The following is a 72,089-nucleotide window of genomic DNA, read 5'->3' on the forward strand; positions in this document are numbered from 1 at the left end:
CAATTCATCTCATGTAAACAATAACGTGGCGCACAGCGTGACGTGAAAAGAGGCACATACCTTTGTCGTTGCGTGACGAACTCTGTAATCCTCGTCCACACGTAAACGCAAAAAAGGAGTTTTAAATAATCTCCGTTTTTGGTGAATTGCAACGCCGTTTACGTGTTGACGAAAGGCCCAAACGCATAGAAACAGCTGCGTTTTCAAAAATACCCGTGTAGGTGTGGACGTAGCGTAAAAGAGTTAGTAGTATATTTTCTTACTACCTGTAATTTATTGCAGATTACTTGTATTTGCTTAATCATTTACTAAATGTTTGAGGTGTAAAATAAAGCGCAATGGAGCAAAATATGGGTGTGTGTTTGGAGGATGTGTTTGTGCGGGGGGGTGTTTAGGTTGTGGGGGGACGCGAACATTTTTCTTGTAAAACAAAGGGGGGCCTGGCAAAAAAAGTTTGGGAACCACTGTCTTAGCCAAAACCCAAAGGCTGCTTGGTCGAGTTAACCTCTTGAACTATCTACAACACATGGTGGAAACCTGACATTAAGACAGAGAAGACTAGCGGTGAAACATTGACAGGGGATTTCTTTAAATCACCCCGTAGTTCTTCAGCTGAGACACCTGAGTTAGAAAACACAAACACTGCAGCTGTCTTTCACTCGCGAGGGGCAGTCATGGAACGCAACACCTGCGTCTCATCACTGTCTGCGTGCTTTATTTATACTTTTCTGTGTGTGTGTGTGTACAAATAAAACAGAGTTATTCTAAGAACTCAGAGCTGAGGTTCCCCTTTTTCTAAATCTGCGTGTTCTTAGAAGAAGAGGAAGCTGTAAGTTGTTTATCACAGAAGAGTTTATGACAGAAGTCATGTAGACATTTGCTTAATGTTATGATCTAATGTTGTCAGTGTTTTGTTTTATGCGTGACTCCTCCCACCAGAGGATGGCTGTGGGTTTCTTCCCCTTTCCTCTTTGCACAACAAAGAGCATGTGTGTTTGAGTCGTTGTTTCATAGAGTGTCTGGTGTTAGTATCTTAATTTTGTAAATAGCTGTAAATAGATTTGTAAAGTAGCAATTGTGTATTTTGTTCACCTTGTATATATTGTTCACTGCAGCAGCCTAGTAGGCGTGAGAAGCCATTTTTGTTGATTAAGTTTTCTCCTGTTTTTCATGTAGAAAGTTAGGTAAGTGAATTGTCTTTTGTTTGGTTTTCATTTTGTGCAGGAAAGCGTAGGGACCATTAGGGAGTTTTGTTTGTTATTTTTGGCACTGCTCACTGCTGAAGCAAATAAATGGCTGCTTAGCATTTTAGAAGATACTATTGTTTGGGTTCTTGCTTTGGTGGAGCGAGAGTGGGCCAATTTCTTGTTGCGTTCAATACACGCCTAGACAAAGAACGTAACATAAATTGGGGGCTCGTCCGGGATTCATTCCGTCTTCGCTGGAGGGTCCGAGGGACCGCTTCAGCCTTCCGTCTTCGCTGGAGGGTCCAAGGGACCGCTTCAGCCTTTCGTCTCCGCTGGAGGGTCCGAGGGACCGCTTCAGCCTTCCGTTTCAGCTGGAGGGTCTTAGGGGCCTGTCCGGCCTTCGTCTGTCTCTGCTGGAGGGTCCGAGGGACCGCTTCAGCCTTCCGTTTCAGCTGGAGGGTCCGAGGGGCCCGTCCAGCCTTCGTCTGTCTTCGCTGGAGGGTCCGAGGGACCGCTTCAGCCTTCTGTCTCCGCTGGAGGGTGCAAGGGACCGCTTCCATCTCAGCTGGAGGGTCCGAGGTCCCGTCCGGCCTTTGTTTGTATTCGCTGGAGGGTCCGAGGGACCGCTTCAGCAGCCTGCTCTGGCTGGAGGGCTCGAGGAGCCCGTCCAGCCATCAGCGTTGCCTGCAGAACAGCAACCAGTGCCTTATGTGCTGGTCCTTACTCCTCCAGGACTTCGACATTGAAATCCGGTACAAAAGGGCTTAGAGAACGTCATGGCTGATGTCCCCTCTAGGTCATGAATCAAATATTTCATTTGGGATTAAATGTTTGATTTTTGGGTGGGGGGGAAATGTTATGATCCAATGTTGTCAGTGTTTTGTTTTATGCGTGACTCCTCCCACCAGAGGATGGCTGTGGGTTTCTTCCCCTTTTCTCTCTCAGGTGGTGGACATCTGGGCGTGCCTGCTGAGTAGCTGGGTGGAGTCTCTGCCTATCCTCGGATTGGATAATTGGTTGATCACCTCCAGTATTTAACCACCAGATGACAGCCACCTGGCCCCCTCCCTCTCTACTAGCCTCCACCATCCAACAAAGAGCATGTGTGTTTGAGTCGTTGTTTCATAGAGTGTCTGTGCCCAGTGATTTGCAAGTATAACCCTGTGTGTGTGTGTGTGTCTGGTGTTAGTATCTTAATTTTGTAAATAGATTTGTAAAGTAGCAATTGTGTATTTTGTTCACCTTGTATATATTGTTCACTGCAGCAGCCTAGTAGGCGTGAGAAGCCATTTTTGTTGATAAAGTTTTCGCCTGTTTTTCATGTAGAAAGTTAGGTAAGTGAATTGTCTTTTGTTTGGTTTTCGTTTTGTGCAGGAAAGCGTAGGGACCATTAGGGAGTTTTGTTTGTTATTTTTGACACTGCTCACTGCTGAAGCAAATAAATGGCTGCTTAGCATTTTAGAAGATACTATTGTTTGGGTTCTTGCTTTGGTGGAGCGGGAGTGGGCCAATTTCTTGTTGCGTTCAATACACGCCTAGACAAAGAACGTAACATTATTGATTAATAAAAGAGCACATTTCATGTAGCTGATCATATATACACAATTTTCTTTTGACAGACATGATCATTACTGAATATTAAAATTAATAAATGACAGCTTTATTGATATTTTCATAAACTATTTATTTACCACATCAATAAACAGCATGGCAGGGTAAAATATTTTTTCTAATATGGCAACCTTTAAAAAATGAAAGGAGAAGGAAAGACAGGTGAGAAAGAATAAAACTTAATTGACTTTTTGATGGCATTTTACACACAGTACTGGTACAGAATCTAGAAAATGTGGGAAAATACTGGCATCATATACAGTACTTCTGAAGAAATTATGATGGGATCCTGAAAAAAAAATTACTATGTACAATAATGGATTTCTATACATTTTACATCAGATGAAAACATTTGTTGTAAGATTCAGATAATTATTTATTAAAAGCGAGACATATGAAATGAGAATAAGGAAGTATTTCTTTGTGCCCCCCTTTCCCTGTTAATGCCCTAACTGGCCCACTAGCAAAACTTTGCTAGACCCACCCCTGCACAGTTACCAGCTGTCAGCTACGTAGAAAAGGATCCTGGTGTTATTTGTCTCTCAGAAACAGTTCATAACTTCCCTTCAGCTCATTCATGTCACCTAAAAGGTAACCCTGTTTCTCCATCACCTGTTCAGCTCTGACGATTCAGTAAGGACATCTCCTGGTTTCATCTTCATGTTTCCCTCTCACCACATATCCAAACCGATATTGTGACCACCAGCTTTACAGCTGTGGCTCCAACAAACATGAGCTGATACTAGAAGGTAATATTAAATAAATTCTAACAACAGCTTATCAAGTTTAAACGTGCTGCTGTTGTTTAATGCAACTTCCGCTGCTTTCTTCTTTCTGGCGCAAAGTGGGAGATAAACAGAGTTACTTTTACACATCTGCCAGCATCTGGCCAATCCACCACCTTTCCATCCACCAAATCAACCGTTTTCGTGGGCGTTGCCATATTGGAATCCCGACTTCTCTGACGAGGCTAACCAGAACGCCGTTTACTCGGGTGTGACATCATTCCCAGGTCCGTGTTCCGATTTAAGTCGAACACAACACACGAAGTAACGAATAACGATCCTATCTAAATCACAGTAACGATTAACGCCTTCCTGATTTTGGCATAATAACTAGTTACCGTGCGCGTTACCACAATAATAACAACATAGTTACTGTAACGCGTTAGTCCCTACACTGAGCATAACTGCGTCGCTCATGAATGTGAGAGTTCAGCTGTATCAGTCACTGATCTCAGATCTGAATTTATTCAGATAAAGACAAACCCATCTGGAAGGTAAAGCCACCTCAGACAGCAGCAGCACCACGCTACGACTACAGTTAATAAATTCAATATTAGATTTCATTGTGCCGAGGCTGCACATTAAACTTTGTGTCACTTCTTTCAGTCACGTCCGTGACTCTGAACAACAACATGGTGGACTTTGTTTTTGTCTCCCGCGTGTAATAGTGATGTGTCGTTCGCGAATGAAATGGCTCTTAGAGCTGGCTCTTTTAAGTGAACGATGCGAGCCAGCTTCTTATTGGGAGCCGTGGTTTTTTTTTTGTTTTTTTTTTTTCTTTCTTTCTCTTGCCCTCTCTCTCTCTCTCTCTCACTTTTTTCGCTTCACGCTTCAGCCTTGTGTTTGTGCTGAGCAGAGACAGGAGGGGCACAAACAAAGCCTTGCGTGTGCGCCCTCTAGTGTAACTGGGGCGCAAACGCAAGGCTCTCGCAACAGCAGTAGCACACGAAAAGAGCAGAAGGTAGAGTGAAAGAAAGAGAGCCAGGAGCAACAACAAGAGACAACATTGTCACAGAAAAGAAGCAAAATCTGGAAAAATTTCATTGACAATACAAAGGCAGAGTGTAGAGTCTGCAAGAAGAGTATCATATAGAGCCGGCTCCACAAACACAGGCACCTGAGAACTGTCCACCCATCAGTGCAATGGGAAGATAAAACACAGTCAGTTGAGTGTGATATAAGTGAAGGGTGCCAGTGTGTCTACCCACTGAGCTGGTGGGAGACCAAGGCTTCAATTTATCCACGTCTTACCCAGGTGATGACATGGGGACTGTGCATGTGGCAACATCAGTCCCCTCTGAGAGAATCTTCTCCAAAACAGGACAGATAATTACTGACAGAAAAAGCCGGATCAGCTCCTCAAAGCTGAGGCACAACCTTTCCCTTAATTAAAGAGGAGCGTTCATTTTCTTTTCTTTTTGTTTTGCATATTTTAATAAATTTTTTATTGTGTTGTGGTTTGCAGTGCCTTGTGTTGTTTCCTTTTAAATGTGTTCAAAAGGAAAAATCTGAAAATTTAAATAGTTAAAAGTTGAATTGTAAATATTTGTTTTTTGTATTTTATAATTTATTTTTTTACATTTTGTGTGGTGTGAATAAATAAAAGAATATTTATATAATAAACATATATAAATAAAAGACACATTTTTTACATTAGTAATTCAGTTTGTACATAATTTTATATTGTTGTTGATAATAATTTAATTAAAGCAACAAAACAACCTGAAGAGCCGCTTGGGAGCCGAAAGAGTCGGCTCTTTTTAGTGAGCTGAGCCCAAAGTGTCGGTTCTCTAAAAAGAGCCAGAATTCCCATCACTAGACCATACTGCCATCGTTTTCGCTTTCCCTGCCTAAAAATATGCAGTGGCTACTTCAATTTCAGGTGGACCCTCTAAACCGCAGGTAAGTAACCATTTTTCATCATCCTTCTTTGCTATTTCACTGGACTGGACATAAGTTTAGCTTTTATTAGCTATATCTGGTCAAGTTGTGGTAAAATGCTAACATTAGCCTAGTCATTGTAGCAAGCTAACCTGCAGTTAATATTTGCTTAGTTTAGTGTCTTTTGGGAGTAAGAGGCCAATGTTGTAGCAGCGGAACAAGATCTTATGAACAGGTTAGCACAAAGTATTCAGCAACCTCATACTGCAGTGCAGCGAAATGCAGAGCAGTCTCATGAGCGCTGGGATGGACAGGCCCAGACCCTAAAACAGACAGTGTAAGAGGAGATGGAAGGTTAGTAATTTAATGGGAAAATTATACTTTTAATTATTTTGATTTGTAAAAAAAAAAAAAAAAAATATCAGTTTCCTGCATTTTGAAAAGTTTTTACTGCTTCTCACATATAGGTAATTCCCAGGACTTTTTTAATCACAAAAGGGGGTGAAAATTGCTTTTCCCCACTCCAAAGTAGTCTGCTGAAGCCTAAATCCAGCAAGCCATTTGGTGTGTATATAGATGTAGTGAATAAGGGCTGTACCAACACTCCTGAGGAGCTGTAGCTGAGCCAAGCAGGGCTGGGAAAGAGGTCCCTCATCTTGACTGATCATATGAGCCACACAATGGTCTCACAGTTTTAATTTAATTTAACTTATATTAGAGAAATGCATGTACATAAAAAAAAAAAAAACATTTTCTATCTCAAATGATAGTGATAGGTATGCAAAGGTATGCAAATGACAGTACTAATTTTTCATATATTAGTACTGATAAGAGTATTATCATTACCGTTCTGTGAAATGTTGAGACATTAATTTGAACTGTTTTTAATTTTTAGATCTGAGGACACTTCCACTCACAGGACAACTAAGTCAGTACTTGTCACACTGCTCCCAGAGTCAGTAGAAAAAGAGCAAATACGTTGGCTGATTTATTCAGGTTGGATTTCTATCAGTTGGCCTTTATTGGAGAAGCAGGATTTAATACTGGTGCATTAAGCAAAGAATTTTTGACTGGTAAAGCTATGTAGTTTGTACTGACAGTTCAGATACTGAATACAGCCAAATCAAATTCATATACAGTTTGTCTGTTTTCATAAATTTCCCAGCATTATGTAGTGTATGACACATGTTAAACATTTCTTTGTGTCTTACAGAACTGCAGCAGAAGTGTTTTCAGTCAGCCTTGCACAGGAAGGTCCATCACCATGAGCTGTATTTGCAAAGTTTCCTGATGAAAGAAACTTTCCAGGATTCACCTTTTCAATTAGAAGGCTATATTCTACATCGTCTTTGGCGAGCCGAAGAGCATCAGAGTTGTGAAAATGCGGATTGTGTTTGTGCGTGTATAGTTATCTACTTTTAAAAACTTCAAATAATTTATTATTTTTGTCCTGTGTGTATATTTTTTTGACTGCAGCTAGTTCAGATTGCTGCTGCACGTCTTTCAACTGGCACTCGTAGATGCGAGCATATCACCCCAGTTTTATATTCACTTCATTGGCTGCCCGTGCATTTTAGGATCCATTTTAAGCTGCTTTTATTTGTTTTTAAATGTTTGTCAAATGCTGCCCCTCTGTACCTCTCTGAGCTTCTTCATCCATACATACCTTCCCGGTCCCTCAGGTCGGCAGACCAGCTCCTCCTGAGCGTGCCCAGGACAAATTATAAGCTCAGAGGGGATCGGGCGTTTGCTGTGGCAGCACCAAAATTGTGGAATGAGTTGCCTTTACATGTTAGACAGGCACCTTCCTTATCTGTTTTTAAATCATGTCTTAAAACATATTTACCTTGGCTTTCAGCACAGCAGGACTTGTTGATGTCTTTTAATGTGTTTCTTATAAATTATATTATTTTTAATATTAAGATATTCTAAATGTAATTTAAACTGTTTTCTCTTTGTTTTATATTTGTAGCACTTTGTTGGATGTAAAGTGCGTTATAAATAAAGATGCTATGCTATGCTATATGATTATAAATGGAACTGGCAGACAACTTAACAGTGTTCACTGTGGAGTTGTCTTGGCAGGCGGTCAGCGCGCAGGACCAGATGAGGCAGGACCAGACAGCTGACCTCTGGCTCGAACTGAGCGGATGCTTCCCATGCACTGACCTCTGGAATGGTGTGGTGGTCGCCTCCCTCTCACGTGGTCGAGGAACGCCGGTGTTGGCCAGGAACCGACCCGAGCTGCCAGACTTACTATCAAGCTGCATCTGGCGCTCTGAACCGGATGCTTGTGTATGACACTCTTTTGCAGCTTTTCAGCCATAAACCCACGGACGACAACAACCTTTTATGCAGGGAGGCGTGATGAGCTGATGGAGCTCCGGTGTGTCTCGGCCTCCCCTGCACAGCTGTGCCCAAGCCACACACCGCCACACCAACGCATGCAAAAGAAAATACTACATTCACCTTCTTCCAAGACTTTTTACAGAACCTTGAAGACTCAGGTTTGTACTGTCCGCCAGTTAAAGTTACTGTCAGGAGACCTGGGTCGTCGACACAGAGTTTTGAGTTTACATTATTATTGAACTTTGCTTTAGATATTATTTATCTTTTCTAATCTTTTGGTTTCTTTGAGTTCTGCTTTCTGGGTTCTGTCTGTGTTCCTTAGTTGCTCTGTCTCCCTGTCTGCTGTATCCCCTTGTCAAGTCTAGGTCTCCGTGTTTTATTTCCTGTTTTACTTTTGAAGTCTGTGTCTCAGGTGTCTGGTTTTGCTTCCCCTGTCTCGTTAGCCCTGATTTGCCCCAGCCTTGTTTTCCTTCTGTCTCTCATTCCCTGATTCCTCCCTCTGTGTATTTAAGCCCTGTGTTTTCCTTTGTCTGTGTCGCGATCTACCGTCTACCGTGCTGTGTGTTCTGCATGTCAGCCTGGTTTTTTTTTTGTTTTGTAGTTTTCATTCATTAATTTCATTAAGTTGCAGTTAGAAGATAAAACGTCATAGAAGCCCATTTGAGAAGTCCTAAGGTTTTAGCCCTTAAAGTTAAGCTTTTACTTTTTATTTCAAAAGTGTATGACCACTGCCATCCTCTTTGCTTTCTCTATCTTAGTTTGGTATGGACATCTGTTAGAAAAAAAACTCCTTAAAATACAGCTTTAACGTAAACGTTGTTTCGGGTCACTGAAAACAAAGATTTTTTTAAAACCCAGTTTTTGCGTTTACATGTGGATGAGGAAAACTGAGATCTAGTCACGCAACGTCAAAGGTGTGTGCCATGGTATTGTTCACATGAGATAAATTTCTACAATGGTGGATAGAGACGAAATACTGTTGCTGTTAATCTTACTCTCTGCAGTGTTTGCATGCTTACACAGTTACTGTCCCTCCGTTTAGAAAGACGGAGGCGTCAGAGTGAACTTCAGATGTGGCTTCTACATTCAGCACAGACACTCTCACAACCCAAATCCCAACGGCAACTTCATCTTCGGTTTTGAATAAATTTAATATTTTTTTTAACATTAAATTCATGCTGTATGCATTTTGTCCATTTCGAAGTTGAGTCTACACCAGCCATATCTCAGAGCGCTATGAATCTGGCCAAGCGAGCCAGTGAGACAAAATCCAAAATACTGTCTTTAGTTATTTACATTTAAAATGATGAAGGCACTTGAAAAGTAACACAAAATTAGCTGCCTTTCCAGAAAAACACAAAAACTTTTCAGAAGTACTTTAGGTTTTGTGTGACACAAAACCCTGTTTACTCTTTTCCTCCCAGGCTTCTAGATTTGTGATTGTCCAACATATCTACACGGTTAGGATTTGGCATGTTCTTGACAGCGTTTGACTTCGATTTCATGTGGACAGAGATATTTTTAATTTTAAACTGCACGTGTGGATGGGATTTTTTTTTTTTTTTTTTTTTCAGAAATACCTGTGTATGTTTGAATGTAGCCTTAAGGTATGCAGAAATCCAGTCTGTTTTGTTACATTTTTTCCCCCCTTTCCTTTTGAAACAAAAGATCTGTGATTTTATTTTAAAGATGTTAATTTTAGTTCCTGAATAATAAATGACTTGAATTGTGTATTCTGATACAGATTTTGACAGCAGGTATCGCCGTGTGTTTAAAAAGCGGACCAAAAACGCAGGCATGGAAGAAAACACAGTATAAGAAAAAGCGAGCCTTTATTTTGGCTGAATATCATGAACAGAAAACAAGGGAAAATGAGGGAAAAGCTAAACTAAAACCTATCCTGGGATAAATTAAGGTTAACTATGAAAACTGTGACAAGAAACATGAATCTGGACAGGAGCAAGAAACCTGGAGAAACGTGAAGCAAGACAAACAGACAACCCGACACTGAACAGAGGAGACAGAGGACTTAAATACACAGGAGGGTAACAAGGGAAGTGGAAACACCTGGGGAGACACAGCTGCCACAAATGATCATAATGCCACAGGGAAAAAAATAAAACATGGAAACAGGAAACATGGAGAGATTCAACATGACAACACAAAGTTGACAATTAGAACATGGAACACGGGGAGAGACTAACGCACAGGCATACTGAAAGTAAAACACTGAGGACAAGATGGACTACATAGAGGACAGGAAAAGACTCATAAATCAGGAGACATAGATGAACAAAAACTAGAACGAAACTCAACTTTTTGTCTTCTCTCTTGGAAAAACCCAACACCCCTGGCCATCAGAAATAATGCTCTGGAATGATTGTAGATACTGTTGTAGTTGTTTTAAAACTCAAATCCCTGTACAGGAGAATCCAGTTCAAAGTTAAAATATGTTTGTTTATTTACAAAACTGGCCTCTAACTCCTGTGAATTTTGCTGTGGGTCAGCCTCTTCAGAACTCCGTCAACAATCTTGTATACTGCAGCCAGGTCAATGTCTTTCTTCTGCAATGCATCAGATGCAGTAGCATTCATTTGGAAGTTGGGACAGGTGATCTCCAGACACAGGATGAATTCAAAATTGATGCTTTTGAGAAGCATCAATTTTCATCTCCCCTGAAAGGCGTACCCTGTCTTGCTAGGTAAAGAATGATGGCTATGACACAAGACAACATTTCTCTCTCTCTCCCTCTCTCTTTGTCTTTTGCAGCTTGTGACACTTGGTTAGCTACTTTAAAAGCTGCCTTCAAGGTTTTTTTTTTTTTTTTTTTTTAATGAGTTACACCTCACCATACCACACATGTGAGACTCTGAGGCACTGTGCTCTTTAATCTTTTCTAAAGCCCTTCTCCACCGATTTAACCCGTTTCCCAGGTTTTGTGAGTTGTGGCAGCTGAAACAAAACATACCATCAGCACTTGGAGAATACTCTAGCCATGGATTATTCTCATACCATTTCTTTTAAAATGATCATCCCTCTTCATTCTTTGGATATGATGGACAGTACTGGTTGGCAGGGTCCAAGATTATCACACATTTGAATAAAGGCCTTATCATACTGTATGTGGAATTGCATGACATGGGCAGGATAATCAATTTGTGAACCTTGTGTGAGGTTTTTTTAGGCATCCTAAATAATCAAATCCTGCTCAAATTTCTGGGCTCCCAGTCCATTAAACATTAGCTGCCTCCCCCGCTTGGCCATCTAAATCTTTTTTATCAAGCCGTTTTGCCTTTTTCAGTGATGCGCATTACTTTAGATTATTCATCCTGGCTCTCTGTGCAACTTCTACTATTTCTGTTATTTATACTTGCTGTTTATCATACCTGCTCAATTTTTTTAATTGGTATGTCCTATTCTGTGTCTTTATTATTCTTCTGTTTTCAGTGCACTAAACATTTAGCACCATCATCAGGTTTTGGAGGTACTAAAATGGTAATAGTTAGCAGGAGAATGTATATTTTGTGTTGACTTCATTGCAAGAGTTGCTATCTAGGGCGCATGCCATGGGCACTCATGTTACAGCTGTCTCACTGCAGATCTCAGTGACTCTAAAAACAACAAAAATCGGCATTATAAGAGCCAGGACATTTTGTGTTTTTGCAGTATTACTATGTTCCCGTTTTAGGTTACAGCTTAATCAATAGTTATTCACATACATTGTGTCTTATCTGTTTTATTTTAACTCCTGTTTAAATGCTGTGATCTATGCTGTGTTGTACTCCTGGTTTAGAAAGGCTGTGAAATGAAGTGTAACCCTACAGATACTGCAGCCTGGCTCCTGTGAGGCCAACATACTGTAGAAGAAAGAAATCTGTTCTAAAAAGATTATCATAATCAAAACTAAGTGACAATTCTTCTGTCCTATCAATTTCATAATAGTAAACTTATTTTGTATTTAGAATATTTAGGGCAAAATATGACAATTCAATAATAATAAATTGATTATAAAATAATAATTTTATTATCGAAATATTTTAATGTTATATTTAATTTAGATTGTCATTTTATAATATAAATATTCATTTTATAATTGTAGTTTATTATGTCCACTTTTCCCTTAATGTTACAAGAAAATGAAAAGTAGGAAAAAATGCTGGATTGAGAGACTTGTGTCCCAGCAACAAATGCTGGATAGTGCAGGCTTGCTTCTGTGAGGTGCACATAATGTAACAAAATGAACAAAAATACATTAGGTTAAAGTTCTGAAATTAACAAACAGAAGTAAAATTATCTCCTAGGGTAATAGCTGTTAATGGAGTTTTGATTCTATTTTCAATTGAATTGTTTTACAAAAATACATTTTGCAGTGTAATTTTATTTATTTTTCAGTTATGTCTGACAAACTTACACAGGGTTCTGCTTTTTGATGAGCTCTACAGTCCTCAGAATTAAGATAACATGGCCATTTTCTCAACTCTGGATCTAATCTAGTTGGCTATGTAGAATCTAGGAATATCGTCTCCAAAAGCTCAACATTTGATCAATCAAAATGTGCACACATAGAGTCTAGCCCCCACCTGTCACCATGTATGCTGATATTACACCAAACCCAGACAATAAGAGGACAAAATGAGCAGATTTTGACAGAATATGATGAAAATCATTATTAGTCATTTGCCTTTTTTTAGATGTCTTTTCCTGTTTAACATAGAGGAGAATCTGATATGAGGTGACACGTATCAGTCTAAAAAAAAGGAGGAAGAAAGAAGAAATCAGCTGGTATGTGGATGCATTTCTGTTCAAAGGCAAACATAACTGCCAGCAAGATGAGGTAATATTGACTGAAATAACTAGTGTTTATCACAAGACAATACATCTAATCACACGGATCAACACGTAAACTATATCCAGTCATTTTTCCAAACTTGGAGATTGCTGAATAATGTTAATGCAATTTTAGAAAAGCAATAGTAAAAGTCAAGAAACTTTCCAGGTCGAAAGGCACTGTCTGGAAGCCTAGCAGTGACACCTTGTGGCGAAAAAGTTAATCACCATCACATGGCTTGTTGACATTCCAGCCACAGTAGCGCAGTGGCCGATGTACCTGGAGATTCCGAGGCTTACCATGCATTGGACATTTCCTCCTGTGCGTTTATGAAGCAGCTGTGAGTAATAACAGGTCTATTACCATCAGGACCTTTGTGGTTATCAGTCTATTGCAAGACCTGTTAATTTGTGTTGAGAGTGGTTGTTGTGGAAGCTAACTGTATCTTTGGACTCCATGTGGTGGATAGCATTCATAGCATACATATTAAACTTTAGACTTTTGCACAATATAATATTTGAAGACTAGTGTTTACACTGTGGTGTGTTTACACTTTTTGTAATGGCTGTTTGGGTTGGGGTTGTGTTAGTCTAGAGATCTGAGCGATTTTTATTTTAATTATATTTTATTACATACTTATGTCTTCTTTCAGGCTGATGCAGAAATCCACATTTTCCTCCTTTCTTTAGCTGTTAGGGTACCTGGGTCATTGACCCAGTGTTTTGAGTGCTGCATTATTATTGAACTTTGATTTTGTCAGTATTTATCATTTCTCATCTTTTGGATTCAGTGTAAGAGTTCTTAGTCTTCTGGTTTCTGTCTCTGATCCAGGCTTCCATAGTTGCTCTGTCTCTCCTGTCAGCTGTATCCCCTTGTCAGGTCTGCGTCTCTGTGTTATGTTTCCTGTTTTACTTTGAGTCTGTGTCTCATGGGTTAGGATTAGGGTTCTTGCTGATGTTTATTGTGTATATCTCCTGTGTCTTATATGTAGTTTTACTTGGCTTGTCTGATTACCTTTATTAGTTTCAGCTGTGTCTTGTTATCCTCCTGCGTCAACTTTCCTTGATTACAATGTGTGATTATTGTCACGTTAGACATAACTTGTCAGATATTACCTAACATCTCATCTTCATTGTTTATATTGAATGATTTAAATTTGTTTTACCATTTTGGGTTTTGTTTTATTTGTTTATGTAATTTTGCATTCCAACTAATAAAACATTTTTGGGATTTGTGAGTCCTACATTTGGATTCTCTTCCTAGATGCACGACTCATAATGAAGAGAAGAGTTAGTTACTCATATATCTTAGCTAAAAGTATAGAGAGGTAGGACAAAAAGAAAGAGAAACAGTGACGGGGCAGGACTGTGGGTAAAAAGAATATTATAGGTGTGATGTCTGAAGGGAGGAGGCATAAATATTCAACAAGCAATGGGGGAAAGAAAGGGTGGAGTTAAGAGAAGGAGTATCAGCTACTTATAAAATTTATTTTTTGTTCATAATGCTGCGACCAGAGCTGCAGTTCTTCACTAGTCTGTGACAATGGGCACACAGGAAAAATCTGAGCTCTGCTTTCCACAACTCTTCAACATGTCCTGCAAAAAGCCTGCAATTGCTCGGTCCAAAGCTGTGTTCCTTCATATTGTATTGTCCTCAGTTTCTTTTCTGACGGTGGCTCTCAACTTGCTTGTCATCATCTCAGTCTCCCACTTCAGGTAGAAACAACTTTTTTTTTTTTTTACTAGCTACACTATTCTAGTATTTCAAATATTTGAGCTAGTAATAAAAGATTCTTCACATGTACAGATTTATACTTGAGAATATTTACATTTCATCAATTTTACTTTGATACCAGAAAACATACTATACTCATTGTCTTATAAGTAATACTATGTTCTGAATCAGTTTAACGTTGATAATATGCTGCTGTATGACATTTAATAGCTCTTTGGCTTGTTTCATTATAGAGGTTTGAGGACTTGTTATTTTTCTGTCTCCCTGCAGGCAGCTCCACACACCCACTAACATCCTGCTCCTCTCTCTGGCTGTCTCAGACTTTCTTGTTGGCCTCCTATTGTCACCTGCAGAAATCCTCCGAAGTACAGCCTGTTGGTTTCTTGGTCAGCTCACATGTTTAATGTATATTTTTGTGTCCTTGACTGTTACCTCTGCCTCAGTGGGCATTATGGTGCTGATATCAGCTGACCGCTATGTGGCTATTTGTGACCCTTTGAATTACCCCATCAGGATCACTGACAGAAGAGTTCAACTCTGTGTTTGTCTGTGTTGGCTCTGCTCCATTGCCTTCAGCTGTTTCCTTGTAAGAGATGACCTGCATCAAACAAGAAAACAAAATTCCTGCTATGGAAAATGTGTAGTTGTTGTTCAATACATTGCAGGAGTTGTTGACCTCATTTTAACCTTCATTGTACCAGTTAGTGTCATCATAGTTCTGTATATGAGAGTATTTGTGGTGGCTGTGTCTCAGGCCCGTGCTATGCGCTCTCATGTTACAGCTGTCACAAGTCACCTTCCAGTGACTCTAACAAAAAAGTCTGAACTAAAAGCAGCCAGGACTCTGGGTGTTCTTGTTCTTGTGTTTCTAATGTGTTTCTGCCCTTATTACTGTGTTTCTCTTGTAGGAGAAGAATTCATCAATAGTTCATCTGCTTCTTTTGTGGCCTATCTGTTTGGTTTAAACTCATGTCTAAACCCTTTGATCTATGCTATGTTCTACCCCTGGTTTAGAAAAGCTGTGAAACTAGTTGTCACTCTACAGATACTGCAGCCTGGCTCCTGTGAGGTAAGTATTCTGTAAACAGATCAAAGCATTTAAACAATTGTTTTCAGGTTCAGCTTTTAATAAAAAATCTTAATCTTAACCAAAAACAATAAAACAACCTTTTTGTTGACTTCATCTTATAACAAATAAACTGATTGCTTATTTTTGACATTTATGGTACATGTACTGCTGCATTTTGCTGTACTGCGAAGTCAGCAAAATGCAGAAATAATAAGATCCGACTCTACAAAATATCCGTAGTAGAAGTTTAATGCTGCACTTAGGGTGACCAGTCATCCTGGTGTGTGCAGGCATGTATTATGCTTTTAATTATTTTAATCACATCTCATATATTGAGACTAGTTAGTGCATTTTGATCGGGTCTATACCCCACAAAATCAACACTTCATGACAGACATTTTTCCTCTTGTGTGGATCTCGTCTAGTAGAAACTTGGAATGCTATCTCCAAAAGAGTGCCTTTGAATTGATCAAAATGTGTACACATGGTATCATAAGTATTGATATGTTTTTACTTTATCTATATTCTTTAACATTTAATTAAACTTTTACTTAAAAAGGAAATACAGTGACTGCATCAGGCTTTTAAATATGGACTGAAAGTGAATATAAGTTTTATGTCTATGATTTTACTTCAGTATATAAGTTCTATAAGAAGCATTTGAGTAAATGAAATGGTATTTAATGTTGTCTCTGGATGGTACAGTCAACATCACATATTTTGCTTGTGTAAAGAGGATAACCTAAAATAAGAGCAGAAACCACTTAAAACAATTCTTGTTACTTTTTGAATTTATAGAGTACAAGAACATTATAAACTCCCAAATCTTAAAATATGTGATATCTACAGTGATACAGTGATATCTTGGGCCATCCTCAGTTTCATTTATTTCATTTATTCTTTTAGCACCCTTTTTAGCAACCTGTTTTTGTAATGTAGACTAATCTGATGATTAATGGTAAATGGACTGATCACTCGAAGGACATTTACACATGTCTCAAGTGCTTTCAAACTCCAACAAACACATCACGAGCGACTGAGTTTAGTAAATTGCCCAAGGCTATTTAAGCAGGAGCAGACAGAGGACAAAACCACTAACCTTCTGATTAGTAGATGATCTGCTCAACCTCCTGAGCTACAGCCATCTCAATATTGATGACAAGGAGGACTGTACTTTACTGCACTAAAGGATTATTTGAACAGTAAGAGAGATTATTGCATGGTCTAACCTAAATTTTATCCAGGAAAGTTGCAGTTGCATAAATCAACTCTTTCATGTGTTAAATGACCTACAGTTAGGTCCCCAAGGTTTTGGACAATGATGCATTATTTTTTTGTAATGTTGCCTCTATACACCACCGCAGTGGATTCTGAATCAAATATACAAGATGTATTTAAAGTGCAGAATTCAGATTTTACATTTGATGTATTCTGTATTTTTTTTGTGTTCTATTACAAATACAATATTGGTTCATGAGATGTGCAAATAATTCCATCTGCGTTTTTTTTGGTGTTTTTTTTGTTTGTTTGTTTTTTTTTTACACACTTTCAGGGATTTGAGTTTGTAATTAACCAGTCATTCTGCTGCCTCCGGTTTAAATGCTGGTCATGATTGAGATCCTATTTTCAATCTGAAAATTACACACACATAAAAAATATGCAGGTGAAGTTTAATGGGAGAATACTGTATCAAGACATTTGGTTGCTTTAAGAATAGATTGACAGTCTTTTCCTGGGAAAACAAAATCTCTGATGCGTCATTACTGGCCTCTACTGGAGAAGGCACCACACACACCAGAATTCAGCAGAACAAAATGAATTACAGCATGAATAAAGAAAAAATATTATATCTTTTTCACATTTTTCCAGTGTGGTGTTGTTAAAATAAATTACTATATCATTTACCATGTGCCATATTTTTCCATCTGTGAAAATATCGTTTAAGTAATCTAAAAGGAGAGAAAGGTGAGGAAAAAACAAACGAATAAAAAACACAGTAATTTTGGGGGAAAAAAATATTTCTCCCTATTTCGGGGGAGCTTTAGGGTCACTAATAATATATCAATCATAAAATTTGACACCCTGCCCCCCCCAAAAAAGATATTGGTTTGTTGCCTCAAGGCAACACTGTGCGACAAGGGTAGCAAAATGCCAAGTTATTCTATAATAAGTTGTATTAGTACAACAAGGATGAACAAATAAATAAACAACAAATAAACAATGTAAACATTTCACAGAACAATAAAACACCAAAATACATCCAACATTTGACCCTAACCCCATGTACGCGCGCGCATGCACACACACACACACACACACACGTGTTGTGTTTCCATTACTTTTGGGGACATTACATTAACTTACATTCATTTCCTGGAGACTTATCCTGACTCTACCCATCACAAGTCCCTGCCTGAACCTTACCCTAACCCTGACTCAAGCCTTCACCCTAAAATTGGTGATTTACCTTGCAATTTGTCTCCATAAAGTAGGCGAGACCTCACAATGTGAGTGTGTAAAGAAAGTTGTGTCCCCACAACAATAAGTAATACACGACCACACACACACACCCACACAGCAAAATTGGTATGGCCCGGATCAGGCCCACACAATGTGCTTACACATGGCCCACATACTGCAAAGAATGACGGCCCTTTGGTGGCCCAGACCTGGTTTGCCAGAGGTGGCCCACACATGGGCCAGCACAAGGCCAGTTTCAGACACACTGGTGGTCCTGTGCTGGCCCATGTGTGGATTACCTCTGGCAAACCTGATCTAGGCCACCAAAGGGCCGTCATTCTTTGCAGTATGTGGGCCATGTGTAAGCACATTGTGTGGGCTTACACAGTAAAGCTACAGTCCAAGTGAGACTAACTTTTATTTTTACTTTTTGAAGGCTAGTTGCTCCCTAGTTTAGTGATTTACATTTTAAGACTGTCAAGAAAAAGATCCCTGGTTCAAGCTTGAGAGGCAACATAAATCCATTTGCAGTTATGTCAGGAAGGTCATCTGCCTTAAAAGCCAAATCAACTATGCAGTGACCCCTTGTGATTAAGGGAGTGGTTAAGAGTGGCTTTTTTTGTGCAACATTCTAGTCCACACCCTATTGGCAATAATGTGCCAATGTGCACATGTAGGTCCTGAGTAGCCTGTCCACAGGGCTTCCGAATGGGACCTAAGCAGGCAAGTCTGGGGAATTTCTGCAGCAGACATGGTGCTAAAATATGAGTGTTTCTATTTGTGAACCTCTGCATTATCCCACTTGAGTCTCAGAAAGAGTAAAACTCCTTGTCTGTGATTCATGGACGTGTTGTATTTTCTACAGCAGTGTGTTTGTAACAGATGATCTTATTCAACCAGGTAGGGTTACAGCCATTACTCTAAGACTGTGTAAACAGGGCTTGGTACTGCTTTATTTTGAAAAGCACATTAGTTTACAAAAAAGGCAGCTTTTTTAGTTAGCTAATATTACTGGGATGTACCATTTTCAGAAACTAACATAACCCTAAGAACATTGGGCTAGATGTGGTCAGTAAGTATTAGTCAGATTAATACAATAGGTATGGTGGTCAGCCTGGATTCAGTGTGCAGTGAAGGGGGCATTAATGTTCAACAGACGCTGAGAGAATGATGAGGGGAGGAGTTTAGAGAAGGTGTGAGGATCAGTTATATTCTGCTCACATTGCTGCCAGAGCTGCAGCTCTCTGCAGGTGTTTGAAGATGGAGACCCAGGACGAAGCAGAGCTCTGCTTTCCACAACTCTTCAACATCTCCTGCAAGAAGCCTAAAACATCCCTGTCTCAAGTTTTGCTCCCTTACGTTGTGGTGTATTCAGTCTCTCTGCTAACTGTGGCTCTAAACCTGCTCGTCATTGTTTCAGTCTCCCACTTCAGGCAGAGATTCACTTTTTTAAACTTCTGCTGTGGCTTTACTGCTACTACAACTACAACTCTACTACTAATTACAACAAAATTTAAGTTAATTTATATCTTATGGGTAGACTATTATCAGACAATAATGTACTCCACTGCTATTACATAATAATAATAATTATGTATCTATAGATTCTATCCTCTACTACCCTTGCAACTGTCTACACTTTAGGATAGGACAGCTGTAATATAATTTTTTGTTTAGATTGTTTCAGTATAGACACATAATAATGACTTGTTGATATTTCTCTCTCTTCTTTCAGACAGCTCCACACACCCACTAACATCCTCCTCCTCTCTCTGGCTGTCTCAGACTTTCTCATTGGTCTGTTGTTGATGCCGGCAAAAATCCTACGAGACACAGCTTGTTGGTTTCTTGGTCAGCTCACATGTTTAATATATAATTATATATGCTTCATTATTACCTCTGCCTCAGTGGGCATTATGGTGCTGATATCAGTCGACCGCTATGTGGCTATTTGTGACCCTCTGCATTACCCCACCAGAATCACTGACAGAAGAGTGAAACTTTGCGTCTGTCTGTGTTGGCTCTGCTCTGTTTTTTACAACATACTATTTATAAAGGACGACCTGCTTCAACGAGAGCAACATACTTCCTGTTATGGAGAATGTGTATTTGTCATAGACTACATTGTAGGAACCACTGACATTGTTGTGACTTTTATTGCTCCAGTTACTGTCATTGTAATTTTGTATATGAGAGTATTTGTGGTGGCTGTGTCTCAGGCCCGTGCCATGCGCTCTCATGTTACAGCTGTCACACTGCAGCTCTCAGTGACTCTAACAGCAAAGAAATCAGAGTTAAAAGCTGCCAGGACTCTGGGTGTTCTTGTTCTTGTGTTTCTATTATGTTTCTGCCCATATTACATTGTTTCACTTTTAGGAAACGAGTTGTTCAACAGCTCATCTGCATCTATTGTGATCTACCTGTATTATTTTAACTCCTGTCTAAATCCTTTGATTTATGCTATGTTCTACCCCTGGTTTAGAAAAGCTGTGAAATTAGTTGTCACTCTACAGATACTGCAGCCTGGCTCCTGTGAGGTCAGCATACTGTAAAGAGATCTTTCCAAAAAGATGTTTATGATAAAAACTGAACAAGCAGATGTTAAAACCCTTTCTGTCTCTTTAAGAGAACAAGGAGAATAAGATGTATTGTTCATCTTATTAGGCATATTCTAAAAATTGGAAATTATTACATATCCAGGATATTTATGTTTGTCCAGTTCAATGACAGTTTCTGTAATCATTTTTTGAAGTAATTCTGTATTTTTGTCTGATTCTGCAATTAAGCGAGGGAAACAGCGGAAAGGGGCTGTATGCTCCCGTTGAGGCCACTATTATTGATGCCATAGAAATAAAAGGGAAGTGTTTTTTTCGTTTGTTTGTTTTTTATTCAAATATAACCATTAAATGGTCACGATATTCAGAAACTGTTTTCATGTTGTAATCAACTGTTGTGATGTGTCATATCGTGTCGTGTTGTGTTATATGTAGTGCCGACGTAGGACAGTTTTCCAATTTCATTGTACTACTGTACTATGTATGACTGTGCAATGACAATAAAGAGTTATCTTATCTTATCTTATGTCTTTTTTTCTTTTTGTAAATGATATCATTGTCTGTTGAAATGTGTTCTTCACATACTGCCTGAAATATTGTCAGAAACAGAATACAACTGTGGCAGCAGGAATTAGCTGCTAGCTAATCGTGTTTTAGGTCATATTTCTAACTAAAAAAAAAAGAGTAAAAGAGTAACGGATAATTGTATTTTTCCTATGTTAAAACAACAAAAAATAACTGTAAACACTATAGCTTTCATAGTTTGGCCTGTTTTTGTCTATTGCAACATTGTAATGGTTCAAATGTTGTGGAGGGTATGAAAGCACCAGCACCACTTTTTGCAATGCAGTACAAAACCATGACACCATGGCACCTCCACCATGTTGTAAAGATCTTTCTAAAGTTGTACTGTTGTACCTCCCTCTTGACCTCTTCCATACATAAGCCCCTTTTCCATTAGTACTTACCTCGGATTGACTAACCACTGATCGCCTCGGATTGACTGGTTTTCCATTACAATCCAGTACAACCTAACCTGCGTGGTTGTTATAATAGCAGCGCATCCGAGCACCCTGTGTCATAATTAATATGCAACACAAATGCTACAAAAAAAGGTGGACGTCAAGGCAAGAATATACCTGCTGCTCAGTCTGTGGCGTTTCATTAGACTCAGGGACCACGGTGTTGTATTTTTGTAGTCATGTTGCCAGGTTTCAAAAGTGGCGTTTTTAATTTTTGCGAATGAGACACACTCATGACTCACTGAGTGATGCTACTTACCAGCCAATCAGTGGCATGCAGTCTGACGACATCACATTTTAGTACCTGCTTGGATCGCTTGGAACCCCGAATGAGCAGGTACTATGACCTAATGGAAAACCCTGAAAACCGTGGCGAACCGCGCCGAGTTGACCTGGAAAAAGGGGCTATTCTGTCAACACTCCAAACCAAAAATGTTCAAGTTTGGATTCATCCCCCCAAAAGACGTGTTTCCATTTTTAAGCTGTCTCATTTCAGAGACATGTGCTATTATAATATATGGATATATGTTAATAAATGTTCCTATTAAGTGTCAATCATAAATTGAAATCTGTAGGAGAACAAGAAAAAAACAATCGAATCTAACACCATGCTTTGGAACAAAGTCACCAAACTTTTATAGTGTTTGTTGTTGTTGTTTTTAGTTTTGTTTTAAAGATTTTGCTGGTATGGTTTTTCTACCTTACATAAAAACATTATAAGGGTAAGTGTTGCTGTGAACAGTGTTGAGTAAAACGTTACAAAGTAACATGTTATGGTAATTACATTTTATTTTTCACTAGTGCTGTGATTTAACACGTTGCTGTACTAAATTCAGTAATTGCATTACAGTCACAGTTATTTCATTAGTCGCGTTATAAAGGTTCTTCAGTTATCTGCATGCCGGGTGGATAGAAAGATAAAAACAAACAAAGATGATTTTTTTTTCTACCTCTGCTACCATTATCTGATTTCATTTTATGTGGCTGAAGAAGGAAAATGGCGGAGTGATCTTCAGCCTTTGACAAGTGGAGATATGGACATTACTTTCAATTTTATTGGACAAAAGGAAGAGAGAGTGATAGGAAATTGGAAAGTGCATCCAAGGCAGAAACCAGATTATACTGCCAACAGAACTCTGTGTCATGGTTCTGGGTCCGTTGGACCCAGTATTTTGGGTTTATTATGTTATGGTTTGTTCTCGTATTCTCTTGTAGTGCTGTTAATGATTATAATGATGATTATTACTTCTGGTTTAGGTTTTGTTATCTCGCCCTCATGTTTAGTTCAGGTTCCATGTGTTTTATTCTGTCTGTCTTTCAGTGTCCTGTCTGCATCCTTGTGTAGTGATCTCTTGTTTCCTGTTTTATTGTGAAGGTCTGCGTCTCATGTGAATGTGTTCGGTTTTACCTCTTGTCTCGTCTTGTTAATTACTCCCAGCTGTGTCCACCACCTGTGTGTAATCTCCCTGTGTTTCTCTGTGTGTATTTAAGTCACGTCTTCTGTCTTTGTAGTTGCTGCTTCGTCTGTGTTGTTTCCCTCGGTCTCCCTACGTCTCTCCGTCTTCCTATGGATTTCCCTGTGCCTCCCTGCATATCTGTTTCCGGTTAGTTTCTGTTAGTTTTTTCAGTTTAGGTTTTCTTAGTTTCTAGTTCACCCTCGCCACCGCTGTTTGTATTTCCTTCTGTTAAATAAACTCACCTGCACCAGAGCTGCCGCATCTTGGGTCCTCCCTACTACTCCACACGTCTGCCACACCCGACGTGACACTCTGGCTCTTTGCAAGTTTTTGGACAGACAGCATGCTAACACAAAGCTAGCCAAGAACCCAGAGTAATGTTAAAGCTGAATGGATTGATCTTCATCATGTAACAAAAGCAGTGATGAGCAATCAGGGTTGTAACCGCCATTTCTGCCTGTTCACATTTTTAAAAGTAGAATCACAGGGGCAAATCATTTTAAAGGATTTTTGTTGGTGTGTGGGTCTTTAGCATATAGATTTATTTTGTTATTTGTAATTATTTGACGACGCATTTCAGTTCATTAATGATGAGAATAATGAGAATGTAATGTAACAAGTGGTAGCTGTACCAAATTACTTTCTCCAGCTAGTAATTAAGTACCATACGCCATTACTTTTAAAACATTTAAAAGTATATGTGATAAATTACATTTCTTGTAATGACCCGAACACTGGTTGTCAAATAGTGCTTAGTACTGTATGGCCTCAAATATAGAGGCCTAGAATGGGTAAAGAGAGAGGTTAGGACACAATAAAAGAAACACAAGTACAACTTACCTGAAAGGAGGGTAGAAAAGAGAGAGGCAGGACTACAGGAAGAAAATAGTGAAGCTATTGGCCAAGACGAAGGGAAGGGGGGAGGAGTTGAGAGAAAGTGTGGGGATCAGTTATATTACTAATTCTGGTCACAACACCGACCAGAGCTGCAGCTCTCTGCAGGTCTGTGGAGATGGATAACCAGGGCGGAGCAGAGCTCTGCTTTCCACAACTCTTCAACACCTCCTGCAAAAAGCCTACAACTCCTCTATCACAAGTTTTGTTCCATTATATTGTTGTGTTCTCAGTGTCACTGCTAACTGCGGCTCTCAACCTCCTCGTCATCATCGCAGTCTCCCATTTCAGGCAGAGATTCACTCTTTTTGAAAAACCGCAGCTGTAGTTTCACTAAATTTAGTCAAGTCTGACTAAGTTCAAGTTATTAATTTATGATTTTTGTGTACAATATACTTGCATTTTAATTGCTAAACTAATTTTGAACAATGATGGGCAAACCTGTAGATAGTATCTTCTACAACTTCAGTACCTTTGCAACTGTCTACACTTTAGACAGCTGTAAATATTTAGTTTGTTTGGATTGTTTCAGTATAGAAATAATGACTTGTTGATATTTCTCTCTCTTCTTTCAGACAGCTCCACACACCCACTAACATCCTCCTCCTCTCTCTGGCTGTCTCAGACTTTCTCATTGGTCTGTTGATGATGCCGGCAAAAATCCTACGAGACACAGCTTGTTGGTTTCTTGGTCAGCTCACATGTTTAATATATAATTATATATGCTTCATTATTACCTCTGCCTCAGTGGGCATTATGGTGCTGATATCAGTCGACCGCTATGTGGCTATTTGTGACCCTCTGCATTACCCCACCAGAATCACTGAAAAAAGAGTGAAACTTTGCGTCTGTCTGTGTTGGCTCTGCTCTGTTTTTTACAACATACTATTTATAAAGGACGACCTGCTTCAACGAGAGCAACATACTTCCTGTTATGGAGAATGTGTATTTGTCATAGACTACATTGTAGGAACCACTGACATTGTTGTGACTTTTATTGCTCCAGTTACTGTCATTGTAATTTTGTATATGAGAGTATTTGTGGTGGCTGTGTCTCAGGCCCGTGCCATGCGCTCTCATGTTACAGCTGTCACACTGCAGCTCTCAGTGACTCTAACAGCAAAGAAATCAGAGTTAAAAGCTGCCAGGACTCTGGGTGTTCTTGTTCTTGTGTTTCTATTATGTTTCTGCCCATATTACATTGTTTCACTTTTTGGATACAAGTTGCTCAACAGCTCGTCTGCATCCATTGTGATCTATCTGTATTATTTTAACTCCTGTCTAAATCCTTTGATTTATGCTATGTTCTACCCCTGGTTTAGAAAAGCTGTGAAGCTAATTGTGACTCTACAAATACTGCAGCCTGGCTCCTGTGAGGTCAACATACTATAGAAGAAAGAAATCTCTCTTTAATGTACCAAGTGGTTTACCAAATTACTTTCTCCATCAATAATGTGCTACATTAATTTTAAGACATTTAACAAATAATAATAAATTACATTTCTTGAGTAATAACTAGTGGTGCAACAGATCAAAAATCTCATGGTTCAGATCGGATCACGGTTTTAAGTCATGGATCGGATCAATTTTCGGATCAGCAAAAAAAGAAAGACAAAATTTTTTAACTTATTTAAGTATTTTTGTCTATTAAAAACATTCAACTCAAGACTCATTATTTTATATATATATATATATATATATATATATATATATATACACACACATATACATACATACATATATATATATATATATATATATATATATATATATATATATATATATATATACATACATACATACATATATATACATATATATATACATACACATATATACATACATATATATATATACATACATATATATATACATATATATATATATACATATATATATATATATATATATATATATATATATATATATATATATATATATAAAATAATGAGTCTTGAGTTGAATGTTTTTAATAGACAAAAATACTTAAATAAGTTAAAAAATTTTGTCTATGTGTATGTATATGTATGTATATGTATGTATGTGTATATATATATATATATATATATATATACACATAGACAAAATTTTTTAACTTATTTAAGTATTTTTGTCTATTAAAAACATTCAACTCAAGACTCATTATTTTATATATATATATATATATATATATGTGTGTGTGTGTGTGTATGTATGTATGTGTGTGTGTGTGTGTGTGTGTGTGTGTGTATATTATTATTATATAAAAACAAATTAAGGTGCAGTATAGGGCAGTACAGTGCTTTGTCTCCGCTGTGATGTAATGAACGGTCACGGTCACGTAGCTTTCCGTTGACCTGGAGGTCCACCCATTTGTTGTTGGGCAACAGAAGATGCCTGGGACAGTTTAGCCGTAACTTTAAACTTTTCCTGCTCATACATGCCTGGGTACGATCTTGTCACTGAAGTGGACGCGCAACGGCATATCATAGCGTGGCTCAAGCACGTTCATCATAGTTTAAACCCCTTGTTTTGTACAAGGGAATACGGCCTCCCATCTGCAGCTAAACACCCCAGTAGCTTTTTTTAATAGCTTTAGCCCGATCGCATTGGGGAGCAAAGGGCTGCTTAAATGCCGCAAACTCCTGTGCTGCTCCCCTTGGACCGCTAGCGCTGGCCATAACTATCGCTTGACAGACTGACCACGCGCTTCATACACATACTTTTTTTCCTTCTTTTTCGAATCTTCGGATCACGTGCGTCCCGAACCGGGGAGTGGGATCGGTTCGGATTACGGATCAACCGTGATCCATTGCACCACTAGTAATAACCCCAGCACTGGTTGTCAAATAGTGCTTAGTACTCTATGGTTTCAATTATACAGGCCTAGAAAAGGGTTGACAACCCACTGGCAACCTAATTTCACTAGCAACAAAATGTGCATTCTCCCATTGTTTGCCGAGTGGTTGCTGGCTATCACTGGGTCAGACTGGTTGAAAACAGCGTCACCAAAAACCACTACATGATTGCTTTAATCACCAAAATGTTGCTGTGGCTACTCAGATGGAAGATTCCAGCTTTTCAAGTTGGCCTTGTTGCCAGGCAGCACAAACCTGTCTTTAGTTATGTGTTACTGATGATTCCTGTGTGGAGTGTGTCGTGAGAGCAGTGAGACCCAGCTGATTTGAACACAGGGATAAACGCATCTCTAGGCCTGGCTATATTATCTTTCCTTCAACTTCTCCTCACCAAAAATAAGATAAAACTCAGAGTTTCTTAGATGAGTAAAGTTTCATTTAGTTCAATATTTTTTGTGATTTTCATTATTTGATTTTGGTTTAGCTTTACTAAATTCCTTTAATAAAATTTCCTGCACTTAAAACCTACATTGTGGACTTTTTAACTTTTGGAAAAACAATAAAGGTAAAGGTCTGGGGTTATTCTTATTGTTATTCACATCTTTTTATTGGTTTAAAAGATTCAAAAACAAGGGGGAGAGTACAAGTTTAAGCAGTGGCGGTCCTAGCCTGTTTGGTGCCCTGGGCGAACACTCCCTCTGGCGCCTCCCCCCCCAAAAAACACACACACACACACACACACACACACACACACACACACATTAAGGATTGTAAAACATAAAACTGTTGTTGGAACCATACACATATATGAAGAGAGAGAGACGATGCATAGCATGCAAATGGCTACCAAACAGCCATCATAATTCGTCATACAATGAGAACAGGACAAATCCAGAATTGACAATGACTAATTAATATTGTGCTGAACACAGTCCAAAAGATTCAGTCAGCTACATCAGTGCCTACTGTCTACTATCATAGCCAAGTGGCTAACAAACGTAAACAGACATTTTCACTATCCCTACTAATTAATGTTATCCTGTTGTATCTCTGTTGTGGTCAGTGCTATCCTCTATGCTGTTGCATGCTGGGGCAGCAGATTGAGGGTCACAGATGCCAACAGACTAAATTAACTGATCCACAAGGCCAGTAATGTTGTGGGGATGGAGCTGGACTCCGTTAGGGTGGTGTCTGAGAGGGGAATGTTGTCCAAGATAAAGACAATGCTGGATAATACCTCCCACCCACTCCATGATATGCTGGCTAGCCACAGGAGGATGTTCAGTGAGAGACTGAGATTACCCATAATGCACCACTGAACGACACAGGAAATCATTCCTGCCCGTGGCCATCTCCCTGTACAACTCCTCCATCTAACACACTGTGAACACTGCAATAGTTACACCCTTTTTACACACACTCTTTTCTACTCTCTAATATTCTTGTCAATTTTCTTGATAGTTATTTATAATCACCTCTGTTAATTCTTGATATTTATAATTGAGTGACCTGTATATATTAGTGCTATTTCTTAAATGTGTAAAATCTGTAACATAATGTATTGTTTGGAGTTTAGTCTGTTAATGTTACTATTTTTACAATTTCTTCTTGGAGCAACTGTAACCCACATAATTTCCTTAGGGATTAATAAAGTATTCTGATTATGATTCTGATTGTTTCAGGATGTCCTGCCATTATCCAATGACACATCTGCTTACCTGTATCTTTTGCTCGTTTCTCCTCCTCTTCTTTTCTCTTTTTTCTAAACTGAGCACCTGATGGCTTTGAACTTTTCTTGTCCATCTTCCATTGGTTTTAATTTTGCACTCCAGTATGAACACCTAGCCCCCAGCCCGAGGATCACCACAACATAACCTAATAGACCTACACCTTAGTTCACAGATTCACTTTGTCTAGGGTTTATTTCTGGGATTTCGCACAACCCAGGATTCAAATCATGAATACACAATGGGCTTGAATTTACAACATTATGAATGAAATGTGCTCTATTTGGAAGCAGCCGGGGCTCCTCCCCTTTCGACAGGTTGTGTGTGAGACTTTAAATCATCAAACTGTAAATTATACATTTTAAATTGTTATTGATCCCTTTACCCCTCGTCCTAAAGTGTATATTTATTTTCTTACTCTTCTTATATTTATTGTTTGTTTACTTGCACTGCTGTAACTGAAGCCTTGTCCTCTCGTCTCTCTATACTCTATACTATACTGTACTGTATGTAGCGGAGATGACAATAAAGTTTACTTTGACTTCAGCAGCGAGCAGGCGCACCGAGGGCTCTCGCACTCACTTTTCGCATATAGAATTTCGAAAAAACATCGGTGCAAATTATAAGTCTGTATCATAATGTCTGGTGTTTTCGTGTTTGTTGGTTTGTTTTTATTTTGTTTTATTTTGCGAATTGGTTATTAGATGCTGCTCCAGCCAGCCAGAGAATCCCCCGCCGCCCCGCCCTCTCCTCCCTGTGCCTCAAGCAGCAGGCGCACCTCGCAAACGGAGGGCGCCCTTACTCCCAGCAAATGGGCGATAGAAAAGCGATTGGTGCCCATGCCATCCCCAAACTGCGCTGGCATGATGTCGGGGCAGCATGAGTACGAGTAAATTTTTTTTTTTGCCAATCCCCGTGATGCCGCCCCCCACCACGATGCCGCCCCGGGCAACCGCCCATGTCGCCCGTATCAAAAACTGCTACTGAGTTTAAGAGCAGTAAAGGTTAAAAAAAACACAATAGAATAGGTTAAGATAAAAAAGAATAACATACTATAAGACAAGAATAAAATACTATATACCATTGAATAAAGTACCAACAAAATAGAATAAAATACCCTGTTATAGTAGAAAAAAAAAGTCTGGGCACAGTTGGCCAATCACTCTCCGAGGATCACTACAAATGAGCAGCTCCCTGGCCAGCTGGGGGCTGCTGGCTTCTGCTTTATGATAAACATTTGTGAACAGGCTTCTTTGTATTGTGTGTGGTGGGAGGCTGGACATGTAAGCTGGGGTACCCTGTACACTGGTTGTAGTTTTAAACTGTTAGACACACTAGGTTATGCGGTTGACGCCACGTTTGTATGTTTTCACTGACCTTTTGTCGAGCAGCTAGGTAGGCCTTTTTGCTTTGCATTTTTGTTTTAGTTAGGCCCTGGAAGCTATCGACCTCTTTTTGTGTTATTACTTTCTTTGATTTGGCTCAACCGCCCAGTCCTCCTCCCCCCACCTTTTTCTGTTGTTAAGTTTGACTATCAAGGCAAGCAACCAATAAATCCTGCCTGATTCAACTGACCTGTTGTCCTCCTCCTTCATTGATTGTGGTTGTCCGGTGTTGCTGTCTCCTTCCTACCTTTGCCTCCACCATGGTGGAGGCGGGGGGGGGGGGGGGGAACGTAACACAAATGAGGGCTCGTCCAGGTTCTCATTATGCTGAGGACAACCTAAATTAATGAAAGGGTGTCGTGGTTTTAGGGTGTCTACGTTTCATGGTTGCAGTCAAAGATGAGTTTTGACCTGCTTGATTTTGTTAATCAACCTAGCGTTGAAAAAATTGACTTGTGTCGCAAAGACGACTTGTTAAGTATTGCTGCCCAGTATAAACTTTCCGTACCAAAATATGGAGTGAAGAAGGATATTAAGCAGGCTTTGTTGGAGGGGTTAATCGGGTTGGGTATTTTAATTAGCCCTGCTACAACTGAGGTACCTTCTCAGGATCCCTTAGCTTCCCCTGGAGCCTCTGCTAATCCAGCTTCTCCAGAGAGAACTGAAGAGCAAGCTCTACTTGCTACACCTCCGGGTGCCAAAGTTAAGTCAGATGCGGCTCCCCAAACTCTGCCTCGCTTTAAGCCTTTCTCTCCAGAATCCCAGACATCTAGCGGTGATGCAAAGCTTAAGGTTCGTTTATTACACTTACAGTTGGAGGCACAGGAGAAGGATAAGGTGCGTAAAGCAGATTTTGATCTCCGGCTGGAGATCCGTAGGCTTGAGATAGAAGCTGAAAAAGAAATCAGGATAAAGCAGCTTGAAGTGGAAGCACTGAAGGTGTCATCAGGGCAGGAAACACCTGCCACTAAAGAAATCCCAAAAGTCTCCCCAAAAAGTTTCGATGTTAGCAAAAATATTGCTCTGGTACCTACCTTTCGTGAGACTGAGGTAGATTTATATTTCAACGCTTTTGAAAAGGTAGCTACTGCACTGAACTGGCCAAGAGACATGTGGCCTATTTTACTTCAGTGTAAATTAGTGGGCAAAGCTCAGGAGGTAGTAGCTTCACTTTCACTAGAGCAGAGCATGAAATATGAAGTGTTGAAGGAAACAATTATACGTGCCTATGAACTGGTACCTGAGGCCTACAGGCAGAAATTTAGGAACCACAAGAAGTCCAGCAGTCAAACATATGTTGAGTTTGCACATGAAAAAGGGGCTCTTTTTGATAAGTGGTGTGCTGCTAATGAAGTTGGGGATGATTATGAGTCTCTGCGCGAGTTAATGCTACTGGAGGATTTTAAAAATTCATTACCTGAGAGAGTCATAATGTTCTTAAATGAACGGAAGTTGACGTCAATGTCAAAAGCAGCTGTGTTGGCCGATGAGTTTGTGTTAACACATAAGAACACTTTTACCCCTATTTCCCATCCAGATAGGTCCACAGCCTTGCGATCAGCACGGCTTGAGTCTAGTCGCTCTGCTGCGAGGCCAGTGAGACTACCTTCACCTCCCCATGGTGAGCGTGAATGCTTTTATTGCCACAAAAAGGGTCATCTCATTGCAGATTGTCAGGCATTAAAGCGTAAACAGCATCTATCCTCACAACACAAAGGGGTGGGATTGATTAAAGCTACAGAGAATGGGAGGGCATTTCAACTGAACAATAACCACCCTGATCCCTGTTTCAAACCATTCATTCTCGAGGGTGTAGTTTCACTTACTGGGAATCCAAAAGATCATCAGCTAGTAAAAATACTGAGAGATCCAGGGGCCTCTCAGTCCATCATTAGAGAAAACATCTTACCGTTTTCAGAGGAGTCATTTTGCCAGTCTAGTGTCCTTGTCCAGGGAGTAGAACTCGGATTTGTATCTGCCCCTTTGGACACTATTCACATTTAGTCTTCCTTAGTCAGTGGGATTGTTAAAGTGGCTATTCATTCTGCATTGCCTATCCCAGGTATTGACTTCATCCTAGGTAATGACCTTGCTGGAGGCACGGTCATGCCCGTTCCTGAAGTGTTAGACAGACCCGAGCTGAGTCTAGCCCTCTGATGCATGAATTATGAAAGCCTTGGTCAAGATTTTTTTCTTAAGTGCTTTTATTCTTCTCAGGACATGAAAAAAAATGTTCAACTCTTTTTTTCCCAAAAATATGTTTTTTTATAAAGTTATAAACTTGTCCACTCCAGTGGACTACATGCGCCCGAGCACTTAGCATGAAATACTGTGAATTTACTGTAAAAATGAATTACCTTGTGTTCTATTCTAAATATACAAACACTTGTTTGCTTGTATCCTTTGAAAAACATCTCAGCAATTTTTTGGAACTTTCAACTCATATAGCCCCAATGTTTGGGCGTAAATAACAAAACCAGTCAACAGTCCTAGCTGTGAATCCTACACCTGAATATGGCAAACTATCTCCAACAAGAGAAACATTTTTGAGTCTACACAGTTCTATAACGACAGGACCTCTGTCGGTCACATCCAAAAAATGGAAAAACACTCGGCTGTACCACCTCTTGTTTCGACATCTGTGGGGGTACATTGCCAGACATTGGTCAACAAGATCAACCCCACCCATGTGTTGATTGTAAAGGGCCACAGAGAAGGGCTTTTGGATCATCATCATCTTTTTTTCCTTCTTGACCCATCTCTTGGCAACATCTTCAGGGGATTGGCCAGCACAGGACGAGACCATGTGGATGACAGAACTGTCGAACCATATAGCCTGTCATATAGCCTGAGGTTCCTGCTCTCACCCATACCTTCACTCCCTGGACTTATCACTGGACTTATCACTGGACTCACCATCACTGCACTCATCAATGAAATCATCATCACTGGAGCTGGATGGAATTTCCTGGACTATTCTGTACGCTGCCTTATTCTTTGCTGCATTTTAAGTCTACAAAATATGATAAAATAATTTAAAATAATTATTATAGTAACTCAAACTACAGCTGATCTGCACAAAAATATATATTTTAAATGAGTAGCTTATAAATTTAACAATTATACGCTTACTTATAACCAAAATAGTCCCAAGAAGCAGTGAAGCAATTTATGACTTATGTTAAAAAAATATAGTGGGTAATGCATGATGTCCACTTCATTGGACACATGGCTAATCGTAGTTTTCTACATATTTGACATAACAATTTCTTATTCCAAACAGATAATATCCTTCCCTAGGTGTTACTGCATATCATCATATTTTTTTTACCTGTTGGGCTCTTTTTAGCATAGAAGGATCGACAGGATATGCCAGCAGTGGTCGGCAGGGGTGACAGTTTGTCTGCCATCTTTGATTCAGAGGAAATTTACTTGCAGTTGCACTAACTGAACACTGAATTGACCTCAATGGAGCATGGCAGCAGAGAGCACTCTAGAGGCTAATATGCAGTTCCACCATAGAAACCAATGCATTAAAGAGATATGTATGTTTTAGTAGCTGTCCACTCCAGTGACCACTATGCATCAGAGGGCTAGACGCTGACTCAGCCCAAGACCAGCCTGCCATTTTTCCAGCTTGTGTAGTTACAAGGGCCCAGACAATAGAATAGAATAGCCTTTATTGTCATTGTACAGGGTACAACGAAATTGGAGTGCCACTCCCTTGGTGCAAAATACAATAATAAATATAAATGTAAAATATAAAAGGTACAATAAAACTATCGTAAGTACTCAAACAATAGTAAGTACGATATATATACAGGATAGCAGCATTAATATAATGACAGTATGAATAGCAGCATAATATAATGACAGTGACAGTATGATATAGCTAAGCAGGTTCAATTGTTTTTGTGCTTATTTACTACGGTGATAGCTCTGGGAAAGAAGCTATCCCTGAATCTGTCCTGGTTTTATGTGACCTGTACCGTTGGCCTGACGGTAATAGTTCAAACAGTTGATTGCTGGGGTGAGAATGGTCCTTGATGATATTGCCAGCTCTGCTGAGGTACCGAGAGTTTGCAATGACCTCCAGGCTGGGCAGAGAGCAGCCAGTGATCTTCTGGGCTGTGTTGATGACCCTCTGCAGTACTTTCCTGTCTGCAGCTGAGCACCCTGCATACCATGTTGTTATGCCGTACGTTAGGATGCTCTCTATGGTGGCTCTGTAGAATGTCACCAGCAGCCTCTCCTCCAGGTTATTCCTCCTGAGCACTCTCAGAAAGTGGAGACGCTGCTGGGCCTTTTTTACCACTGCCGTGGTATTTGCAGTCCAGGAGAGATCATCAGAGATCTGCACGCCCAGAAACCTCATGGAGTGTACCCTCTCTCCACACAGTTCCCGTGAATGTAAAGTGGGGCCGGGTCTGCTCTGCCCTTCCTGAATTCCAAGATAAGTTCTTTAGTTTTCGTGGTGTTCAGTTGGAGGTTATTAACTGAACACCACTCAGTCAGTCTGTTGACCTCCTCTCTGTAGTCCGACTCATCCCCCCTTGAGATGAAAAAAGTATGGTCCTGACTTGGCTGATTCCTTTATGAGGTCAGATCCCTTTGGTGACGTGATCACATTTACCTCTGGATCTAAGGGTCAGGCCAAAATTCCACCTGCTGACAAAACACAACCAATCCTGAATTTGCCGGTCTCCCGAGAGGAGTTCATTACTGCACAGAAAAATGATGTAACCCTGTCCAAGTGTTATTCTTCTATCCTCAGTCAACAGGATGCCAAGAAGAAAAAGCTGGCTTACTTCTCAGATGAAGGTCTACTGATGCGCAGATGGACGAGTGAGGTCTCAGAAGACGCGGACTGGTCTGCCGTTTATCAGGTGGTTGTACCTACTGCCTATCGTACCCAGGTATTGTCCTTAGCACATGACCACCCATGGTCAGGACATTTGGGGGTTAACAAGACATACAGCAGAATTCTGAAACATTTCTTCTGGCCAGGACTGAAATCTGATGTTCAATACTGCCATGTCATTTGGCATACATGGCATGTACATGCCATGTATGCCAAATGACTGGCAAGCCCAACCAAATAATCCCACCAGCTCCTCTCTGTCCTATCCCAGTAGTAGAGGAGCCATTTCAAAAAGTGATTGTTGACTGTGTGGGGCCTTTACCTAAATCTAAAACTGGAAACCAGTTTCTGTTGACGGTCATGTGTGTTTCAACTAGGTTTCCTGAGGCAATCCCACTATGGAGGATTACAGCTCAGATTGTTGTCAAAGCGCTGTTGAGATTCTTGTCTACCTTCGGTCTGCCTAAGGTTGTGCAAACAGACCAAGGCACTAACTTTAAGTCTAGAGTATTTGCCCAAGCCCTGAAAACATTAGGCATTGAACACATAACCTCAAGTTCTTACCATCCTGAGAGTCAGGGGGCGCTAGAGAGGTTTCATCAGACTTTGAAGTCCATGTTAAGGAAACACTGTTATAGTTCTCAGCGGGACTGGGATGAAAGTATTCCTCTTGTTTTATTTGCCTGTCGTGAAGCAACCCAAGAGTCTCTGGGGTTTAGTCCCGGTGAACTGGTGTTTGGGCATGAGATGAGGGGTCCTTTAAAGGTTTTTAAAGAGAGGCTGGCTAATCCGGTTGACAACACCAAAAGCCTTCCTGAGTATGTCAAAACACTAAACGACAGGTTAAAGAGGGCCTATTCCTTAACAAGGAATGCACTAGCCACTTCACAAGCGAAAATGAAGAGACACTTTGACCAGCGGGCTGTCGAACGTTCTTTCCGTTAAATTCTCTGGTCCTTATGTTGTAGAGAGAAAACTCAGCAAGACCAACTACATTATTCAGACCCCAGACAGCAGACGTCCTACTCGGGTGTGTCATGTCAACATGATGAAGCTGTACAACTCTCATGAACCTTCAACTGTGCCATCTGTGGTCCAAGAGCAAGTGGTTACATCCCCGATGGCTTCCGTGTCCAAGGTGGAGATTACTCCAGATGAAGATGGGTTGGTGTTACGGGGTGCTGAGCCTCAAAGTGCTCGATTAGGTAATTCTGCGATATTGTCAACACTATCACAATATCTCCAAAAGTTGAATCTGTTCATCTGGACGTAGCGTTTTGTGGGAGAAACGTTTCGTCACTCATCCAAGTGACTTCTTCAGTCTCAGCTGACTGCAGGTTTCCCCAAACCTTATAAACAGTACATTTGCATAATGACTGAAACCAGCCCACTGAAGGAACAATGGGCTGTGAGGTCAGTTCCTTAATCATAATTATGCAAATTCCCATGACCATTGATCAACAATCACTGACCAAAACCCACTGATCAAAGAACACTGATCAATGGCCATGAGTACCATTCACAGAGAGTTGGGGAATGGCTGCAATCACAGCATTGTAAGATGGCGAAAGATGTACCCTTAGGCCCCCTCCTCGATTCAGAGATGGTCTTTCCCTTTTCACGTAAATGGCCTCCTTGACTCCGCGCTCAAACCAGCGTTCTTCCCTGTCCAGGATGTGTACATCCTCATTGTTGAAAGAGTGTCCACTGGCCTGTAGGTATAAATAAACTGCAGAGTCCTGGCCTGATGAGGTTGCTCTTCTGTGTTGTGCCATCCGCTTCGCTAGAGGTTGTTTTGGTTTCCCCGATGTATAAATCCTGGCAATCCTCCTGGCACTGACCTCACAGCCCATTGTTCCTTCAGTGGGCTGGTTTCAGTCATTATGCAAATGTACTGTTTATAAGGTTTGGGGAAACCTGCAGTCAGCTGAGACTGAAGAAGTCACTTGGATGAGTGACGAAACGTTTCTCCCACAAAACGCTACGTCCAGATGAACAGATTCAACTTTTGGAGATTTACCTTCCTGGATGATTGAGAATGCATCAAGACTATCACAATACCTGTCCCACCTTCCTGCTGAACAGAGCAATGATATCATAACACTCATATTGGGATTCCCATCTCTGTTCAATGACATCCCGTCTCAAACCACTGTCATAAAACATGATGTGGTGCTGACTAACCCTACACCAATCAAACAGCGCGCTTGTCGGGTTCGTCCAACAAAGAGGGAAATCATAAAACAGGAAGTTGAGTATCTTCTTCAGAATGGATTCGCAGTTCCAAGCTCCAGCTCTTGGAGTTCACCATGTCTTCTAGAGACGAAGTCAGATGGAAGCCCAAGATTCTGTACTGACTTCCGAAAGGTGAACTCTGTCACTGTACCAGATGCACATCCCGTACCTCTTATCGATGACTGCATTGATATGTTAAAAGGGTATTGGCAAGTGCCTTTGACACAGCAATCATCTGACATTTCAGCTTTTGTCACTCCTGACCACTTCCTGCAGTATACGGTTATGCCTTTTGGCATGTGCAATGCCCCTGCAACATTTCAGAGACTGGTCAATAAAGTGTTGGGAAACATCCCTAACTGCAGAGCATCCTTGGATGACATTGTTGTGTATAGCAGTGACTGGTCAACCCACATGGCTACATTGAAAGAAGTCTTCATTAGCCTGGAAAATGCATCTCTCACTTTGAACCTTGCCAAATGTGATTTTGCTGGAGGCAGTGTCCTCTACCTTGGCCAGCAAGTTGGTCTAGGAAAAGTGCGCCCTGCAGATGCCAAAGTCACTGCGATTAGGGAGTTCCCCCAACCAGCCACCAGGAGGGAACTGCAGCGTTTCCTTGGGATGACAGGATATTACCGACGATTTTGTAAGAATTTCTCTTCTGTTGCTGCCCCTCTCACTGACTTAACCAGTCCCTCAAAGGCGTTTATTTGGTCTGAGAGTTGCCAGCAGGCTTTCGAAAGCCTTAAGGGCTTACTTTGTTGCACCCCTGTTTTATCTGCTCCTAACTTCTCTTTACCATTCAAACTGGAAATAGATGCCAGCGCAGTTGGGGCAGGAGCGGTGCTTCTCCAGGAGGATACCCAGGGCATTGACCATCCTGTGAGTTACTTCTCTCGGAAGTTTGATAAACATCAGCTCAGGTATTCTACCACTGAAAAGGAGACACTTGCTTTGTTGTGGGCCTTGCAACATTTTGAAGTTTATATAGAGTCAGGTCAGAGTTCAGTTCAAGTATTCACAGATCACAACCCTTTAGTTTTCCTCTCTAGAATGTATAATCACAACCAGCGGCTTATGCGTTGGTCACTGATTATTCAGAATTATCCCCTCAATATCCATCACAAAAAAGGTTCAGAAAACATTGTAGCAGATGCACTCTCCCGTGCTGTTTAGAGATGTCACCAAACCCGGAGTTTGGTTCTTAAAGGGTGGGGGTGTTACATGCCAAGAGATGTGGCTTTGCGTTTGTGTTCTTTTTCTTATCTTTCAGGTGTCAAGCCTCCACCTATTGGCCAGTTCAAAGTTGATTGGCATGTGTCTATTGGCTGGTCTGGGCACAGTTGGCCAATCACTCTCCGAGGATCACTACAAATGAGCAGCTCCCTGGCCAGCTGGGGGCTGCTGGCTTCTGCTTTATGACAAACATTTGTGAACAGGCTTCTTTGTATTGTGTGTGGTGGGAGGTTGGACATGTAAGCTGGGGTACCCTATACACTGGTTGTAGTTTTAAACTGTTAGACACACTAGGTTATGCGGTTGATGCCACTTTTGTATGTTTTCACTGACCTTTTGTCGAGCAGCTAGGTAGGCCTTTTTGCTTTGCATTTTTGTTTTAGTTAGGCCCTGGAAGCTATCGACCTCTTTTTGTTTTATTACTTTCTTTGATTTGGCTCAACCGCCCAGTCCTCCTCCCCCCACCTTTTTCTGTTGTTAAGTTTGACTATCAAGGCAAGCAACCAATAAATCCTGCCCGATTCTTAACTGACCTGTTGTCCTCCTCCTTCATTGATTGTGGTTGTCCGGTGTTGCTGTCTCCTTCCTACCTTTGCCCCCACCATGGTGGGGGGGGGACGGGACGCACGCAACATGGTGTGAATGAGATACGGCGGGTCCAGAAATCGTTAATCAGAGCCATCTTTATTCATTCCGGCTGCAGCTCACAAGCTGCCAGCCGCACATATTGTCACACCACAACTCTCTCAACCCCTGCTTCCCCGTGGTTTTAAACATGGCGGGCGTGATAGCGGATGCCATGCAGATGTGTCCGCACGGCACCGCTGACCACACCTCACCACACATCCCCATTGCCCGATTGAGGCCGGGGAGCCATCTGGCCAAACCTACTCCCCCCAACCAGCTTCCAAGATAGCGACAGGGCTGTGTCCCTTCCGGAGGCTGCCCACGCCTCCAGTGGTGGCAGCGACGCTGGTCTGGAGGCTGGCCACCTGACGAGCCGGCACGACCCTGCAGGCACTGTCGGCTGGGCCGGCATCCATCACTCTGGAGCAGAATCAGAATGGGTTTTATTGCCAAATGTTGAGCAGGTTTACAACATTAGGAAATTGCTGCGGTACTTAGTACAAAACATACTGTCAGACAACGCTTAAATAAACGTAAAATAAAAATTAAAAGTGCTAAGTAGATAGATATATACATGAGTGCAGGTGGTGATCAGTGCAAACATGGAATGATGCTGTGAACACAGTGTAGGGTCATGTGTTGGTGGTGGGAACAGTCATATGGTTATTGTTCATGAGTCCAATAGCAGAGGGGAAGAAACTGTTCTTATGGCGAGAGGTTCTGGTGCAAATGGACCGGAGCCTCCTGCCTGAGGGGAGCAGGTCAAACAGACTGTGTCCAGGGTGAGAAAGGTCAGCTGTGATCCGAGCTGCATGCCCCAGTGTCCTGGAGGTGTACAGGTCCTGCAGAGATGGGAGTCTGCAGCCAATCACCTTCTCAGCAGAGCGCACAACACGCTGCAGTCTCTGTTTGTCCCTGATAGTGGCTCCAGCGTACCACACGGTGATGGAGGAGGTGAGGATGGACTCGATGATTGCAGTGTAGAATTGCATCATCGTCCATGTTGACAGGTTGAATTTCTTCAGCTGCCTCAGGAAGTACATCCTCTGCTGGGCTTTCTTTATGACGGAGGTGATGGTGGGCTCCCACTTCAGGTCCTGGGTGATGGTGGTACCCAGAAAGCGGAATGAGTCCACAGAGGTGATGAGGGTGTCAGTCAGGATGATGGGGAGGAGTGGGGCTGTGTGCTTCCTGAAGTCCACAATAATCTCCACTGTCTTCTGGGCATTCAGCACCAGGTTGTTGTGGCTGCACCAGGACACCAGATGTTCAACCTCCCTCCTGTAGGCAGACTCATCCCCATCCGAGATGAGTCCGATAACGGTGGTGTCATCTGCAAACTTGATTAGCTTGACAGACTGGTGGGTGGAGGTGCAGCAGTTGGTGTACAGGGAGAAGAGCAGAGGAGAAGCAGGAGAACCGAGGTCGAGCAGCTCGCGCCTCGACCTCGGACCCAGGTCGAACAGGCTCCCCTGGAACGGGGACCTCCGTCTCCCCAAAAAGTTCCTCCACCGCTCCCGGCTGGAGAAGACCCTCGTGTGTCTCCTCCATCTCCAGCTGGAGCAGCTCCCCCACCTCCAGCGGGCACGGACCCTCTCGCACTTCGTCCACCCCTGGCTGGAGCGGCTCCTCCACCGCTCCCGACTGGAGCAGCCCTTCATGCCGCTGCCCCTCTTCGTCTGGCCGGCGCAGACCCTCGTGCCTCGACCGCCACCTCCGGTTGGAGCAGCTCCTCCAACGCTCCCAGCAGGAGCAGACCTTCACCCAGCTGTTCCCCCTCCTCCGGCAGGCGCGGTCCCCGTGCACCTTGTCCACCATGTCTGCCTGCCACGGTGCCCCACCCGGCTCCTCCACTGCTTCCCCACTGTCAGGATACACGCCGGGGGTGCCGGCGGCGGTGTTGACCAGGCTTGGAGCAGCATCGCCAGGTTCGCTATTCTCTCCAGGTGACGCTCGGTCTGGTCCCTCAGCTCTTCCTGCTGGTGTCGCGCCTCCATCGCCTGCTCCCGCTGGGTTGCCGCCATTTCGGGCACCATCTGGGCCAGCTCCCCCCTGTCCTGGCTCTGGCGTGGACCCACAGTGCCGCGTCCTGGGTTTTGGCACCACTGTGGTGTGAACTAGACATGGCAGGGCCAGAAATCGTTAATCAGAGTCCTCTTTATTCATTCCGACTGCAGCTCACAAGCCACCAGCTGCACATAACGTCACACCACAACTCTCTCAACCCCTGCTTCTCTGTGGTTTTAAACATGGCGGGCGTGATAGCGGATGCTGTGCAGGTGCGTCCGCACAGCACCTCGGACCATACCTCACTACACAATTTGGATTTATCCGAATGAGAGTGTGCATAGCCCATCCATCCATCCATCCATCTTCATCTGCTTTATCCGAGGCCGGGTCGCGGGGGCAGCAGCCTAAGCAGAGAAGCCCAGACCTCCCTCTCCCCAGCCACCTCCTCCAGCTTATCCGGGGGAATACCAAGGCATTCCCAGGCCAGCCGAGAGATATAATCTCTCCAGCATGTCCTGGGTCTGCCCCGGGGCCTCCTCCCGGTGGGACATGCCCGGAACACCTCACCCAGGAGGCGCCCAGGAGGCATCCTTGTCAGATGCCCGAACCACCTCAACTGGCTCCTTTCGATGTGGAGGAGCAGCGGCTCTACTCTGAGCCCCTCCCGGATGGCCGAACTTCTCACCCTATCTCTAAGGGAGAGGCCAGCCACCCTTCGGAGGAAGCTCATTTCTGCCGCTTGTATCTGCGATCTCGTTCTTTCGGTCACTACCCACAGCTCGTGGCCATAGGTGAGGGCAGGGACGTTGATCGACCGGTAAATTGAGAGCTTCGCTTTTACACTCAGCTCCCTCTTCACCACGATGGACCAGTGCAGCGTCCGCATCACTGCAGCCGCAGCACCAATCCGTCTGTCGATCTCCGGCTCCCTTCTCCCATCACTCGCGAACAAGACCCCGAGATACTTGAACTCCTCCACTTGGGGCAGGAACTCATCCCCGACCCGGAGTGGGCACTCCACCCTTTTCCGGCTGAGAACCATGGCCTCAGATTTGGAGGTGCTGATCCTCATTCCCGCTGCTTCACACTCGGCTCCGTGAATCGCTACCTTATCGTGGTGGAGGGGTTTGTGTGTCCCAGGGATCCCAGGGGCTATGTTGTCTGGGGGCTTTTGCCCCCTGGTAGGGTCTCCCATGGCAAATTGGTCCTGGGTGAGGGACCAGACAAAGAGCGATTCAGAAGACCCTTATGAAGAAAACATCGAGGGAACAGTTTACCCTGCCCGGGATAGGGTTACCGGGGCCCCGCCCTGGAGCCAGGCCCGGGGAGGGTGCCCGAGGGCGAGCGTCTGGTGGCCGGGCCTTAGTCCATGGGGCCCGGCCGGGCACAGCCCGAAGAGGAGACATGGGCCCATCCTCCCGCAGGCCCACCACCCGCAGGAGGCGCCATAGGGGTCGGGTGCATTGTGTGCTGGGCGGCGGCCAGGAGCAGAGGCCCTGGCGGACTGATCGCCGGCTGCCAAGACTGGCAATAGGGACATGGAATGTCACCTCTCTGGTGGGGAAGGAGCCTGAGTTAGTGCGTGAGGTTGAGAGGTACCGGCTAGATATAGTCGGGCTCACCTCTACGCATGGCTTGGGCTCTGGAACCAGTCTCCTAGAGAGGGGCTGGACTCTGTCTCAGTCTGGAGTGTGCATAGCCAAATTACAAAAAAATCTTCCACTAAGGCTGCATTACAGGCTTCAGAAGTATACAAATTTTAATAAAATGACTGAACTGAATATTAATATAATTTGGGGTGGTAAGTATGTTTCCACATTCATCCTTTATTGCTGTAATAATGAGGATTATTCTTTATTAGTGCAAATAGCTCTCACAGGTTACCCTGCTTTCCAAGCTACTAAAATAATATCAGAAAATAACAAGTGCCATGTTAAAAAACAGGTTAACAGGTGAGACTGATATGCTACTCAGGATACGTCTTATCAGGGTTAGTATGGAAAACACCTGGCTGATTTCGAGGTACTTAGTTCTGAGCGAGTCCCCTCACCCACATCAGCGTCAGAATCCTGCATTATCCACTGGGTGAGACTCATAGGATCAGGGATTAGGACTTTTTTTTATCAGTGAGCTGAAATCAACATCCTGTATAGGGGTTTTGTGGGCCTACCAATTGACAAGTTGAGTCAATTAAATAACTGAGACTTCCATTTCTGTCCTAGAATTAACAGAGAGAGAATTAGGACAAAATAAAAAAAAAAAAACACAAGTACAACATATCCAAAAGGAAGGTAGAAAAAAGAGAGAGGCAGGACTACAGGAAGAAAATAGTGAAGCTATTGGCCAAGACGAAGGGAAGGGGGAAATCAATGTCCAACAAAAACTGAAAGAAAGAAGAGGGGAGGAGTTGAGAGGATGTGGTGTGAGGATCAGTTATATTACTAATTCTGGTCACAACTCTGCCAGAGCTGCAGCTCCCTGCAGGTCTGTGGAGATGGATACACAGGAAGGAGCAGAGCTCTGCTTTCCACAACTCTTCAACATCTCCTGCAAGAAGCCTACAACTCCTCTGTCTCAAGTTTTGCTCCTTTATATTGTTTTGTCCTCAATGTCTCTGCTAACTGTGACTCTCAACCTGCTCGTCATCATCGCAGTCTCCCACTTCAGGCAGAGTTTCATATTGTTTACCTGCTGCTGTGGCTTTACAAGTCTATACCTGATTTGTTACACCTGTGTGAATAATTTCTTTCTGTTGATTTTTTTAAATTATATTTTCCTGTCTTTCTAGGCAGCTCCACACACCCACTAACATCCTGCTCCTCTCTCTGGCTGTCACTGACTTTCTCGTTGGTCTTCTGTTTATGCCTGGAGAAATCCTGCGAAATACAGCATGCTGGTTTCTTGGTCAGCTCACATGTTCTCTGTATAATTATGTATCCTACATCGTTGCCTCTGCCTCAGTGGGCAACATGGTGCTGATATCAGTCGACCGTTATGTGGCTATTTGTGACCCTTTGCATTACCCCTCCAGAATCACTGACAAAAGAGTGAAACTCTGCGTCTGTCTGTGTTGGCTCTGCTCTGTTTTCTACAGCTATGTGATTTTAATAGATGATCTAAGTCAACCAGGCAAGCATAATTCTTGTTATGGAAAATGTATAATTTTCATTGAATTCATTGCAGGATTTGTTGACCTTGTTTTATCCTTTATAATTCCACTTACTGTCATCGTAGTTCTGTATATGAGAGTATTTGTGGTGGCTGTGTCTCAGGCCCGTGCCATGCGCTCTCATGTTACAGCTGTCACACTGCAGCTCTCAGTGACTCTAACAGCAAAGAAATCAGAGTTAAAAGCTGCCAGGACTCTGGGTGTTCTTGTTCTTGTGTTTCTAATATGTTTCTGCCCATATTACATTGTTTCGCTTTTTGGAGACGAGTTTCTAAACAGCTCATCTGCATCCATTGTGATCTATCTGTATTATTTTAACTCCTGTGTAAACCCTTTGATTTATGCTATGTTCTACCCCTGGTTTAGAAAAGCTGTGAAACTAATTGTGACTCTACAGATACTGCAGCCTGACTCCTGTGAGGTCAGCATACTGTAGAAGAAAGAAATCTCTCTTTAATGTACCAAGTGGTTTACCAAATTACTTTCTCTATCAATAATGTACTACATTAATTTTAAGACATTTAACAAGTAATGTGTAATAAATTACATTTCTTGAGTAATAACCCCAGCACTGGTTGTCAAATAGTGCTTAGTACTCTATGGTTTCAATTATACAGGCCTAGAAAAGGGTTGACAACCCACTGGCAACCTCCTGTCACTAGCAACAAAATGTGCATTCTCCCACTGTTTGCTGAGTGGTTGCTGGCTATCACTGGGTCAGACTGGTTGAAAACAGCATCACCAAAAACCACTACATGATTGCTTTAATCACCAAATTGTTGCTGTGGCTACTCAGATGGAAGATTCCAGCTTTTCAAGTTGGCCTTGTTGCCAGGTAGCTGCAAACCCGTCTATAGCCCTGTGTCACTGATGACTCCTGTGTGGAGTGTGTCGTGACACCTGGGGTAGAAAGAGACTGGAGTGCCACCCTGGATACCTCTACATAACAGCTAATAGAGGCTAAAAAGTCTTAATATCCAACTTTATGTGATTGAAATCTATCAGAGTGTGTGTGTGGGTGTATGTGTGTGTTGGTGAAGCAACACTCTGAAGCACCTAATCTCAGAGTGTCTGACTTACAAAATGTATGATTTAATAAAAGAAGTTTCATAAAATAAATAAATAAATGGTTGACAGAGTTTTAAAAAGTAACAGAAACTATTAATATGAATTTGAATTATTAATAAATGTTCAAGCAAAAATGTGCTACAGACAAATCTAATTGATGTATAATTACATAAACTGAATAAAACTGAGATGAATTATATCTCTATGTGAGTGAATGTTTAAATACGATGTAAATGTGAATTCTTATTGTTAAGAATAACAAATGTAGTGTAATGAACTGATTTTAAAGTTTAAAAGGTTAAACTTTGTTTTAAATCATGTAATTCAGGTAGACAGACAGAGATGAGGTGTGAGTGGACATCGGATGATTAAATGTCAACAACTTGAATGCCTAGCTGAGCTCTCTAGGCCTGGCTGTGCTCATCCCTCCTTCAACCTCTCCTCACCAAAAATAAGAATAAACTAGGAGTTTCTTAGTTAGATGAGTAAAGTTTAATTGATTTCAATATTTTTTTGTGATCTTCATTATTTGATTTTGCCTTTGTTTTGCTGAATTCCTTTAATAAAATTTCCTGCAATTAAAGCCTAAATTGTGGACATTCACTTTTTCACCTTTAGTGAAACAATAAAGGTAGAAGTCTGAGGATAATTTTTTATAAGTGCAAATAGCTCTTACAGGTTACCTTGTCTTCCAAGCTACTAAAATAATACCAGAAATAACAAGTGCCATGTTAAATAACAGGTTAACAGGTGAGACTGATGGGCTACTCAGGATACGTCTTATCAGGGTTTGTATGGAAAACACCTGGCTGATTTCGAGGTACTTAGTACTGGGCGAGTCCCCTCACCCACATCAATGTCAGAATCCTGCATTATCCACTGGGTGAGACTCATAGGATCAGGGATTAGGACTTTTTTTTTTATCAGCGAGCTGAAATCAACATCCTGTATAGGGGTTTTGTGGGCCTACCGATTGACAAGTTGAGTCAATTAAATAACTGAGACTTCCATTTCTGACCTAAAATGAACACAGAGAGAGAGATTAGGACACAAAAAAAAAAACCACAAGTACAACATATCCAAAAGGAAGGTTGAAAAGAGAGAGAGAGGCAGGACTACAGGAAGAAAGTAGTGAAGCTATTGGCCAAGACGAAGGGAAGGGGGAAATCAATGTCCAACAAAAACTGAAAGAAAGAAGAGGGGAGGAGTTGAAAGGATGTGACATGGGGATTAGTTATATCGCTAATTCTGGTCACAACTCTGCCAGAGCTGCAGCTCTCTGCAGGTCTGTGGAGATGGATACACAGGATGGATTAGAGCTCTGCTTTCCACAACTCTTCAACATCTCCTGCAAGAAGCCTACAACTCCTCTGTCTCAAGTTTTGCTTCCTTATATTGTTGTGTTCTCAATGTCTCTGCTAACTGTGACTCTCAACCTGCTCGTCATCATCGCAGTCTCCCACTTCAGGCAGAGTTTCACTTTTTTAACCGTTACTGTAGTTTTACAAGTCAGAGTCGGTTTGAGTAAATACATGATTTTACTCATATATGGACTAGACTTACATTTTAACTGGTAGACTATTTTTACATAATGATCTGTATATATTAGATGTTAATATAACATTAGATGACAGACTTTATGAGTTTAGATATTCATTATATGAGGTACTTCATACCATATTCCTTCTCCTACCAGTAATCTTTACATTCAGTCTCCTACAACTTATCTTCTGTCTACACTTGAACATGCTAAACCTATAATTGAATTATTTTCAGATTTTTCAAATGATTTTGTTTCTCTCTCTTCTTTCAGACAGCTCCACACACCCACTAACATCCTCCTCCTCTCTCTGGCTGTCTCAGACTTTCTCATTGGTTTGTTGTTGATGCCTGCAAATATCATCCGAAAGAAAGTTTGTTGGTTTCTTGGTCAGCTCACATGTTTAGTCTATACTTATGTATCCTTCATTATTACCTCTGCCTCAGTGGGCATCATGGTGCTGATATCAGTTGACAGGTATGTGGCTATTTGTGACCCTCTGCATTACCCCACCAGAATAACTCATGGAAGAGTGAAACTCTGTGTCTGTCTGTGTTGGCTCTGCTCTGTTATCTACAACATTTTGCTCATAAAGGATGAACTGGTTAAACCAGGGCAACATATTTCCTGTTATGGAGAATGTAAAATTCTCGTAGACTACATTGCAGGAACCACTGACATTGTTTTAACCTTTATTATTCCTGTTACTGTCATCATAGTTCTGTACATGAGAGTATTTGTGGTGGCTGTGTCTCAGGCCCGTGCCATGCGCTCTCATGTTACAGCTGTCACAATGCAGCTCTCAGTGACTCTAACAACAAAGAAATCAGAGTTAAAAGCAGCCAGGACTCTGGGTGTTCTTGTTCTTGTGTTTCTAATATGTTTCTGTCCTCATTATTGTATTTTTGTTTTTGGAGGAAAGTTGCTCAGTAGCTCGTCTGCAACCATTGTGATCTATCTGTATTATTTTAACTCCTGTGTAAACCCTTTGATTTATGCTATGTTCTACCCCTGGTTTAGAAAAGCTGTGAAACTAACTGTCACACTACAGATACTGCAGCCTGGCTCCTGTGAGGTCAGCATACTGTAGAAGAAAGAAATCTTTCCTTAATGTAAAGCAAAACTGAACAAGCAGCAGTTAAAATCTTTTCTGTCTCTTTAGGAGAATTTATAATTTATAAGAGAAATGATAAAGATTGCAAATTATTACATATGCAGGACATTTATGGTTATCCGATTATTTGTCTGATTTTGCAATGAAATAAAAGTCCTCCTCAAAGGGAAGGTGGTGCATCTGAACACATACATGAAATATACACCCAGTCCCATCTGCACATGCTCTGTTGAGGCCACTATCATTGATGCTAAAGAAGGGATTTTTTTCTTTACAATTTCATATACTATTATGACTATGACTAATACTTAATTAGTCAGTATATAAAATAAAAGGGCAAGGTACTACAGCTTTCTGAAAAATTCACATTCTTTTATTAGACAAGTTGCAAAATGCTTATCTTCGAAAGATATAGTAGGCGAAAACTACATTTGTATGGTTGACATATTTATGACAAAATAAAAATGCAATATTTTTAAAAGATGAATATTTTTAATTGTTATATAATTGCATTACATTTGAGTTGTACAGTATAATATTAATCTAGTTTTATTAAGAATCAAAGGTTACAATGAATTAAAAATGGGCCTCAAACTACAGCATGAATGCAACAAATTCATTTATCTGTGACCACAGCATCAAAAGTGTTTCTATTTATACTTAGTGTAAAGTACTTTATATAAAAAATACTCTCAGTTTTGCCTGAGTTTAGTTGAATACAACACTGAGAAATTTTAAAGATGAGCGAGTGTATGAAAGCATCAGGAGGATTTGAACTGTAAAATGAAACAGAGCTGCAGCAGAAACTGAGACAGAGCATAAACATGTCATATTCTGAAATCATTGGCTGCTGGTGGGCTAAATAGCTGGCCCTAAAACTTGAAACCAACGTGACAAAAACAATGTTCTTAAATGATTCAAAAGTGCCCTATTTTTCAAAAATTGTACAATTTTAAAGCTGTAGGGTATACTAATTAAAACAGTTTAAAAGTAACACATGGAGGGTATGAAAGCACAAGCATCACTTGCTGAAATGCAGTCCAAAACAATGTTTTACAGATGGTTCTAGACACTCACTGTTGTGAGTGTGCTTCTCTTCTTACCTCCTCCAATCCAGATTTTTTGAGGAACGTTTGCATCGTGCTCTTTTTGGTATAAAGAGGATTTTTTGTTTGTTTGTTTTTTTAAGTATTTGTTTATTTTCTCTGAGTTTGTAATGCAATAAAAGTCATCCTCAGCGGATCGGTGCTGCATCAGATACATGAAATATACACCTGGTCACATCTGCTCATGAACATTGATGCCCTGGTTGAGGCCAGAATTAATGCTGATAGAGAAAGGAAGTATGAAGGGACATAATTGCGGGATTTTTTTTTTTTTTGCACATTGAAATTTGAGCAGACAGGAGCATTGAGTGCATTATTGTTTATATCAAATGACAAACAAGGTACATTTAATGTTGAATTGTTTCCATTTTCATATTCTATTTAACTGGTTAGTATTTTAAGAAAAAGGCTAAATGCGACATGTGTTTTGTAAATAATATAATTGTTTAATGAACTATTTTCCTCACATATTGCCCAAAATACTCTCAGTCAGAGAAAGGATAAGAATGTGGCAGCAGGAGGGGCTCTGCCTGTAAGTCACCAGCTTCTTCTAATCAAGGTGTCTTATTAGAAGAATTTTTAGGTCATGGTTCTTCCACAGAAATAAAAGAGGTACAACAGAAGATAAAAATAGAAATAATAGGTAACGAAAATTGTAAACATTTAAAAGATTATCATTTGTGCCATTATATAGACCTCACTGTACCCTGCACTGAGTTGTAGGCTATAATATTAAGCCAGGTAAAGCCAAACAGACTGGAGTTAAAATGGGCCTAAAACTATAATATAAAAGCAACAACACTGCTGACCACAGACAAAACATTTTCTAAAATGAAAATGACAGTTGTATAGTCAATAAACAACACCACAGCATATGCAATAATCAGCTTTTACTTTTTTCCTAAATTTGAACACAAATATCTCTACTTTCAATTGCTTGCATTTTCAAAATTGTATTTTCAGCCATATACTGAAGCTGCAGTAGTCAGCCTTTTTTTTCAGACAGTAAGCTTCATCAGCTATTACCTCTCTGTTAATGGTTTGGTTGCACACAGGAAACAAGCTTATGTGAGCTTTTGTCTCACTCTGTAAATATAATAAAAATCTAACATGCAATAGATTATTTTGTGTAGACCTACAACATGCAGTGAAAAAATGGACTGTTTAGTGCCCCCTTCTGGCAGCTTTAAATACATGCATATTAGGACATGGAAAACCATGATGTTTGAGAACACAGTGGCATTATGAAATGTTAAGAAAAAATTCAACTACCCACGTACTCTGAGACCGAAGTGCTCTATTGGGGTGATATGGTTGGATGTGGTGTTTAAGATAAGATAGGGCCTGGTTATTCAAGACCTTGTGTGTGAGGCAAAGGAGTTTAAATTCGGTTCTGGATTTAACAGGGAGCCAATGAAGGGAAGCCAATAAAGGAGAAATATGCTCTCTCTTTCTAGTCCCTGTCACTTCAGCATTTTGGATTGACTTAAGGCTTTTCAGAGAGTTTTTAGGACAACCTGATAATAATGAATTACAGTAGTCCAGCCTGGAAGTAATAAATGCATGAAGTAGTTTTTAAGCATCACTCTGAGACAGGATGTTTCTAATTTTAGAGATAAATTATTCCCTCGACACATCGCGGTTTCCCATTGGCAGACTCATCAACATCACAGATGTAACTGTAAATTTATATCGCAGGAATTTCATTATATTATATTATATTATATATATATATATATTTTTTTTTTTTATTTTTTTTTTTCCAGAATTATAAGCATTTTCTAGCCTAAAAATACTAACTATATAAATACCATCTTAGATAGACACTTTTTTTGTTCCCACCAGCTCTTGGCTTTTCAAAGATCAAGGGTCAATTTTATACTTGGTATTTAATGTATTTCTCTATTATTTATGCTCCTAAGATTACAATTCTACTTGTATGGCTAAGATAGCTTGGGTTCTAGCATGTTTGGACCATCACTGTGACTACATAGGACTTACACTGTAAGGCATCAAGGTGGGAATGAGGCTTTATAGGCCACAAGAGGGAAAAGGGTACTGAGGGATGACACCTATATATGTCATTATGAATGGAAATTTGTAGCCTTTAATAATATGATTTCCAGTTTCAACGAGCCTGGCCAACAGAAGTCAAATCTTAAATATGGTCATATGTCCTTTGACTTGAATCCAGCACAACATTCTGGTTAAAAAAACAGAAGTGAAAACAGAAGAAGAGCTGAATGTAAACAGCAGAATAAAAGTACCTGTCAAAACAATGCAAAGATACAAAATTTGGAAAAAGCAAGGAACATCCTTTTATCAGATTGACATTTTGCATCTGGATCTGCATATGCAATCTGTTCAATCTGATTTTAATACAGCTATTTATGAGTGTACTTTGAAGAAAACATAAGGTCAATACAATATTTCCCTCTCTCTTTTTTTGTTGTTACCACTAAATTTTATATTGATGAGTCAACCTTTGTTCATTCTGCAAACTTGCCAGAAGATGGCGCTCCTGACTAAATTTTGCGATGCCAGAAATGAAACGAATATCTGTAGATTAGATCACAGTTGTTGTTTCAACCACTGGCTTATTGGAGTCAACAACCTTTCAAGCCACAAAAGGCCTCTGTGTATCTCCCTCTGCACAATGCACGCCAGACTGAACATACTGTAACCCACTCCTTTATTGACTGGAAGCCCTCCTCTGACTCGCTTCAGTGTTTCATCTCGATATTTAAAGACTGCCTGGTCAGATATTAACCACATTTTTGAACAAACCTGAAAAGAACAGCAATTCTTCTACTAGTGATGTGGCTACACAGTAAATTTTGTCATGTGTATGGAGGAGAAATATTAAGGCTTGATAGAAAGTTGATAGAAATAAAATAAAATAAAATACTATGGTTCTTGGCCTTTGAGAGCTAGGGCTTCAAAGTGTTTTGATTTGTGTTGATTTTAGGTGGAAAGAATTGCTAAAACTTTGTGCATAGATGCAGAAAAATATTTCAATATAATTTCATAAACTGAATTCTTGAACAAAGAAAACCTTAAGTGAAGCCAAAAGAAAAAATAAAGAAGCAAGGATAGATTTTTGGATCTTTGTTCAACTTAAATTCCAGTTTGATGTATTTGTATTAAGTTGACAAGCTGATGAAGTAGTGTTTTCTGATGAAAGGCAGTTTAATGTTGGCTTGCTATTTGCATTTGCTATACAAGTTTCTTAAAAATGCAGATTATATTTAAGATTTATGGAACTTCATTGAATTCAGCATTTGGAAACAATTTTGTGGAAAACAGCATGAAATCTGTAAGCCTCGAGATCAAGCACTGGATGTTGTATTTGCACAAAGATTATTCATTTTTTCCGATCCTTCATGATTTGGTTATGGCTTAATAAATGGACAGATGGGGGCCTATGGATTCTGCAAAAGGGATCTTTAATCTCTGATCAGGTTTTATATTGCAAGTTTTGCTGTGGAGCAACCATCTGGTGGGGGGCTGTCAAATCACCATGGTGTTATTGTAGCCATTACCAGGCGTTGTGACAAGTTTTGCAACAGCGAGATATATAACTATAACTACTTTCTAATCATATTGTTTATCATTTTTTCATACTCAAGGCAGTCATCCACTTTATTGAATTTAAACCAGCAATGCCTCAACATAAAAATGACCATTTTAACCTGAAAAAGTATCATAGCATGAGAATTGTAATGCAAACAGTCCAAAACTTCACAAGCTAAAGTTGGTCTCTAAAAGGCATAAAATAAAGAAATATGTCATTACCCCATCAGTATACTGTACATGTCTATATGACCTGGTATGAAATGTGCTACAGTCAACTATAAATTTTTCAGTGACACGTTGACATGTTGGTGAAAGATATCATTTTAGGCATGTATTATTTCCTGTTAACAATCTTAAATAGACCTGTGACTGACCAAAGCCTTTTAGCATGGATTAAAGTCAGCTACAGCTGTGTGACAGGCAGAAGATGGATCCAAAATGGAGGACTCGGATAACCACACATAAACACAAAAGGATGGTTTATTGCTGATCTCTTACTTAAAGCAGATCAGTGCACATAATCCAACAACTGGGAATCTTCTAGGAAAAAACACTAAGAGGGGGGACACAGGTATGAGGAAGAACACAACAAAGGATAAGGCGAGACTGAGACAATAAATACATACATTAACAGAAAGTTAAGGAGCTCCCTTCTCAAAACCGAAAATATAGAATGGACCAAAAGAACTTTGGAATGGGAGACTAAAACAAAGAAATTCAATACCAGAAACACTTAAACCTTCCATAAATTCAAAATTAAGATTTTCCTAAGGCTGAAAAGAGAGCCCAGAGGAGGTGCAGGACTCTAGTTTACCACTTGAATTAAATTATGCAGAAAATATGTTTTTGTCCATTGGTACCAACATGTTTCTATTTCACCTATCAAACAAAGACAGTGGTCTTGGTCAAGTACTAAACGTTATATGAAACAACCATAAGGTTCCAGCACGCTTACCACAGTCTTTTTTTCTTTTTTTTTTGTTAAACTTGAGCAATGCTAACTCACTCACTGGACAAGCCTATGTGGTTGTCTTTAGCTTGACATGTCTGGAGCTGTTGCTGCACATTCCCCTGTCAGCCAGCATGACTCTCAACACGCAGGAGGTTCAGCTGGCAAATCAGAGTCACAGTGAAGCACAGAAGACATTTCCTATCAGGATTGTAAGGTTGTAAGACTATTGACATGTCATTGCTGTAGTTGGACGAAAACCAAAACAAACTTGTCCACCTCAGGCTAAATCACAAACACGGTGCTACATTATGCCCTGTTCCTTCTAAAGAGGGCCAAAAATACACTAAGAATAGTGGGAAATTCAATCTATAATCATCAAAACTCTTTTCTCCTACTATTTTTCATATTCTTGTTTAAATTCCAAATGCTTGTTGATTATGCTTCAGTATTTTATTTATTTATTTTTTGTTATAAAAAGTGTATTCCACTGTCAATACATCTATTTGAATCTTTGTAAATATATACATCAAATGTATTCACTATCTTGCAAACAAGAAATCTTTCGAATGTATAAGGTCAGTTCTTTTTTTCTATATTACTCTGTCTATATTTACATATTATTAAAAATGTAAAGACACCTGCAAAATATGTGCTTACAGCAAATTTTGATGCCAAGGAAACTAAAGAGATTTTTACATAGTTAAGTTTTCTTTGGAAGGAAATGAAATGATGTAACTGACTGTATGTCCTCACCAGGTACTGCCTCTGGAACTAGTGCTGCTGCCAGGCAAATACCCAAAGGATTACAAAGCTGTTTGTGACGCATTCCTTCCAGGTGGATGTTTCACAATTTACTGTGTGCAAGGTCACACTCTGGCCATTTTGGTAATTTAACCCAGAGTGTGATATATATTAGTTATAGTGCATAAAGCAGAGCTTGTCATGTGGCCCAGTCATTATGGATAACCACAGTTGGTTCAGAGATGAAGAGAATTACAGTACTGTGTACAGTTATGTGAGATGGTAACAAATGTAATTTCAAACTCTCTGAGAGCAGCTGCATGACCCAGCCTAATGAATGGCAGAGCAAGAACACTGTGGTATGACCTGCTTTTGTGTCTTCAGGCACAGGATAGTGGCACAGTGCTCTCTGCTACTAATTGGAAACTGTCTGGTTTGACAAGAGGAGACCTCGGTTCCAGGTGCATAAAGGTTAATTATTTCTCTTTACAATCATGCTCTTCTAAACAAACAAATATATGGACAAAATCATGGCCTCAAAACGGACACAAGGAAATTCAAATTACTTCTGAATCCACATCTTTCAGCAGATAACCTTAGAGATCATCGGCCTCTCTCTGCCCTCATCACTCCTAACAGACATGACTTCATTTTCATTTTTAAGGCAAAATGGGGAAAGAGTAGGGAGGGGTGACAGTGTGTCAGATTGATGCTTCACCATGTTTTATTTATTGCAAGAGTGTCTGCAAACACACAGACACACACTCTGTCTTGTTTCTAGTATTTTAGAGGACACAGTACATTATATAATCATAAGCACTACTCGCTCAGACTAAGTCCTAACTTACTGGGATTTTTCTCATTTTTAAAGTAAGTATTCTTAGGATGTAATTTTACAAATGGATTCATACCCAAACACACACACACCATCACTATCACCACCTCTTCCTCTAATGAGAGCTGACATTTCTGTGGGCGAAGGCATCTTTGACCTTGTCTCCTTTAGCAAAGACAAAGTCCATTTTAAAATGAAATATTGTCACTGACACTGATTATAACATGTTTTTACTGTGATGTTTCATTCATCCACTTGACATTTATCTCTCAGTATACCTACATGATGCTCTTCTTTTTTCGTTAGTGGCCACAGTAATGAGAAATGTGCAGACCACTTTTTAAAATAATTTGGACATTCTGAATGGATTCTTGCTGTATGGTAGTTTGGATAGGCTCCAGCAGTGACAGTTTACAGGAATGGACACAGTTATGTTTGGAGGTAGGCTTCTTTGTATGTATGTGTAGAGCCCAGAGATAGGGAGGAAAGTATTTAAATGGATCATGTAAACATGATTTAGTAAAACCTACTGTAAATTTTGATAAAATGCTATAAAAAGCCAAAAAAAACCCAACCCAGTTTTATGTAATATTTGTTTCATAAACTTATAGTTGTATTACTGGGTGTGACTGGTTGTGTCAGCAAATTGTCTTTATGAGTGTGGTCTGCCCACACATTAGTCCAGTCAGTAAGTACCCCACCTATCTGCTAATAGGTGGGGTGGCCAGGGATACAAAGATAAACAAAATGATAAATTTCTTAAATTAATTAATTTAAGAAATGACCATACAATATAAGAACTAAGACTAAGGCAAAATGCAACTTATGCAACAGTTTCATTTCATTCATTTATACATCCATAGCTGTAGGATGGACATAGCTGTTAAAGTTGTGACATCTGAAAGATGACTGGTGTATGCAAGTGAAAACATGTAATTCAGGATGGGTATTGCTCAAATCAGAAGTGAGGGCTGAAAAATGTGCTCCCTTCAGCTAAAAGCTAACATAAAAGTAAATGCAGCACACATCAACATAGTAAATGCAACCTCATTGTTGCACTAACCGTGGCAAGGCTTTGTTTTAGTGCTACCATAAAAAGGCCTTTCGTCCTATTCCTCTGTAAAGTGCTTGTGTATTTAATGAAAACATTTTCCTCTCTCTCCCCTTTACTTTGAAACACCGACCTTTGAAGTATGAGTATTAGCCAGCACATTAAAATCAGCAGGACACTCCAATTATAAACCCCTCCTGCTGAGTTACAGGAACTTCAAGTTTCTCTCATGTAGTCTGACCTGTGTCACACAAACCTTTTCTCTGCAGCTGTGAGGCCACAGGTCACAGTGCACCCTGGAGCCTTGTTGGCACATTTACATTTAATTTTAAAAAACTAAAAGCAGCCACTAACAGAGAGAGCTGCCTGTGTGTGTGTCCACATCAGAGATATTTTTGATATGACTCAAAATTACAGGATCTTTGTCAGGTCTACTTCACCTGGACTGAGCTTTAACTTAGTTCACACAGCTGTACTTGTCCTCTCATCTTAGGGTCATTGCATTTTAAGATCTGTCTCCATACTGTATTTCTCCTCTGCTTCAGTTTCGGGGTAGGCAAACAAGTCAGACCTACTTAATCACTGACTAAGAAGATGATTTATTTATGATAGGACCAACGAAAGGCTGCTGTGAGAAGGAGAATTTCCTCTGGATGTGATCTAATCATAGTGGGTAGGCTGAAGCTTGGTGAGACACATTAACAGAGGCTTGTGCAGCTTAAGACAACACACATAAAGCATATATGGGATTAAAACAATCAAAGGGAGGAGGACAGGGTATAAAGCCTTTCATTTAGGTAAAGGATCATACCTGAAGTTGGATACTTTCTTGCTATGTTCCTTAGATGCTCAAGGTGTGTGTAAGGGATTCTTTCTATGGATATCTTTACTGAAGCTCATTCTTTGCATTTAATTCAAGTATTAGTGCCTCCACGCACTTCTCATTTGGTCTTGATTTGTCCAAAAAGGCAACACACAATAGATAAAGTATCATGTTGTGGTTGCAGGCAGTGATTTTAAGTTTGTCTGTCTCTCATTTATGTTTGCCAGAATAGCCCAGTTTTCACTTTACCTGCCATTTCTGGTGGAATCCCTTTAACCTCTCAGCCTCTCGTGGTTATTCTGCAACCAACCAGGCATCGGGGTGACGTTTGCTCTCAGGTGGCAGATCTACAGCCCTTCGACTCTCCGTTAGCATTTTCTGCTCTACTTCCACCTCTGTCCCCGCGGGGCGCAAACAACCCTGGCAACAAGCAGCGGCAACAAAAGGGGACTGGATGGTTGCCTCTGTGACTTCACACTGAGTGACTTGTCTGATTGGCTGGCCAGCTACAATCAATAGCATGCAATGACAGTCAAGCCCCCAAACTAGAACTGTTCAAGTTCTATAAAGCTTCAAGTGAACTTCTGCACCTGCACATTGTCTTTGCAGGAGATTCCTGCTATGATCAAGTTATCATGTTAACAGGATAATTAGGACAGAGGTTCATATCTGGCCCACCCCCCTCCTTGACCTTATGACCTCACTCTAAAATAGGCCAACTTTGAAGTAAGTATCTTGCAGATTTATGCTTTGCTGTTTATTTCTTTCATTTTTTTCTTTTTTTTCCACCTTCAGGCTTAAGTCTTTGAACGCCCACCTTCCTCTTTGAACTTTTCAGCCTTCAAAATAATCCAATTAGTTTCAGCAATTGTGACGCCTGGATATGAACCATACAAAATGGCTGGGTGCTCCAAGCAGTCTAGCAAGAAAAAAGTGTTGAATCTTTGATCACTTCAACTGAGGCAGACAGTGGAACCAGGTCACCTTCAGTTCCTGCACTCTGTCACTCTCAGGGTGCTTAAATGGTGATTCCTCTTGCACATATCCTCATTCATTTACTCCATGCTCCATATATTTCTTTTATGTGGAGTATGAAGCAACTTGAAACATTGTGATAAGTAGAGGAATCTGATGCAACAGATACCAGAGAGACAATGGGTCAGATTTATTCACCATCTGCACATGCTCAAAACGCTCATTAGCAATTACAAAAAACACCAAACAAACAGGAGGCAGGGTAGTTCGACCTTCACCACCAAAGGACTCGATGTTTGTCTCACCCTAGCAGCACCCATCCCTCTCCTCCTCTTCAAGTCGCCTCATCATAAACTCATCGTCATATTCTGTGTTATGATTTTTTTGTGTTTGACAAGGTTTGTGCCACATGTCTCACAAACTACGTCTTACTTCTTTGTGCAGCTGAAATAGGTAACATCATGACTCTGCCTACAATCAGCCATTATTGTCAACTGACTCACAGAGTATGGCATGTTAAATTGGATTTATTCATTAGTAAAGAGAATGATAGTACAAATGCTTGTGAGGGATCCCTGTGTGTCACATTTGGATGCACAAGGTATGCAGAACATATTGTTGGAGAGTGTTTCAACACAATAGTTTTAGGTAAAGTAAAAGTGACTTTAACAAAGAAACAAATTGAGCAAATCAACCAAGTGCGAAAAAAAGTTAAAACCTGTCAAACAGGACAAAAATCACAACTGATGAAGCTGTCTGGCAAACTTGAGAGTGAATCTGTCACCACACTTGTTAATGAATATATCAGTAATATGTTAACTGACATGTTTTTTCCAGTTGAGTTTTTTTGTTAACTTGGTTAAGTCAGAGAATGACTGTAGTTTGTTTAATAATGATAATTAATTACTTAATTAGTTAATTAATTCGTTACTAAGTTATTAACATATAACCAAAACTAATTTACTGTTTGGAACATGACAAATGAGAGAATGACTGAACTATAAATGGAGCTTTTTGTTTTTCATAAGGATTTGAATGATCTCAGTGACTATCCACAAAACTTATTAATACTAGTATATAAAACATTGTTCCTGGCCTGTGCTTACAGTTAATATTTGGTCAGCTAATGTTATGTTATTCATGCACTTTTGGATGTCGTGAATCTACTACTACTACTTTTGAATATGTGGCTTTACAGCTGAAGGCCCCATCCAAAGTTATGTTTCTTAATGTTTACAGGCCTCCCAAATACTGCACTGACTTTTTTAATGACCTCAGTGAACTGCTGTCTGTGATCTGTGTTGATTTGACCTGTGTAATTATTGTTGGGGATTTTAACATCCATGTGGACAACCCTCAGGACAAAGGGACTAAAGACCTGAGTAACACTCTGGGCAACTTTGGGCTGACTCAGCATGTAACAGAGGCCACACATAATAGAGGACACACTCTTGACCTACTGATCTCCAAGGGCCTGAGCATTTCAAACGTTACTGTGTCTGATGTGGGCCTGTCTGATCATTACTGTGTTTTCTTTGAAAGTAAAATCTCAGCCCACACAAATATATCAACAGCAGTGATCACAAAACGGTGTATAACTGAACACAGTAGTGAGATCTTTAACCAGGTCTTCCCATTAACACCTGACCTGTCCAGAGGTTCAGTCAGTGAGCTCGTCAATAGCTTCAATGCTAAAATGTTAAATGTAATGGACACTATTGCTCCCATTAAGGTGAAGGTTATCTCTGGAAGGAAAAAGTCTCCATGGAGAAACTCCACACTGGTGAAAAATGAAAAAAGAGAGTGTAGGAAAGCTGAGCGCAGATGGAGAAAAACAAACCTCCAGGTTCATTATGACATCTATAAAGAGAAACTTCACAATTATAACTTACAACTGAGGAGTGCAAGGAGGTCCTACTTCTCTGACATCATCACCAAAAACAGTCATGACGCTCGGGTCTTATTTTCTACAGTTGACAGGCTAACAAACCCTCCTGTGTCAGTGGCAGCTGAACTTCATTCGACCATGGCCTGCAATGACTTTGCCAAATTCTTCACAGAAAAAATCCAAAAGATTAGACAAGCAATTAATACATCAACAGCAGATCCAGGAAATGTACTGTGTCCACCGAAAAACTGTTTAAACACCATCAAACAGTTTCACCCTATTAACAGCAAAGACCTGGAGGACATCTTAGGTCAACTGAACTCCTCCTCTTGCTGTTGAGATGTCCTGCCAACAAGTTTTTTCAAAAAGGTCACAAAGACTTTGGAGTCAGACCTGTTACAGATCGTCAACTTTTCTTTAATATCAGGTGTGTTTCCAGAATCACTAAAAACTGCTGTAATTAAACCTATACTGAAAAAGGACAATCTTGACAAGACACAAATGAATAACTACAGGCCGATCTCAAATCTCCCATTTTTAAGTAAGATTATTGAAAAAGCAGTTTCTCAACAGCTCAATTACTTCTTAAAACAGAATAACTGCTATGATGCCTTCCACTCAGGTTTTAGACAGAACCACAGCACTGAAACCGCTCTGACCAAAGTGTTTAATGACATATGTCTGAACACAGACAGTGGAACAATGTCAGTCTTAGTTTTACTGGATCTCAGTGCAGCATTTGATACAGTTGACCACAACATATTACTCAAACCACTGGAGAACTGGGCAGGTCTTTCAGGAACTGTACTAAACTGGTTCAAAACATACTTAGAAAACAGGAAATACTTTGTATCAATAGGTAACTTCACATCTGAGCAGACAAGTATCACATGTGGAGTTCCCCAAGGTTCCATCTTGGGACCCCTTCTGTTTAACATTTACATGCTCCCACTGGCACAGATTATAAAGAACAACAAAATAAACTATCACAGCTATGCAGATGACACACAAATATATATAACAATGTCACCAGGAGACCGAGACCCTGTACAGGTTCTTGGTAAATGCATTGAGGAAATTAATGACTGGTTGTGCCACAATTTTCTCCAGCTAAACAAAAATAAAACTGAGGTAATAGTCTTTGGTGCAAAAGAAAAACGATTACAGGTCACCAGAGAACTTCAATCTATACACCTAAAAATCACAAACCAGGCGAGAAATTTGGGTGTAGTGATGGATGCAGACCTAAACTTAGAAAAACACATTAAGACAATAACAAAATCAGCTTACTATCACCTCAAGAATATTTCAAGGATAAAAGATCTGATGTCTCAACAGGACCTGGAAAAACTAGTCCATGCATTCATCTTTAGTAGGCTTGATTACTGTAACAGCATCTTTACAGGTCTACCTAAAAAATCAGTCAGACAACTACAGCTCATTCAGAACTCTGCTGCTAGAGTCCTCACTAAGACCAAAAAAGTGGACCACATCAGTCCAGCTCTGAGGTCTTTACACTGGCTGCCTGTCCGTCAGAGGATAGACTTTAAAGTTCTGATGCTGGTCTATAAAGCTCTGAATGGTTTAGGACCGAAATACATCAGTGACCTCCTGACCCAGTATGAACCTTCCAGATCCCTCAGGTCATCTGGATCCGGTCTGTTATCAGTCCCCAGAGTCAGAACCAGACACGGAGAAGCTGCATTCAGCTTTTATGCTCCTTATATCTGGAACAAACTCCCAGAAAGCCTCAGATCAGCTGAAACACTCAGTTTATTTAAATCCAGGTTGAAGACTCACCTATTCTCAGCTGCATTTGAATAAAGCACCAAATCCACACTTAAGTTTAAATTTCAAAACCTACTTTTTAACTACTGATTTTATCTACTGTTCTGATTTTATCTACTGTTTTGATATTTGATTTTATATAGTTTTGTTTGTTTGTTTGTTTGTTTGTTTGCTTGTTTTAATCAAATTTAAATCATGCTTTTTATTTGTTTTTGTTTTTAATGTCTCTGTAAAGCACTTTGAATCACCTTGTTGTTGAATTGTGCTATATAAATAAACTTGCCTTGCCTTGCCTTGCCTTACTATTTGTAAGTAAGTGCAAGTAATCGAACAAAGTCAAACTCTTTATTCAATCGTTATTGCATTCTTGATATCTTAAGTGCAGCTGGCAGACTTTCTTACCTTTGAAAAATCCAGGAAAATCCTTGCAGCAAATGTCAGAGACTGTAGGCTTTTCAACAATTAGTATTTTTACAATGAATGTACTACAAAAAATAAACTCTACTGTATAATTGCTTAATAATACAGTACAAGTGGTTGTACAGCATATGGAACTGGCTGTGCTGATTCTCAATGTGAATCAGCTTTGAAGAATTCCTGCTTATGGTGAGAAGAGATCCTGATAGATGTCGACGTGCCTGAACTGTCTCTGCCTCAGAGATCAAAAGCTTTTTTAAATAAGTGAAGCCGAATCCCTCACAGGTTTAGACAATAAGTAATACTTAATGCAGATCATTGAATAAGAGACACCCACTCCTCAAAATCTCTTTATACTTACATGTTTATCAGGCTCAACATCAAAGATCAAGCAAAGTAGCTTTCAGCCAAACGAGATTTTTAGATTATTGGAGGAACCTGGGGTAAAATGAGACATGTACAAAAGAAGTCCAGTTCTTATGGTCAGCTTGTGCCAACCTTTGTTTGATTTGATCACTTTTTTAATTAGCAGTGACACCAGTGGAGTAAATAAAGAAATGTCTGCAAATGGGCACAGTCACTAGTATTTTTCACTACAGTGGTTTTAGCAAAACACTTTGAAGAGAATGTTAAAATATATTCATCTGCAGTGAGTGTCAGATGCCAGTGTGCTATTGACCCCACAGAGGTAAGGAATCCAATCCAAGTCAGTTAGTCACTGAACCTCACTTTTGTTCCATGATAATGACATTGAGCTGAGACTACCTGAGTTCTGTTAGTAAGGTGGTAGTAAGCACTGTTGTTTTTGCTCTTAGCCTCTGTTAGGTGCTGTTAAAAAGCATTAGTGAAGCTTTCTTTGAAGTGGATCAAAAACTGTCGGGCGGTTAACAAATAAACCTTCATACCATGTCAGAATGTAACCAAGTTGTTTATCAGATAGAAAATGTGATTTTAAGAATGGTTGAGCCTGACATTAGCTGAAATAATGTTAGCTTCTAACCAGCTGTTCTTACTGTTTAGTCATCTCATTGTCAGCAATCTGGAGATGGGAGGTTTGGATGTCTAATATGCAGACAAATAGTAATGTGTTGAAGTATTAGAACCCTAACTTCAATTGAGGAGATCACGCTTGAGTCGAGGAAGAAGAGGATGATGTTTTGTACAGATGCATAAAACTGTAACACATTACTGTGTAATGTTGCAGTAATGTCCTGTGCCCTGTGCACATATGGTGTTGCATGAAAAATGATGCTGCCTTAGTTTAAACACTGTTTTGTGTTGAATAACTGTTACAACATAGCAAAACATTTATATTAACTGTATATTATAGACTTAAATAAAAGGCATAGTTTTACCTAAATCTTCATTGAGCATGTCACCTCAATGGTACAGCTGTAGATAATTTTAAGAACTCATTGCTGTTAGGTAGGTTTATGTATAATAACATAGTATTATAATATAAAAATATAGTTTCTATGTCATAAATATAAATGATAGGTAACCAAAGTACAACATTTCATCCAAAATATAACTGAGTAAAATCAGAATGTAGCACTGTGGAAAAATATTTTAAGGATACAATAAAAATGTACTTCATTAAAGTACACTGGGAAAGTACTCTAGTCTTGTAAAGAATGTTATAAGTTATATTCTACCTATTCATGGTCTCATTCACTGATGTGCAATCCCATGCCCCACCCCGAGGACATGCCCTTGGTTATTATATCAACCCAAAATTAGCACAAATCATGGATTAGGTCAGATGCTGTCACAATTTTCAGCAGAAAACTCAAATCTGTCACAGTAACACCCTTTTTGTTACGAAAGTCTCAACTGCTCCTTTGAAGTAAGCTCAGTGACTGCACATGTACTGATCTCAGGTCAGTTTTTTAAAATTTGGCATAAAAATTAATGGAAGTGATGAATCAGAAGGTCTGATTCACAGTGTTTTAAACATCAAATCATTCAGGCGAGGGAATGAAAAGATAATCTCCATGTAATATGCAAAAACATATTTTCTGTACTTAGGAGGAAAAAGCTTAAAAAATATTAATCCTCTTGATGCTGGTGCACTGTTATTTTTAAGTCTAAACCTTTTAATGGATGAAAATTTCAAAACAGACAAAATATAAGTTTTTGCCAGCTGGGATTTGGGGATTTGTTTAGTATCTCAGATTTGCACTGAGATTGTTTTATTTTCGGTGACACAGCAAACATAAAGTTGATTAAAAACTTAGATCTCAGCAAGTTGGATGAATCTGACTTCTGTTTGACGGTGCGCTCAGATGATGCCATGTCTGTGCGAAGTGATTAAATGAATATCTGGACAATCCTGCTTCCCCTTTGAAAGATGACCTGCATCAAGGCCTCATCATGCACTGCTGTTGGTCAGCTGCTGAGCAGATTGTCTTTATGTTACCATGGCTTAGTTTTATCTATGTATAAAAACAACGCTGACACTTGTGAAACTTCATCAGAGGTGTAACTAAGGATAAAACATAGAAAAACATGAAGGAGATTTTCCTCTCCAAGCTTCTTATAACAGATAACCTTAAAAATATTCTGCAGTAGATCGAAACTGGATGAAAATCATGAATCAGCATATGAACATAACCTGATGCTGCTGAGGTGAAGCAGAGCATAGTTACAGAGGTTTAATTAGAGACACAGCTAAGTGTTTTGTAATTTGTAAATGTTTACGTTTCTTTGGTATTGAACAGCAGAAATTAGGCTTAAATTAGGCAGAAAGAAGTCATTTTAAAAAAACAAACAAACAGCAGCCGACATCACTGTACACAACGGTAGACTGGTGCGTAATAAGCAAGCAAATAATGCAGAAAACAGAGACTTCAGATGGGAAACTGGTCTCAAAATACACTGAGAGAGAGAAAGAGCTGTGCAGGAGGTGTGATTTTATTGTGGTGGAAGCAAAACTGCCAAAGTAAGAAGGAATAAATGACACGTGAAGCGTAGTCTTGTTCTTCTTCTGCTGCTGGTTCAGTAAATTTTGGTCAGAGAGTGACAAAACCTGAATCTGTGAGATGTCGGCTTTCACCACCTGACGGCATGTCTGTGTACGTGCCCTCGGGTGAACCATCCATGCTTTATGTTTACATTTTTTATTGGAATCCATTTATGTGCTCTTTAATGTTTTTTCTGTTTTAGCAGTTTGATGGTTGTTGAAATAGTTTGTGAGCTTTAACCAGAGATTCTGGTGTTTCTAGCAAAATATATTTATATTTAAAAATCAAATCAGGATTTAATGAATTGATATGTTATTATTTAAACTAAAATCGATTTGAATCAGGAAATCCATTTTTTAAACCCACCCCTAACAACAACATCTTTGGGAAAATATTTTTGGAAAATGTTTTGGGAAGCAAAAAACACTCTGAGAAGAATTTGTTATTTTTTATAAATCTTATGGAGAAAGGTTAAAGCTGTTAAGCAAGTTTCTTTAAAGCCATCCATCCATGTTCTTCCACTTACCAAGGCCCGGCTGCAGAGGCAGCAGGACTGCTTCTGTCCTAAAACAGACCAACCAGAATCAGGCACCTGATATTGATTATCTGTAGGCAAATCACAGTTTTCACATTCAGTTGTTCTGTTTTCAGCCACTAATGATGGACAAGGAGCGAATCATAAAGCCACCATCTGGAAATCACTTGACCCTTTCTTACAGTGTTATTTTAGCTTACTTGTGGTCTGCTTGATAATTGATATCATTAATTATAATCACACGATGAAGCTGTTTACGTTTGGGTTCAATTGCATTAAGGTCTGTTTTAGGCCAGTATTGGATTGGGTGTAGTCAATCTTTGCAGCTGTATTGGGGCTAGCTTGCTTGGATCAGACGTATTAGCTCTAGTTTGAGTAGGTTTTTCATGGATCCTTTTTAGAGGAGGTTGACACTTTAGATTTTCTCATATTGGCCAGAACTCTTCTACTCACTTTAAACTACAACGTGAACTTAAGAAAACAGAGCAATTCTTGTTGTAAATGCCAGGAGGTGACTGAAATGTAGATGCAAAAAATGTTCTGCATGGCAACCAGAATGCAGCTGCTGACATACTTAATTGTGATTGGTGGAGCTGGATGACTCTGAAACAGGCCACAGGGATCCCAAACTCCATAGAAGCATTTGGCCTTCACTGCCGGAGGTCAGAGGAAGGAGGGCAATCATTTTTACAGTGAACAGGGTTTTCAGTTGTTTCGCTCTGGGTTCAAACTGTCGATAATTACTTTAAGATTGACATGCTGGAGACTGCTACTAATATGTAACATGTTAAGATATATCACCACTACATTACCACTTTGCTTGTATCATTCTTTAATTTACAACTGAAGGAAAAGTGAAGTAAAAATTCACAGACCTATGACCATTTTCTAACACAGGGCCATATCAACACCTCACAGATAAGTGACAGGCACAGCTGAGAAGAGGCAGTCTTTCTTATATGATGTTAGTAGGTCATTCAGTTTACGGAACCATATGTTCAGATTTCGTCTGTCACAAATATCCTCTGGGGTCAAGCTCTAATTGCATGACAAACATTATCGACCCTGTTTCTCAGAAATCACATTTGCACCAACAAATGCATTCAGATGGAAACTCAACACTGGTCCAAAAATTATATTCTGAACATTTTAGTAAGATGCATGCTGCTATTGGAAATGTGCAGACTACATAAACATACTACACAAACTCAGCTCTAATCTAGGTTCATAATGAAATGCTGTGTACAAAATAAAAATGGCAAAACAAAAAAGTTTTTCAAGGTGAAGCATTAAAAGGGAGTAGCCAGCTCTGCACACTCACTGCAGCTGTCATTGTCTTGCTCACTTTTTTCAGGGAACTTCCTACCTAACTCCTCCTTCCAGTAAGCATGACTGACTGCTGAGCACCAAGTAGTCACAATCATGAAAAGATAAAATGTTACGTCTTTTCATGATGATTTCTTTACGGCATCCACCCAGCCTGCTCTTGCAGACTTTTTTGCAGTAAAAAGAAAGACAGCTGAACATAATCCACTGAGCAAGAATGCTTTACTATCCTATGTATTGAACAGTATACATCACATTACTAATGCCCAATACTTCAGATTGCATTTAGAAACACAATCCCACACGAGTATCTTGTTAGGTTAAAGGTAAAAAAAAGAGTTCTTTTAAATTTAAAGTTGCCCACAAATCAAAATAGTCAAATGTGTCGAGAAATTAAACCCATTAAATGTCAAAGTAGCTTATAGTAGCTGGAATTAAAAGGTGAAAAGCTGTCCAGATAATTTTAAAAGTGAATGCTCAATATTTAATTAAATACATTATGGTCTAATGAATTTACAAACAAGTACATTTTATGTATTCTCTTAAAACATGCTTTGCAATAAAAAAAAAAAAATCCTTGTTAGTGGAAGAATATCAGATCTTGTAAAAATGAAATGCGGCATCTGTAACCCATAAAGCTGAGAGCACCGGTGGGAGGTGAGTTGATGAAATGGGTTCACCTTGTCTGGAATATTTCCTCTTTGCTTTATAGCATGCTTGACTTTAAAGTGGGGCTCTTAATGAATGCTTCCTGTGATTAAACACTCAGTGTCTTAGAAATAGAGAAAGATAACAACACAAGAGAACATGGCTTTATTTAACACTGTGGCTTAAAACAAGAACAAAGTCATATTCTAAAGGCTTTATTAGTTGTTTATGCATATCATGAGTGAACAGTAGAGAGATGGAATTATAAACCAGCCAGCTATACTTCTTAGTCTTCTTCAGGAGCTTTTAGATGTGTCACATGGCAGCAGCTAAGATGACACATTATGATCAGTGGTTTGTATTTCTTTATTTTCACTTTATTTTCCTGTGCAGAGGTCTACTGCCTCTAGACCCTGCTACATGAATACTCTAGTGTTCTCATCCCGGCACATAGTATTAATGCATAATATTGTTTTATTAGATATCTCCTGCATCTTGCAATTATGAGCAAGGTGTCAGAGTGGTAATATGGATATCCCAGTTCTGAGACCTGTAATGTGGTTATAATTTCATATAATTTAGTTCTGAGGTTTAGCAGAAGAGTCTGGTTCACGTTCTGTTGGGACCCTTGTAGAGCAGGGGTGTCAAACTCATTTTACATTGTGGACCACATACAGCCCACTTTGATCTTAAATAGGACCAACCAGTGAAATTCTTTTTTCTGTCAGTGTAAAGAAGTCTAAACAAACATTTAATACCTGGGATATAAGTAAAATAAGTGCAATGTCAACAGTAGATCTCAGTTTTTCTACATGATAAAGAAATGCTGGTGGAGTAAAGAAAGAATTGCGTCGGCAGAAGAGTTCTGGTCACTCATTGCCCGGACAGTCCTGTAATTATAAAACAGAACATTTTTTTAATTGACAGAAAACCAATTTTTCTTCTCTTACGTTAGACCCATTGTAAAAAAAAAAAAAAAAAAAAAAATCCATAGTAGGTAGTGAAAACAGGAACTTTTTCAATAACTTAACTGCTTTGGCCTAATACTAATGGCCATGTGGGAGGTCTTTATCTGTAGCAAAAGCTGTAAAACTTTTGAAAATTCAGTTAAATGTCCAAAAATCTTGTCCTTCCTTTTCTTGTTCTAAAGCGCATCCAGTGGCCTGAATTGGAGTCTTTGTTGGGCCAATTCTGAGCTCCGGGCCTTATGTTTTACATCCTTGATGCAGCTGACATCACTAACCACAGTGACATCAATTTTCACTTTAACTTCAGCTAGTTGGTTAGTTTTAGGCACCACGAACTAGTTGGTTAGTTTCAGGAATGAATGCTGGTTGGATTAAAACATTCCACTTCACAACATTAATCCTGCTCATAGACAAATTAGTTGGGAGTGATACATTCCTCTCACTAATGACATTACCCAGTGCGTCAGGGCACAGACACCTTGTGCGTAAATGAGCCACACCAGCAGTTATGACAAAATGGCATTCAGCGACACCCTCATGTTTATTCTGTGAGACTGACTCAGCAAAACTCTGCTGGTCCTGAACTCTGCTAGAAACATCAGTGTTTTGTTTAGATTAGTCTACAAACTGTATGTACGTATAGAAAATTGTGTATGTTTGATTTTTTTTTCATTTATTTACAATTTCATACAATATAATTTGCTTCATAGTTTTATTTTATCACACTGCTCCCACTGAGACTGGGAAAGTCTTTCACCAGATTACATCAGCACAGCAGCACTGCAATGCAATTAATGCAAATCTTAGATCTAAGGGTCGAAAGCTATGACAGCCAGGCAAAACAATCACAGCTAACACATTATTGTTATGTATTATTATTTTTTATTAGGTTTAATGTCAGCAAAGGTTAATATCTCATTTAACATGACATAATTCATGAATAGATCACTAAACACACAAGTCAGCCGAGATTAATTTTCCTTTTCTACAGACTTTTTACAGGCAATTCACCATAAATCAAAGCATTGGACAATAAATTGTTATGATGCATTCTGATGCAATCATGAATGTATGACTCAATCTTCAAATAAAGATAAAAATAGTGCATTCTTTTTGTCTGACGTCTAAATCCATATGCACGCACAGGCTTCTTTTATAAATGTCAGTCATCATGAAATTATGCAGTCACACACGAGCCTAATTTCCACTCCCATCTCATGACACTTCATCCTTACTGCACATTCTTTCTTCCCTATATATCTAAAAGAATTATAATTCCCATCTTGCCCCTGCGAGTGGTCTGTCCTTCAAGCTCGGGTCCTCTGCCAGAGGAGCTTGAGGGTCCTGCGCAGTATCTTTGCTGTTCCTAGGACTGCGCTCTTCTGGACAGAGATCTCGGATGTTGTTCCTGCTGGAGCCACTTCTGTAGCTTTGGAGTCACTGCACCTAGCGCTCCGATTACCACTGGGACCGCTGTTACCTTCACCCTTCACATCTTCTCGAGCTCTTCTCTGAGCCCTTGGTATTTCTCAAGTTTCTTCTGTTCCTTCTTGCTGATGTTGCTGTCATTCAGCATCACTACATCTATCACTACAGTCGTATTCTTCTGCTTGTCTACCACCACTATGTCTGATTGGTTAGCCATCACCATTTTGTCCGGCCATTCTCGACCACCCTAGGGAGTGTCTCCCATTTTAACCTCGGGACTTCCAGGCCATACTCGGCACAGATCTATGCTTGGTTTTGGCGTTCCATGTATGCCTCGCCTGCTAGCATCTTGCACCCTGCTGTTATGTGTTGGATTGTCTCAGGGCATCTTTACACAGCCTGCACCTGGAGTCTTGTCCGGTGTGATAGACCCCAGCCTCTATGGATCAGGTGCTCAGAGCTTGTTCCTGTGCTGCCATGATTAGTGCCTCTGTGCTATCTTTCAGTTCAGCTTTGTCCAGCCAATGGTAGTACTTCTACCACCTCCTCTATCTGCCAGTGGTACATACTGTGCAGGGCCCTATCCTTCCATGATGGTTCCTCCTCTTGCTCCTCCTTCTTGGGTTTCTGCTGGACGTGGATGGTTGGAACCATCTTCCTGATGTATTCGTGGATGTTTGTTGTCGTTTGTTGTAGCCCGGATCTTGTTTTATGTATATATATATATATACAGTATATACATTATTTTTTTTTTCAAGGGGCCTGTACATGTCTGTGAGAACAATATTACAGTGGACTTATGCAAAGCTTTACAGGCTGATAATGAGTGTTTTTTGTGGTTTTTGCATGTTTTTGTTTATTTGTTTGTTTGTTTGGCAACAAAGGCAGCATCAACGAGGTAGAGAGTTTCACTTGTGTGAAACTGTGGCATCAGAATCTACTTCAGCACAGCTTACTGTGTGGTCATGACACAACAAACTACAAAGATTAAATACACGATGTAGCTATTTCACTGCAGATGAACACTGGGATGAGGATGTGATGTTCTGATGGTCACATAAACACTGTTTATGTCACTTGTCAATCATAATGCCAATGATTTCATTTATTTTAGGCTTCAAGATGATGCTAGTTGGATATTAGACACCAGCATTCTGTTGTGTAGAGGCTCAGCAGCAGACCCACAGACACATGTTTTGCTTGTTGGCAGTCTAGGACTAGTAGAGTGACAGCTATTACCATTACCAACTGGAGTTTTCATAAATATGAAAAGAGCCACAGTGCTGTACAATAAGGAACCACAGGATCCATTAAAAAAAGAGAAAAAGAATCATGACACAGCAGTTGTCAGTCATTAGAGTATGTAGTTGTAGGATCAACATTATGGCCTTCATCTTTCTTTCTTTGAGTATGATTTGGACTTTCCAGTAAGAAATAACGTACAAGTTGACTTCATATAAAAGATCCATTTGATGTGCTTAACTGCTTCATAAAAACACATGACATCACGCTGCTCATATTTCAGACCTTGTCCATAATGCAGCAAATTTCTATTGATAATCAATGCCATATGGTCCTCTGGTGTTGTCTCTAGTTACAAGAAGCATTTGAAGTCATCAAACAGGAGGATCACTTTCACGACACACGCTCATTACAGACAGATTGAATCAAGTCCTCAAATTTTAATCTGAACCCTTTTTTGTTAAATATTCAATTCAGAAATTAAAATATACTGAAAATCTAAACAGGGATTGTAGTACACCAAACTCTGGACTTGGGGATGGGATGATTTAGCTTTTTAGTAGTGTTGCCACAAAAGTCAGGGAGTGATTAAAATGTAAACAGTTCCTCCTCCAGGGACCAGACATGTGATCTGGAAATGTGATTGATCTCACAATGAATATCTGACATTGCTCAAATCAGTTTTATCCCAGATGTTGGATGAAAAAATCAATATCAGCCCACTAAAAAGAACCAGAAATGGACTTAAGGCACAACAACCGATCATTTTATATCATTTACTGGATAGTGGCTTGTAACAAATCAAGTCTCTCATAACATAACAATTATGGTTCCACACATGTGCTTACACATGTGTTTGACTGGGAAGAAATCACTACAGAAGATTCAACAGCTGCTGGAAAATACTAAAAACAGAATAGAGGAGACCGATTTCAGAAACACATGCTCATGCGTGTGTTTTTTTGCCTGCGTATGGTACAGACTGATTAAGGACCTAAGTGTGATTTAGACTTCTGTGGGAGATCTACATCCTGACCTACGATGTAACCATAAACCCCTTTTAACCCTACACCGTAACCTTGCAAGCTACTCAGTCGCTGCAAGCTGTTCCAAGCCAATGTGTTGTTGCATTTCTCAGGATCTGCATGTCAGGTTACGTGGAAGGTTACAGCATAGGGTTAAATGA

The 72,089-nt window shown here is 40.1% G+C and overlaps 3 protein-coding genes and 1 long non-coding RNA gene across 4 annotated transcripts; all 4 read left to right on the top strand.

Annotated features, from left to right (window-relative positions):
• Positions 1-5,316: 5,316 nt before the first annotated feature.
• Positions 5,317-9,544, top strand: LOC112844077 (uncharacterized). Its single transcript, XR_003216648.1, has 2 exons — positions 5,317-5,485; positions 6,360-9,544. It is a non-coding gene; the product is annotated as an uncharacterized LOC112844077 (long non-coding RNA).
• Positions 9,545-12,922: 3,378 nt separating this feature from the next.
• On the top strand, positions 12,923-19,910 carry LOC100708905 (trace amine-associated receptor 13c-like). The gene is made up of 4 exons (XM_005475301.4): positions 12,923-12,981; positions 14,156-14,356; positions 14,646-15,444; positions 19,640-19,910. The coding sequence occupies exons 2-4, from the start codon at positions 14,184-14,186 to the stop codon at positions 19,658-19,660; spliced, it is 993 nt and encodes a 330-aa protein (XP_005475358.4). The 5' UTR covers positions 12,923-12,981; positions 14,156-14,183; the 3' UTR covers positions 19,661-19,910.
• Positions 19,911-23,008: 3,098 nt separating this feature from the next.
• LOC106098544 (trace amine-associated receptor 13c-like) lies at positions 23,009-25,344 on the top strand (the record flags this gene model as incomplete). Its single annotated transcript, XM_025903937.1, has 2 exons — positions 23,009-23,085; positions 24,408-25,344. Coding segments are annotated over 2 exons (894 nt in total), but the record flags the coding sequence as incomplete, so codon positions are not given.
• Positions 25,345-43,244: 17,900 nt separating this feature from the next.
• LOC100709713 (trace amine-associated receptor 13c-like) lies at positions 43,245-45,023 on the top strand. The gene is made up of 2 exons (XM_003449579.4): positions 43,245-43,417; positions 43,539-45,023. The coding sequence occupies exons 1-2, from the start codon at positions 43,245-43,247 to the stop codon at positions 44,353-44,355; spliced, it is 990 nt and encodes a 329-aa protein (XP_003449627.1). The 3' UTR covers positions 44,356-45,023.
• Positions 45,024-72,089: the final 27,066 nt, after the last annotated feature.

Source organism: Oreochromis niloticus, linkage group LG16 (assembly GCF_001858045.2).
Source record: "Oreochromis niloticus isolate F11D_XX linkage group LG16, O_niloticus_UMD_NMBU, whole genome shotgun sequence".
NCBI classification, from domain to species: domain Eukaryota; kingdom Metazoa; phylum Chordata; class Actinopteri; order Cichliformes; family Cichlidae; genus Oreochromis; species Oreochromis niloticus.

Excerpts from the sequence above, each read along its gene's own strand:
- LOC100708905 (XM_005475301.4), top strand. The coding sequence starts at position 14,184 with ATGGGCACACAGGAAAAATCTGAGCTCTGCTTTCCACAACTCTTCAAC. Across the intron at positions 14,357-14,645 it reads ATCTCAGTCTCCCACTTCAG|GCAGCTCCACACACCCACTA; the intron begins GTAGAAACAACT and ends GTCTCCCTGCAG. Across the intron at positions 15,445-19,639 it reads TGCAGCCTGGCTCCTGTGAG|ACAGCTCCACACACCCACTA; the intron begins GTAAGTATTCTG and ends CTCTTCTTTCAG.
- LOC100709713 (XM_003449579.4), top strand. The coding sequence starts at position 43,245 with ATGGATACACAGGAAGGAGCAGAGCTCTGCTTTCCACAACTCTTCAAC. Across the intron at positions 43,418-43,538 it reads ATCGCAGTCTCCCACTTCAG|GCAGCTCCACACACCCACTA; the intron begins GCAGAGTTTCAT and ends CTGTCTTTCTAG.